This window comes from Schistocerca serialis, chromosome 10 (genome assembly GCF_023864345.2).
Source record: "Schistocerca serialis cubense isolate TAMUIC-IGC-003099 chromosome 10, iqSchSeri2.2, whole genome shotgun sequence".
NCBI classification, from domain to species: domain Eukaryota; kingdom Metazoa; phylum Arthropoda; class Insecta; order Orthoptera; family Acrididae; genus Schistocerca; species Schistocerca serialis.
This window is the reverse complement of record NC_064647.1, coordinates 57,342,154-57,414,242: the sequence shown is the minus strand read 5'-3', so window position 1 is coordinate 57,414,242 and position 72,089 is coordinate 57,342,154. Positions and strand designations below refer to the sequence as shown.

At 43.0% G+C, this 72,089-nt stretch overlaps 3 non-coding genes across 3 annotated transcripts; 1 reads left to right on the top strand and 2 right to left on the bottom strand.

Annotated features, from left to right (window-relative positions):
* Positions 1-31,544: 31,544 nt before the first annotated feature.
* Positions 31,545-31,616, bottom strand: Trnad-guc (transfer RNA aspartic acid (anticodon GUC)). Its single transcript has one exon. It is a non-coding gene; the product is annotated as a tRNA-Asp (tRNA).
* Positions 31,617-48,358: 16,742 nt separating this feature from the next.
* Positions 48,359-48,430, bottom strand: Trnat-cgu (transfer RNA threonine (anticodon CGU)). Its single transcript has one exon. It is a non-coding gene; the product is annotated as a tRNA-Thr (tRNA).
* An 18,247-nt stretch (positions 48,431-66,677) lies between these two features.
* Positions 66,678-66,749, top strand: Trnad-guc (transfer RNA aspartic acid (anticodon GUC)). Its single transcript has one exon. It is a non-coding gene; the product is annotated as a tRNA-Asp (tRNA).
* The last annotated feature ends 5,340 nt before the right edge of the window (positions 66,750-72,089 follow it).

Sequence of the window (72,089 nt, the reverse complement as noted above, 5' to 3'; positions counted from 1 at the left end):
ACCCTCTCAACCTGTAAAGTTTCATTTCGTTTCCTCCTCCTCTTCTGGGTGCTTAACTTTTTTATCAGGCGTGTATCTAAAATACCAATATAAAAAGCCCGTTGGTTGCACAGTCAGGCGAATAAAAATAAAAGTAACGACTTTTTTGGTTTTATTCGATTTGGACCTCCTGCGGACCATGTAAACAATTACTTCTAATTACGTTTCCATTTTTATAATAATTTTTCATTCGGTTAGAGTGCTGTTATTTACGAACTTCTGTGATTTCGGTAGTCGAAAACCACCTTTCGAAATGTATCTCTGGTCAGCATACCATGTTCTTCGATCTTTGTCATTTTCAGATCGTCTCTGACTTCTTGGATCCGCTTCCACCAGGGAGATTATTCGCTGTTGCTATGTTAGAAATTCTCTCGAATATCTTCTTTTCATTATTCCGAACCATTCGGACGTAAAATTTCGTTTCCTCATCGTTACATTTAGCTGTCCATTTTTGTTTTGCAAATCATCATTCCTGGCCCTGTATTCATTGGGCCCATCATTTTTCTTAGGATTTTGCTGATTTTCTTTTCAATGTTGTCTATTTTATCCTGTCTTCGCCAAAGCCAGGCATTCGGCTGAGTGTAAATTTCCTAGTTTTGTTGCTGTAACGTAATGCTATAACTTCGTTCATTATCTTCAAAGTCACGACCGTTCTTGTATATTACCTCATCAAGATATTTTTATTTGTAGATTTTTTTCGCCGGCCACTGTGGCCGAGCGGTTCTAGGCGCTACAGTCTGGAACCGCGCGACCGCTACGGTAACAGGTTCGAATCCTGCCTCGGGCATGGATGTGTGTGATGTCCTTAGGTTAGTTAGGTTCTAAGTCTAGGGACTGATGACCTCAGATGTTAAGTCCCATAGTGCTCAGAGCCATTTGAAACATTTTGTTGATTTTTTCAATTTTTCGGTAATCTGTTGTTCATAAAAGCTGGAGCACCTTTTAAACGCTATTTGTCACGTACTGCGTTTTTGCGTAAGATATTTAAATGTTTGCATTTTCTCCAATTCTTTTTAAAATTCTGATGTTTCTTTTTGCCATATGTATGTCTCTGGACATTATTGCAAGCTACACTATGAGTTATAAGATTATTGATTTTATAGTCCACCTGCACTTCCATTCTCGAATCACTTTTTCAAGGACGCTTTTAAACAAAAGTGGGCATAGACGGTCACCTTTTCTGACACCAGTTCGCATCTCGAAACTATCAGATATCTCACCTAAAAATTTAACTTTAGATTTTGTGTACATTGTATTAAAGTTTCTCCCCGTTCTATTCGAGCATAGAACGGGAGAGAAAAGACTGCTTTAATGCCTTGTCTTCCCTGGCCCGAAGGGAACAGTATGTAGGTGGCTGTAACATACTCTAGATTCCTCATTTAATATTTGTTCATGAAACGTTGTAAGGTTTCTCGTAGCAGTTAATGTACGCTTTTATATTTTTAAATCGGAAATCGTATGTTAAGTTATAGCTGAAGAGCCAAAGAAACTGGTGCACGTGTCTAATATTGTGTATGGCCCACGCGAGCACGCAGAAATGCCGCAACACGACGTGGCAGGGACTCGACTGATATCTGAGGTAGTGCTGAAGCGAATTGGCACCATGAATCCTCCAGGGCTGTCCACAAACCCGCAAGAAGACGAGAGGGTGGAGACCTCTTCTGAACAGCACGTTGCAAGGTATCCCAGATATGCTCAATAATGTTCATGTCTGGAGAGCTTGTGGGCCAGTGGAAGTGTTTAAACTCAGAGGAGCGTTCCTGGAGCCACTCTGTGGCAATTCTGGACATGTGCGGTGTCGCATTGCCCTGCTGGAATTGCCCAAGTCCGTCGGAATACACAATGGACATGACTGGATGCCGGCGATCAGACACGATGCTTCCGTGTTAGACTCGTATCTAGACGTATCAGGGATCCCATATTACTGAAACTGCACGCGCCCCACGCCATTACAGACCCTCCTCCATCTTGAACAGTCCCATGCTGACATGCAGGGTCCATGGATTCATGAGGTTGTCTCCGTACCCGTACACGTCCATCTGCTTCACATAATTTGAAACGCAACTCGTCTGACCAGGCAACATGTTTTCACTCATGAACAGCCCAATGTCAGTGTTGATGGGCCCAGGCGAGGCGTAAAGCTTTGTGTCCTACAGTGATCAAGCGTACACGAGTGGGCCTTCGGCTGCGAAAGCCCATATCGATGATGTTTCGTTGAATAATTCGCACGTTGACACAGTTCTTGATAGCCCAGCATTGAAGTCTTGGGCAGTAGTAGGAAGGGTTGCACTTGTTTCACTTTGAACGATTCTGTTCAGTCGTCACTGTTCCCGTTCTTGCAAGATCTATTTGATGTTTTACCAGATTCCTTGATATTGACGATGCTCTCGTGAAACGATCGTACGGGAAAACCCCTTCTTCATCCCTACTTCGGAGATGCGGTGTCCCACTTTCGAACTCACTTAAATCTTGACAACCTGCCATTATAGCAGTAGTAACCGATCTAACAGCTGCGCCAAACACTTGTTGTCTTATATAGACGTTGTCGACCGCAGCGCTGTATTCTGACTGTTTATATATCTCTGTATTTGAATACGCGTGCCTACACCAGTTTCTTTGGCGCTTCAGTGTAGAAGCACTCGATGTGGTGTTGTTAATTTTGAAGCCCGGTAATTTGCTAAAATAGTTTGTTATACTATGTTATCGATTATTCTATGCTGACCATTTTTCGATTGTACTCGTGCTTAATTGTATTGAACAGCACGCCAATGCCATATTTCGAGAATCAAAATTTTCTGAATACCATTATGCAATGCGAAGCTGATGACTAGTTGTCACTAGAGCCACACCCATCTGTACGAAAGGAGGCGAAGAGCAGTGTCAGGTGGTCATTTTTACCAGACGGAAGGTGCCTCCGACCCTTCCGTCTCGGGACGCCCCATCCCTTGGACAAAACCGGCTTCCTACCTCGGTGTAAAACTAAGAGCCATACCTGGCTGCCGCGTGAGAGATCTGGGGCAGTTCTCCGTGGCGTTTTCGCACACCCTACGCTCTGCTGAAACCCGAGTCGACGCTTCCCCCTCGCCACGGCATCACCCCTCTACCTTACACTGTGGTTCGGGGGTACGCCGCCAAGTCTCACATTACTACCCTACAGAGCGTGCAAAATCAGCCGTTCAAACTAGTGTTGCGCCCTGCCCAGCTGTACACCAGACACCAGCTCCACGAGGATGCGCGCTTCCCGTTGTTACGGGATAGGTTCCGCCAATCGGCCCGTGGATTTTATTGAGTGGCGCCTGCGGCAACCGGCTCGTCAGCAGCTTGGACCGGCACGTCGGCCGGACCTGCTGCAGGCGTGACACCCCCCGCAACAGCGAGAGGGCCTCCCTCCTCACGTAACCAGAGGCCGATCCAACACGATAGGTCACGAACCTCAGTCGTCACTAGAAATGCAAGCACTTCGGTGCTTACGCTGCCGTGGGCCGAGATCTGTTTGCTCGCCCATAACTGCGACTTTTAATAAGTCAGGGCTGCAAAATACTAACGCGAATTCTTTACAGACGAATGGAAAAACTGGTGGAAGCCGACCTCGGGGAAGATCAGTTTCGATTCCGTAGAAATATGGGAACACGTGAGGCAATACTGCCCCTACGACTTATCTTAGAAGAAAGATTAAGGAAAGGCAAACCTACGTTTCTAGCATTTGTAGACTTAGAGAAAGCTTTTGACAATGTTGACTGGAATACTCTCTTCCAAATTCTGAAGGTGGCAGGGGTAAAAGACAGGGAGCGAAAGGCTATTTACAATTTGTACAGAAACCAGATGGCAGTTATAAGAGTCGAGGGGCATGAAAGGGAAGCAGTGGTTGGGAAGGGAGTGAGACAGGGTTGTAGCCTCTCCCCGATATTGTTCAATCTGTATATTGAGCAAGCAGTAAAGGAAACAAAAGAAAAATTCGGAGTAGCAATTGAAATCCAGAGAGAAGAAATAAAAATTTTGACGTTCGCCGACGACATTGTAATTCTGTCAGAGACAGCAAAGGACTTGGAAGAGCAGTTGAACGGAATGGACAGTGTCTTGAAAGGAGGATATAAGATGAACATCAACAAAAGCAAAACAAGGATAATGGAATGTAGTCTAATTAAGTCGGGTGATGCTGAGGGAATTAGATTAGGAAATGAGACTTAAAGTAGTAAAGGAGTTTTGCTATTTGGGAAGCAAAATAACTGATGATGGTCGAAGTAGAGAGGATATAAAATGTAGACTGGCAATGGCAAGGAAAGCGTTTCTGAAGAAGAGAAATTTGTTAACATCGAGTATTGATTTAAGTGAAGGAAGTCGTTACTGAAAGTATTTGTATGGAGTGTAGCCATGTATGGAAGTGAAACATGCACGATAAATTGTTTGGACAAGAAGAGAACAGAAGCTTTCGAAATGTGGTGCTACAGAAGAATGCTGAAGATTAGATCGGTGGATCACATAACTAATGAGGAGGTATTGAATAGAATTGTGGAGAAGAGGAGTTTGTGACACAACTTGACTAGAAGAAGGGATCGGTTGGTAGGACATGTTCTGAGGCATCAGTGGATCACCAGTTTAGTACTGGAGGGCAGCGTGGAGGGTAAAAATCGTAGAGGGAGACCAAGAGATGAATACACTAAACAGATACAGAATGATGTAGGCTACAGTACGTACTGGGAGACGAAGAAGCTTGCACAGGATAGAGTATCATGGAGAGCTGCATCAAACCAGTCTCAGGACTGAAGACTGCAACAACACAACTGCGACTGCGACCGTGTAGCCAGTAGAGCAGCAGTAACAGCAACGTGGGTCGGTCGGGAGAGTAACTTCGAAAGTGGATGTCACCCGAATAACAAATCCATCAGGGACATTTCAATCCTTCTTTAGCTGCCACGTTTGCTGTTGGTGGTGTAGTTGTGAACAACTTCACCTAAACAAAGACCAGGCAGACCTCATCTACTGACTGCCAGACAGCGTCGAGCATTGCAGAGGGTAGGTGTAAAAAATATCTTGGAGTCATCGGAAGTGATCACTGTTGAGTTCCAAAGTGGTACCAGCAGTCCACTGTGCGCGGGAAGTTATAAAGAATGGAGTACGATGGTCAAGCAGCTGCTCGTAGCTCATACATTTCGGTACTCAACGTTAAGCAAAGTATGAGGTGATGTAAATGCGACACCGTCACACAGTGGATGGCTGGAAAAGAGTGATTTGGAGTGAAAAACGCCCTAAACCCGGTCACAATCCGATGGGAGGGTTTGGGTTTGGCAGATGACAGGAAAACGTTACCTTCTTTCATGTGTAATACCAACATTGAAGTTTGGAACAAGTGATGTTGGTTAAAGTGTGGGGTATCTTTCGTGGTTACGGTGTGGTACCCTTACTGCACTTAAGTAATCGCTGAAAGCGTTACGGCATTGTGTTCTGTTTAAAGTAGAGGAGCATTTCGGAGATGATAATTGATTGTATTAAGACAATGCATCCTGTAATAATGCAAAATCTATGAGGCAATGGTTTGTGGACAGCTACGGTTCTGAGATGCAGTGGCTCGCCCAGATGATGACGTTTGGTTTGTCGGCTCAACTGCGCGGTCATCAGCGCACGTACAAAGTCTCAATTTTTTCACTCCAGTTTTTTACACAATCCAATCTAGCTATTGTCCTGTCACGAATAATGATGATGATGATGTTGAAACGTTGAGGACAACACAAACACACAGTCTCCGGACAGAGAAAAATCCCCAACCGGGCCGGGAATCGAACCCAGTGAACCCTGTGATCCTAGAGCCCCGACCTGAACCCAACAGATCACCTGTGGATGACTTAAAACGTCGACATCGCCCCGTACTACAACGTACAACATGACCACCTTCTCTGGTTTCGGTTTTTGAGGAGAAATGGCCTATTATTCCTCCACAGACATTCAGGTACCTCATCTAAAATTTTACCCCTGCAGAGTTCGAGCCTCATAAAGCGACGTGTGCACATACCCGATATTAATGTCCTGTAATAGGTTTCGCGACGGTGGTCGAGCCGTTCTAGGCGCTTCAGTCCGGAACCGCGCTGCTGCTGCTACAGTCGAAGGTTCGAATCCTGCCTCGGGCATGGATGTGTGTGATGTCCTTAGGTTAGTTAGGTTAAAGTAGTTCTAAGTTTTAGGGGACTGATGACCTCAGATGTTAAGTCCCATAGTGCTCAGAGCCATTTGAACCATTTGTAACAGGTTTCGAGGTACTTTGGATGGTGAATATCAGACACTTGAAACGACAGCCGAAACTGTGTAGCAGTCGAGAACAGAAAATGAAAGAATATTTTGACGCAGTTAATAACAACCATTGAGGCAGACCCATGTCATTCAGAAAAAATGGTCTGGCTGTGGATTCCGTTGAAAATAAGAGACGAGAAAAATATATGGGTGTTAACGTCAAGAACACTGACATAGTTTTTTAGGTAGTGAATTAATTGCTAAGCAGGTGGATACAAACTAAGCTACTTTGTTGTAATGCATACACTGTCATATAGCTATTGCTTCATGTCTTATTGGAATTACTGTCAGCACGTGATATGCATATCCCATCATTATTTGGACTATCATTGCTGCAGTATTCTGTTCTTCCCAATTTCGGCTCTTGAACTCCTACACTAATCTTTCCATCCCGTTCCTCATCTTAAGGTTATCCCTGGAAACGAAACTGAAGAAGTTTCTAAGTAGCAAGCCAGCTTCGTGAAACAACTTCAAGAATCCCTCCATCTTTCATTCATTGTTGGTATTATTGCTTTCAGTACCTTTCTGTTAGCAGTGATTGCGTTTTTGGGAAATCTTAGACGATATTGGCGAAATTGGGACGGTTTACAGCCAGAATGGCTGGTATTTGAAATGCGACCGATTGTTAAAATTTAGAAATGGCTTTCTCGAGACCGCTACCACTCTCAATTTGTAACGAGCAGAAAATTATTGCAACATGTTTCCAGGCAAAAAATGACAGTACAAAAACACTAACATTAATATGAATCTACATCTGTACTCAGCAAACCACTGTACTCTACGTTTGGAGGATGGAAGAACGACTGTTTAAAGGCCTCTTTGCGCGCTGTAATTAATGTAGTCCAGTCTTAACGATCCCTGCGGGAGCAATACGCAGGGGCTGCAGCATGGTCCTAGCGTCATAGTTTATAACCGCTGAATGAAACTGTGCGAACAAGCTTTCTCGGGATTGTTAAAGTGTATCTCCACGAGTGTGCCAGTTCAGTTTTTTCACCACCAGTTCAAACAATACTGTAACCACTCGTGCTGCCCTTGTCTGTTTACGTTCAGTGTCCTCAGTTACTCCCATTTGGTACGGGTCCCACGCAAATGAGCAATATTATAATATGGAGACACGGGAAATTTATGTCCTTTATAAACTAATTTGCATTTCCCCAGTATTCGAAAAATAAACAGTAGTCTGCTAGCTGCTTTGCCGACGGCTGAGCCAGTGTGATCGTTCCATTTCACATTCCTACAAAGTGTTGCACCCTCGTATTTGCCTGAGTTGACTGATTCCAACTGTAACTCATTGATACGCAAGTTGGAACTTAAATAGTGGCGACACTGCTGTGGAGACACTATGCAATGGAATCTACTACTGTCACTGATAGCACACGTTGTTGACATACATACCTTACCTCCCAGCAAATGGACTCGCCCGTCCCACGTCACCGGCGTGCGCACAATCGAGGGAAACACAGGCACTTGTCAGCGAGAGGTCTAACGTAACGGTGTGAATATGTTTTCGAAACAGGAACAACGGAGTTGGATCAAGATTGAATGTGCCAGAGGTCGTACAGCACGACAGTGTCATCGAGGTCTTCAAGAGGCGTGCGGGGAATCGGCATTGCCGTACAGAACAGTGGCACGTTGGGTAAAAGCCTTCAACGAAGGTCGGCAAACTGTGGCAGACATGCATCTGGCAGGTCGTCCTAGCGTCTCTGAAGGAGACGTGCATGCTTTTGCCGCGTTAGTGGACAGTGATTGACGCCATACGATGCGTGAGGTCGCCCACGAAACTGGATTAGGGCATACGATGATGAAAGTTATGGTGATTCTCGTGTACGACTGTGATGGTGTTATCCTAACGCATTACGTTCCTCCACGGCAGACCGTCAATGCAGAGTACTACTGTTCGTTTTTGGAGCATCAACTATGACCAGCTTTGCGAAAGAAGCGGCGACACTTTCTGCGCAACCCACCCATCATTTTGCACGACAATACGCGGGCACATACAGCGCAAGCTGTGACTGTTCTGTACTGTACTGTACCATCCACCATACTCCCCGGAATTAAGTCGTTGTGACTTTGACTTGATTCCGAAGATGAAGGAACCACTTCGTGGCATTCGCCTCGGAACTGTTGCAGAGATTCGTCAGGCAGTAGACCGCTCCATTCGCACCATCAACACAACAGGCTCTGCTAACGGTGTACTGCGCCTTCCACATCGCTGGCAACGGGTTCTACACAACGCTGGTGACTACTTTGAAGGACACTAACAGGTGCAATCATGTAACTCTTTTGTATCGAGTGTGAATAAATAGTTGTCACTATTTAAGTTCCAACCCTCGTATTTTACTTTCAAGAGAAATATATTTCTTCGTTTTGTGAAGTGCCTAATTTTATATTTCTCGACGTTTGAAGCAAGTTGCCAATCTTAGCAGTATCTTGGCATTTTATCAGTATTCACCTGAGTAAACATAGTTGTGGAATTAGTAGCTTTTCTTCTTTGTGTGTGCTGTGGCCTGCCTGCTGTTCAGAAAACATTAGAAACTAGTCGTCAACTGCACGATTGAAATATTTAATTGCACTGAACTCATTTCGACAGTTTCGAAAAAAATGGTGCAAATGGCTCTGAGCACTATGGGACTCAACTGCTGAGGTCATTAGTCTCCTAGAACTAAGAACTACTTAAACCTAACTAACCTAAGGACATCACACACATCCATGCCCGAGGCAGGATTCGAACCTGCGACCGTAGCGGTCTCGCGGTTCCAGACTGCAGCGCCAGAACCGCGCGTTTCGACAGTTTAATCTGTTAAGTGCAATAAAATACATCAACTGTGCAGCTGACTACCGGTTTTATTTTGAATTTTGTTCATAATTATAATTATATATATATATATATATATATATATATATATACAGTCTTGTCCATAACCATAATTCATTAGATAATGAGGGATAACACCCGGATCGATACATCAGTTGTGACGTAGAAAAAAGCTTTGTTTTGATAGACATCTTATTTCTGCTGTGCAGTGGTGTTCGTTATAATAAACAACACGTTGTAACTGTTCAGAATTTCTAAGCAATGAACAACAAAAGTTAGCCACAAAAATGGACGAAAGCGAAGTCGCCACAAGAAGACACCCATTTCTGATGAACAGGTTGAGTAATTTGTTATGTTTCGTTGTGTCAGCAACAGTCCATCATACGAAGAAAATGCTCTCCCATATGGGGTGTACTTCTCTTCCTCCGTAGGCAGGCACAGCACGTGCCAAGACAGGAAACTACTGCTTTAAGATCCACATGTAATGGTATTATATGTTTCTGAAATGTCATCTGTTCTTGACGATGAGTTTACACCGCAACGCTCTCTGCAGTACTACCTGGTCAAGGGAGTTTAACAAAGAATTGTGGCTGGTAGTTGTATCGGAAGAACCTGTTAATAAAACTGGGATGGGGTGCACCGCATGTATTGGAAAAATTTAGGACATTTGTCTCTGTTTATCTTGAGTCATGGTGTTTAAGGCACTGGACGCGCATTCCGAAGGGACTGGGTTCAAGTCAACGCCTGATCGTCCTGGTTTAGAGACTGCATAGAGAATATTGAACGCTCAGATTCATTTAGGCAGTCATTCTACTCGCACCCAATACGTGAATGGAACGAGAGTACGTAGTACAAGGTGTACCAAAATGAATCAGCCAATTTAAACAAAATCACAACTATTATGTTATCTGAGATATGTTCGTGAACAACGTACTGTTGGAAAGATCAAACTCTCGATTTTTACACGGTTCTCGCTAGGCAGCAGCAGTGTGCGCCCACTTCAGTTCTAGTAAAAATTGTGTCGGGACGAAAGAAAGCGTTTTGTGTCCTATGTTTTGCGCATTCCGGATCAGTAGTAACTTGTTCAGCGTGACTTCCGTACTAGGTATGGTGTGGATCCTCCTACAGCACAGAGCACTAGACGATGGATGAACAATTTCGAGAAACAGGTTGTTTTTGTAAAGGCAAATCACCGGGCCGTCCCCGAGTGTCTGACTCAGACGTCGAACGCATACGGCATAGTTTCACAAGGAGTCCGCAGAAATCCAATCGCCATGCAGCTCGACAGCTCAACATGCCCCCCGATGTCCGTCTGGTATGTGTTGCGTCGATTTTTATACATGAAACCACACGAAATGCAGCTACTGCATTACTGAACGATGGATCGGTCGCCGCTTTGGACCGAATGGAAATGCCGTGTGGTTAGGGTCTCCTGTCGGGTAGACCGTTCGCCTGGTGCAGGTCTTTCGAGTTGACGCCACTTTGGCGACTTGCCTGTCGATGGGGATGAAATGATGATGATAAGAACAACACAACATCCAGTCCCTGGGTGGAGAATACCTCCGACCCAGCCGGGAATCGAACCCGGGCCGTTACGTATGACATTCCGTCGCGCTGACCACTCAGCTACCAGGGGCGGACATTGGACCGAATGATTCAGCTTTACATTACTTGCCTCCAAGGTCACCGGATCTGACTGTACGCGATTATTTTTTGTGGGGGTTTATAAAAGACCCTGTTTATTTACCTCTGTTACCAACAACAGTGAATGAACTGGGACATCGCATAACAGCAGCCGTGGAAGCTGTAACTCAAGACATCCTCGCTGCAGTGTGGGAAGAATTTGAATACCGCATTGACATATGCCGAGCATCTGACGGGGGGGGGGGGGGGGGCACATTGAATTCCTATGAAAAGGTATGAAAAAAAACCCTTTTTAGTTTCCCGTTCATCAAAAAACAAAATTCTTTGTAGGTGTTTGTTAGTTTCAGAAATTTAGACGTGCCAAATCGGATGATTCTTTTTTATAAATCGTGCATAATAGAAAGTATCTCCTGCCATGCACTTGCAAGTGATTTGCTGAGTTGGAGGTAGAAGATGACGAACCTAATGCATTTCTGTGCCGTCTGCACCTCAGCTCAGGGTTGGCGTATACCTGATTTTCCCACAAAAGGAAGGCGAACACTAATAAAGGTGAATGGTTGGTGGTGGCGCAATAGTGTGCCTTGATGTTAACTGGATTTGATTCAAAATGGTTCAAATGGCTCTGAGCACTATGGGACTTAACTTCTGAGGTCATCAGCGCCCTAGAACTTAGAACTACTTACACCTAACTAACCTAAAGACATCATACACATCCATGCCCGAGGCAGGATTCGAACCTGCGATCGTAGCGGTCGCGCGGTTCCAGACTGTAGCGCCTAGAACCGCTCGGCCACTCTTGCCGGCTAACTGGATTTGATGAAGCTGGGTTATTTCCTGTAGGGCAGTATGAAGTGGTATCATATTTACGAGACGCGGGTGAGACGTGAGGAAGATCTATTATTAAGCCTGTGTTTTGTAAGTCAGCCACAAATACTTTTTTTGTGGCAAAACAAAATATTCATCGTAAAGATCGGTCCCCCACAGTAACAAAATGGGAAAAGAAAGGAAGTTTTGTAGTGTATCAGACTCTGCCGCGATGTAGGAATCGCGAGGATGGAAGTCCATAGTTCTACCTCAAAACTTGCCGAATGGTGTAACACAATGACCCTAGCCAGGATCGCCATGCGCCCAAACGCGTACGTGTGCGTTTGAAAGAGGCCTTTAACGAAAAAACGTGTACTGAGTAATTAATTTTCCGTATGTATTATCGTAGATTACGAACCTGTTTTTAATGACTAAGTTGCTGGTGAATCTAATAACTGGCTATCCGTTTTATTGGGAGGCTCCTTAAACTTTAAATGCAAGAGCTAACCCTTTATTGAATTCTTCAGGGAGCGAGAAGAGTGTAATGGACAAATTCCTGTCTTACTGAGAAACGATATTGGAGAATCTGACTTCCCATGCCGTCGTTTTGAGACGATTTATGTATTTGCTCAAGATGGCGGCAACTGTTAGATTCGTATAAAAATCCAGACGGGCTCATTCTCCTTCCTCGGGGGCGCTGAGGAGGGTAGGGGGAGAGGGCCACTTACACAAAGGTGACGGCATTTTGACAGTCTTAGCGAAGGAAGGACGTGAAACCTCTGTGAACAGGAAACGTTGTCTGTTCGAGAAAACTTTGTCCATTCACCAAGTTCCGATGGGTAGTCGTGGAACACTGCCGCTCTCAGCAGTTGGTACTACGTTATTAGGCGTATTTCTTGAGGTTAGAAGCTCACTGGACAGTGGTCGTTGTTGTTGTGGTCTTCAGTCCTGAGACTGGTTTGCTGCAGCTCTCCATGCTACTCTATCCTGTGCAAGCTTCTTCATCTCCCAGTACCTACTGCAACACACATGCTTCTGAATTTGTTTAGTGTATTCACCTCTTGGTCTCCCTCTACGATTTTTACCCTCCACGCTGCCCTCCAATACTAAATTGGTGATCCCTTGATGCCTCAGAACATGTCCTACCAACCTAACCTTTCTTCTAGTCAAGTTGTGCCACAAGCTCCTCTTCTCCCCAATTCTATTCAATACCTCCTCATTAGTTATGTGATCTACCCATCTAATCTTCAGCATTCTTCTGTAACACCACATTTCGAAAGCTTTTATTCTCTTCCTGTCCATACTAGTTATCGTCCATGTTTCACTTCCATACATGGCTACACTCCATACAAATACTTTAAGATACGACTTCCTGACACTTAACTCTATACTCGATGTTAACAAATTTCTCTTCTTCAGAAACGCTTTCCTTGCCGTTGCCAGTCTAAATTTTATATCCTCTCTACTTCGACCTTCATCAGTTATTTTGCTCCCCAAATAGCAAAACTCCTTTACTACTTTAAGTGTCTCATTTCCTAATCTAATTCCCTCAGCATCACCCAACTTAATTCGACTACATACCATTATCCTTGTTTTGCTTTTGTTGATGTTCATCTTATACCCTCCTTTCATGACACTGTACATTCCATTCAATTGCTCTTCCAAGTCCTTTGGTGTCTCTTAGAGAATTACAATGTCATCGGCAAACCTCAAAGTTTTTATTTCTTCTCCATGGATTTTAATACATATTCCGAACTTTTCTTTTGTTTCTTTAACTGCTTGCTCAATATACAGATTGAATAACATCGGGCCGGCCGGTGTGGCCGTGCGGTTCTAAGCTCTTCAGTTTCTGTACCAAATTGTAAATAGCCTTTCGCTCGCTGTATTTTACCCCTGCCACCTTTAGAATTTGAAAGAGAGTATTCCAATCATCATTGTCAAAAGCTTTCTCTAAGTCTACAAACGCTAGAAACGTAGTTTGGCCTTTCCTTAATCTTTCTTCTAAGATAACTCGTAGGGTCAGTATTGCGTCACGTATTCCAACATTTCTACGGAATGAAACTGATCTTCCCCGAGGTCGGTTTCTATCAGTTTTTCCATTCGTCTGTAAAGAATTCGCGTTAGTATTTTGCAGCTGTGACTTATTAAACTTGTAGTTCGGTAATCTGTCAACACCTGCTTTCTTTGGGATTGAAATTATTTTATTCTCCTTGAAGTCTGAGGATATTTGACTCCGAGATTATAAAACTTGAGAGCACATCCGCCCCAGCCTCCCTTATTACCTGGCTGTCTTTGGAGTAACGTTTACAGCAGACGACTCCGTCGTGAATATGCTCCGCTCTTATCACTGACATTGATAAGCCACAACCTTATGATCACTTACCTGACAACTGCCTTTAGCGTGAATAACAGCTGTGACGCGTCGTGGCATGGAAGCAGTGAGGCCTTGTTAGGACGCTGGAGGGAGTTGGCACTACATCTGCACGCACAGTTCACCTAATTGCCATAAATTACGGGCAGGGGAGCGATCAGCTCTGACGCCACGTTGAATCAATCCCAGATGTGTTCAATCGGCTGCAGACCTGGCGAGTTGGCAGGTCAGCGCATCAATTGGAACCCACCACTGTGTTCCTCGAATCACTCCATCACATTCCTGGTCATGTGATACGGCTCGTTATCTTGTTGGAAAATGCCAGTGGCGTCAGGAAAAAAGTTCGTCCTGAAGAGGTGTACGTGGCCTGCAACCACTGTACGATACTCCTTAGCCCCACTCTACCCACGGATACTCGTCTGAATGTTGCCCAGACAGTAATGGAGCTGCCGGCAGCGTATCTCCGTCCCGCAGTACGTGTGCCAAGCAACTGTTGCCCTGGAAGACGACCGATTCGCTCCCTCCTCCCATCGGCAGGATGAAGAAGGTATCGGGATTCACCGGACCGTGCAACACATTGCCACTGCACCAACGTCCAGTGCGGATGGTCACGTGCGCATTCTGCCGCAGTTGCCGATGTCGCGATGTTAACATTGGCACATGCATCGATCGTGGGCTGCAGAAGCCCATCGTTAGGAGTTTTCGTTGCACTGTGTGTTCAGACACACTTGTACTCTGCCCAGCATTAAAGTCTGATGTTAGTTTCGCCACAGTTCGGCGTCTGTCCTGTTTTACCAGCCTACCCAGCTTACGACGTCCGAGGGGTGTCCGCACAACCCCACGACGTCTGGTTTCAGTCGTGCACTTTTCCGAAATGCTCGTTTCGCCATCACAATCTGCGCTCGGTCAAACTCGGACAGATCGCGCGCCTTCCCCATTCTGCACACGGAGACGGCGCTCACTAATGCTGCAATACGTGACCGTGCCTGTGTCTGACTAGCAGTCATTCCTCGCCAGGTGGTGGTGCTGTCGCCTGGGCTGATTTGTATTGATAATGGGACGGTGGTCATAATGTTTTTTTGCGTACTGACGTGAATCATACAATAGTTTGCCTGCTCATTATCTTGAGCGCAAGATGGTAATGTAGCTCGCGTGCAGCAACATCAGGCTGCCGCCGTGAAACATATACAGCCATGTGGTAGCACATAAATATCTCTCGCGCATGTTAGCAGCTCAGGTGGCGTTTAAGCTAATTTTAGCATGGACTCCTGTTTTCTTTGGTTTATTCTCCTCTGTCTCTCTATTCGTATAGTCGGTTCCGACTCTTCGTGACCCCATGAACCAAATCACGCCACTTTTTCCTATCTTCCACTTTCTCCCGTAGACATTCCACGTTGGAACACATTGCTTCTGTGATGCCATCGATCCATCTCATCCTCTGACGACCTCGTCTTGTAGTTCCTTCAATCTTCCCCAGCATTAATGTTTTTTCCAGCGAGGCATGCCTTCGCATTGTGTGTCCGAAGTAGGTCAGCTTTTGTTTTAACATTAGACCTTCCAGGGAGTAATCTGGTTTTATTTGCTCCAATATTGATCTGTTGGTTCTCTTTGCAGTCCACGGAACTCTAAGAAGTTTCCTCCAACACCACAATTCGAAGGAATCAATTCTTCGCCGTTCAGCCTTTCTAATGGTCCCGGTTTATTCAGGGTGGGGCAAATAAGTGACTCTGACAGAACCATTTGTGGCAGCATTAACGGAGAAGCAGATGAGCTACGGTTACTTCCGACAGCATGGAGCAACTGCCCACACAGCCGGCCTAACCTTGGAGCGCATTTACACAATCTTCACAGAGTTGTTAGCAGAGGTCCACCTGATCGCGGCCCTAGCTGTCCACTCAGGCCAGCTGATCTGTCGGTGTGTGATTACTTTGTGCGAGGAGCCCCCATGCCTAACGTGAATCGCAACAACTCTCTGAAACTACGATCTCTGGGCCACTCTTATTTGCCACACCCTGTATCTGTGTCAGTGTCTCCCTTGTATGTTGCCTTCTTCTTTCTCTGTGTCGCCTGGGCTTCCTTTCTTCTTCTGTCCTCTTTGTATCTATGTACGAGGAACATCCCATCTCACTGATCATGTTTTTTAAGCACTGATCGTGTTCTCGGTCGTCCCCTCGTTTTCTTCCCTACGATATCGCCTTCGAAGAGGTCTTGTAGAAGAATATCGTCTCTCATTAAGTGTCCAAGGAGTTTTGCTTTGACTTAGCCTATAACTGTCAGTAGTTCTTTCTTCTGTCCTGTTTCCTGCAGAACCATCTCATTCGGTTTTCTATCAGCTCGGGTAGTTCTTGTAATTCTCCTCCAGAACTACATTTCCACAGCTCTGAGGCGAGCTTTCTCCTGCTTTGCTAACATCCAGGTTTCACATCCGCACGTCAGGACACTCCACACAAAGGTCTTTACAAATCTTTTCTTTTTGTGGAAGCTGATGTGCTTATTCAGTAGAAGGTTCTTCTTATTTTGGAAGGAACTCTTCGCCATTGTGATTCTTCTTTTGATTTCCTTGTGACAGCTATTGCTTTACTCCACATTGCTACCGGTATAGTTAAAATCGGTTACTTCCTCGCATTGTTGACTGTCTATTTTTATGTCAGTCTTACCTCCTCCACCTCTCGTGTTGTTAACCGTGACTTTTGTCTTCTTTGTATTTATTTTTATTTTCATTATCTCTTCATTCATTCTTTCTCTGAGTCTGCCACTATTATAATGTCGTCGGCAAATCTCATGCACTGAATACGAATACCATTAATTCTGATTCCAGTCGTCTTTTCTTTCATTACTATTAGTCCCTCCTCATTTAACACAGTAAATAGCTAAGGTAATAAAGGGTACCCCTGTCCTAATCGCCTTCTGAGTTTTACTTCTCTCTTGCTACCATTAATATGCAGTTCAGTATTTTGACTTTTGTGCGAGTATACACTCAAAGTTAATCGGCTTTGTATCCTATGAAATCGTACTGCGCACAATGCCTTAAATAGTAACTGCCAGTCAACCATATCAAATGCATTTTCTAGATGAATAAATGCTATATATGTTTTTCTGTTTACTCCTAATCTTCTTCCTTAATTATTGACAGTAATATTTTTTATGCATGGGACAGAAGAGCAAGTGGTCTATAATTTGTGCAGGCCTTTGAATTTGTGCTGTTGGGTACTGTAATAGTTCTACTTTTCGTGATGTCAGGTGTATGATACCCCCTTTATAATATTTGTACACCACAGTAAATAATTTACTTTTGACTTTGTCACTAATGTTTTTTAGGAGTTCTCCAGGGAAGTCACCTGTGTCCGTTGTTTTATTTGATTTTAACGTATTTAGTGCAAGCAATAACTCTTCTTTTGTAATCGATGCCCCTTATTGCTTTCACTAATTAGTATTTCATCTTCATTATACTCATCTGAACTTTCAGTTTTAGCCTCACTTGCATCTTCTGTATCAAATACCAGTATCCCATTTTTGTCTCTCACTGTGTTACTGTTGGTTGTCTGTCTGTGTTGTAACCGTTTAACCTTAGAGTAAGCTTCATCACATTTTTCTTTCTTAGAATCATCTTCTATTCCGTTACTAATTTTTTATACCCAGTTTCCTTTCTCTAAAGGGCACTTTGTTTCTATATTGTTTTTTATTGCTTTATACTAGCTTCAAACAACACCTTAATTTAATTCAAAAGTTGAGGACTCGAAACAACATCCTCCATAAGCTCTGCGGACCTACCGGGGGATCTTCAGCAGCCACCCTGAGATCTTCAGCTCAGGGTTTCGTGTACTCTGTTGCTGAGTATTGTGCACTTGTTTGGATGAACAGTCATCATACAAGGCTTATTGATACCCAGCTGAATACGACAGTGGGCATAGTTACTCCAGTTTATTGGCTTCGACTGTTAACCAATGTAATGCCTCCTGGTCTACGCAGATGTACTGCCCTTATGAGAGAATTCCACAAGATCTCCAGGAATTCTAACCTACCCATGCATAGCGACCTGCCACTTTTAAATCGTAAGAGACTGAAATCACGCCATCCAATGCTGTGCGATGCTGCTGATATGGTTGCTAAGGATTTCAAACCCCTTGAAGAATGGAAAGGTCGGCGGGAAGCAGTGACAGATGTGCACCTGCATAACATTTTCTCAGGTGCTAAACTTCCAAGTGGATTCGACCTACGACGCAAGACCTGGACTACCCTCAACAGAAGCCGTACCGGCCACGGCCGATGCAGGGATGCTCTCTTAAGTGGAAGAAGCTGCCTGACCCAGCCTGTGACTGCGGGGCTCCATACCAGTCCGTTCACCACAATGTGAGTGAGTGCAGGATTCGAGATGCAGTGCGCTGGATTGTGGATTGAAGGACTGGATATTCACATCAGTTGTAAAGGCGAACTTAAGTTTCTTATTAGCCATACGCTAAATAAAACAATAAAAAATAAAATAGCTTTATGCTTATCAGGGCTTTTTACTTTTAGTGTGTTGCTTTTGTAAAAAGGTTCCAATGTTTCGGGTGTAACTTCCTTTTGCCTAATACGTAGGAGGGTCATGCTACGTTGGGATAGGGGAAGGAAGTGTTTGCAGCATACTGAAAGTGTTGGCGTTAACAAAGGTTTGTGCCAGGTAGGTTCCCAGGATGCTGACAGTGGCTCACAAAGAAACAAGAAAAACGGTATGCAGCGACCTTTTGGAACAGTACGATTATGGCGGAGATGAATTTCTTGGAAGAATTGTGACAGGTGATGAGACATGGCTCCATCATTTTTCACCAGAGACGAAGAGGCAATCAATGGAGTGGCATCATGCAAATTCATCCAAGGAAAAAAAATTAAAAACCACACCTTCTGCTGGAAAAGTTATGGAGTTTTTCGATTCCGAACGACTCTTGCTTGTGGACATCATGCCAAGTGGAACCACCATAAATTCTGTTGCATATGTGATGACACTGAAGAAACTTCGAGCTCGACTGAGTCGTGTTCGACCACATCGGCACAAGCAGGATGTTTTGCTGCTGCACGACAATGCTCAGCCACATGTCAGTCAAAAAGCTACGGAAGCGATCACAAAACTCGGATGGACAGCACTGACCTTACAGTCCTGACCTGGCTCAATGTGACTATCATCTCTTTGGGAAACTGAAAGACGCTCTTCGTGGAACCAGGTTTGAAGATCATGACTCCCTTGTGAATGCTGCCAAACAGTGGCTCCAACAGGTTGGTCCAGAATTTCACCGTGCGGGTATACAGGCGCTGCTTCCAAGATGGCGTAAGACAGTTGAGAGGGATGCAAATTGTGTGGAGAAATGAAAATATTGTTCCTATAGTATGTATCTACACACTGTAAAACTTTCAAACGTGTAGAATGTAAAAAAAAAAAATAGTGTGCATTTCTTTTGGAGTGACCCACGTATGGGACTGAATTTGTTATATGTGGCTTGGTAACATTCCAACTGCTTTCTTCAAAATCAAATGGTTCAAATGGTTCCGAGAACTATGGGACTTAACATGTGAGGTCATCAGTCCCGTAGAACTTAGAACTACTTAAACCTAACTAAACTAAGGACATCACACACATTCATGCCCGAGGCAGGACTGGAACCTACGACAACTGCTTTCTTCTCTGTCTTGTATGTAATTAGTGTTAAAATACCACTGAAGACTGCACACGGCTGCACAGTTGTGAATTCCGAAGAAGTGCCTTTCTTTGTTAATCTCAAACCTGTTTTATCAGTGTTGAATCCCCTATGCATCTTCCTCAGCCTCTTCATTAATTGTGAAATTTGGAACCCATTTAAGTAGGAACGATGTCATCATCCACAGTGGAGACTGCGAAAGATAATTAAATTCCTCGCAAGTTATAAACTTCCTCTTCAAAACACATAGGCAGTCATGGCGGTATGGAAATTGTGGGGCGAGCTATTTATGACCTGTTCCCCGGCGGTTAAACACCGGGAGGGGGGGGGGCAGGAGGAGGGGGGGGGGTTACTCAAAAAGGGTGGAGTTAATGTGCGTGTTGCGCTCTTTACTCCGAAGGCTGGTTCGCGGCAGCTCTTCGCGCTAGTCTGTTCTGTACAGTCCACCTCATATCTGTGTATGTTGCAGCAGATTATACAGGGTGGTCCATTGATAGTGACTGTGCCAAATATCTCACGAAATAAGCGTCAAAAGAAAAAACCACAAAGAACAAAACTCTTCTAGCTTGAAGGGGGAAACCAGATGGCACTATGGTTGGCCCGCTAGATGGCGCTACCATAGGTCAAACGAATATCAACTGCGTTTTTTTTTAAGAGGAACCCCCATTTTTATTAGATATTCGTGTAGTACGTTAAGAAATATGAATGTTTTAGTTGGACCACTTTTTTGCTTTGTGATAGATGGCGCTGTAATAGTCACAAACATATGGCTCACAATTTTAGACCAAGAGTTGGTAACAGGTAGGTTTTTTAAATTAAAATACGGAACGTAGGTACGTTTGAACATTTTATTTCGGTTGTTCCAATGTGATACATGTACCGTACCTTTGTGAACTTGTCATTTCTGAGAAGGCATGCTGTTACAGCGTGATTACCTGTAAATGCCACATTAATGCAATAAATGCTCAAAATGATGTCCGTCAACCTCAATGCGTTTGGCAATACGTGTAACGACATTCCTCTCAACAGCGAGTAGTTCGCCTTCCGTAATGTTAGCACATGCGTTGACAATGCGCTGACGCATGTTGTCAGGCGTTGTCGGTGGATCACGATAGCAAATATCCTTCAACTTTCCCCAAAGAAAGAAATCCGGGGACGTCAGATCCGGTGAACGTGCGGCCATGGTATGGTGCTTCGACGACCAATCTGCCTGTCATGAAATATGCTATTCAACACCGCATCAACCGCACGCGAGCTATGTGCCGGACATCCATCATGTTGGAAGTACATCGCCATTTTGTCATGCAGTGAAACATCTTGTAGTAACATCGGTAGAACATTACGTAGGAAATCAGCATAGATTGCACCATTAAGATTTCCATCGATAAAATGGGGGCCAATTATCTTTCCTCCCGTAATGCCGCACCATACACTAACCCGCGAAGGTCGCTGATGTTCCACTTGTCGCAGCCATCGTGGATTTTCCGTTGCCCAATAGTGCATATTATGCCGGTTTACGTTACCGCTCTTGGTGAATGACGCTTCGTCGCTAAATAGAATGCGTACAAAAAATGTGTCATCGTCCCGTAATTTCTCTTCTGCCCAGTGGCAGAACTGTACACCACGTTCAAAGTCTTCGCCATCCAATTCCTCGTTCATAGAAATATGGTACGGGTGCAATCGATGTTGTTGAGATTCCCGATTCTCGCGCAATTTGTCTGCTACTGATGTGCGGATTAGCCGCGACAGCAGCTAAAACACCTACTTGGGCATCATCATTTCTTGCAGGTCGTGGTTGACGTTTCACATGTGGCTGAACACTTCCTGTTTCCTTAAATAACGTAACTATCCGGCGAACGGTCCGGACACTTGGATTATGTTGTCCAGGATACCGAGCAGCATACGTAGCATACGCCCGTTGGGCATTTTGATCAACACGATGTCGACCTTTTCCGCAATTGGTAAACGGTCTATTTTAACACGGTAAGGTATCACGAAGCAAATACCGTCCGCACTCGCGGAATGTTACGTGATACCACGTACTTATACGTTTGTGACTATTACAGCGCCATCCATCAAAAAGCGAAAAAAGAGGTCCAACTAAAACATTCATATTTCTTGACGTAGTAGACGAATCTGTAATAAAAAATGGGCGTTCCTATTTAAAAAACAAAAAAAAACAAAAACGCAGTTGATACTCGTTTGAGCTATGGCAGCGCCATCTAGCGGGCCAACCATAGCGCCATCTGGTTTCCCCCTTCAAGCTAGACAAGTCTCGTTCTTCGTAGTTTTTTCTTTTGATGCTTATTTCGTGAGATATTTGACCCGGTCACGATCAATGGACCACCCTGTAGAAATGGATTACGAAGTTCAGAACTGTAATAAACACTGCCTTTTTATGCATCATTCGTGGAGGTTCTGAACTATCCGTCATCATCATTGGTACAGAAATGAAAATGAAAGGTCTCTTGTGAACGGCTTTGTCCCTTTTTCCTCCGCGCTCGAGTGATTCCGGTGAGGAGGAGGTGCAGGTAAGTAACGGTGGGGAAGGAGCGGCCGCTCGGTGCCGGATCACTGGAGGCAGCGCTCACAAAAGGCCGCGTGCCTGGGTCTGGAGCGCGCCACTGTCCTTTGTTGCTTGGCTGCGGACCGCTGAGGTGCGTTCTCAGCTGCTGCAGCGGCAGCGGCTTCTTAGCCGAGGACGCGGCGGGAAAAGAATCCCGGAGGGTCTGGCGCAGCACACACGGTGCCCCGCTCCAGGGATCGAGCTTTTCCTTTTTCTTTCTGTTGTCGCCGTCCGTTCCGAGGACGCAACGGCTCCCGAGACGCCGGCCCGCTCCCTTTGTGGGAGGAACAGCTGTTGGGGGCCAGCTGCCGGCAAGGCATTGTACACCGCCCCCGCCTCCTCCGCCCGCGCCTTTGCGGCGACCTTGAAGTAGTCGCCGGCAGCCGTGCAGCGGCTCTCCCGCCAAAAGTTTCCCGCGCTCCGGCGAGAAGGGAAAAGCCGGTTCTCGGGGCGCAGCGCCTTCTTGCCGGCGTCCGAAACTGGTTGGCGCACGTATTTGGCTCGACACTGGCGACCGCGCCATTCACAAGGCTTCCCGCCTTGGAAATACAGCGTGGCGCGCACGAGGCTTCACTTTGCTGACGAAGCAAGAGTCATGATCGAGCCCAGTAAAGATACACCTTCGAAAGTAACGATACATGAATTATTTTACAAATAGTTTCTTCTTCTTCTTTCTCTTGATGTTCAATTCATGGAGGAGACTTAAGCGTGATGCGTCTTCACTGAAGCCTGTGTTCCTCTGTTGTCGTTCATATCTCTTTTCCCTTGGTTTGTAACTCATTGAGGGGCGGCGGCAACGGGGGGGAGGGGGGGTAGCCTATGGGGCCTATAGCCCCCCCCCCCAAATGGAGTATCATATTACACTCAACTTAAAATGGGCGTCTTATTATTTATTAATATACATTGGATATATATTAATATACGAGTACCACTTACAATAATTAAGAAAGCTAAATATGCCGTGTATGCTTACTAACACTTACCGTAAATTGCTGATGCCAGACAATAACTTCGAAAACGTCGGTCAGATCGTATTATTTTCCCGGGCACACACATTTTGTAGATATAGAAGCAGTGGTGCAAACGCTCAAGATTTTCGCACCATATTACCACTTGAAAGTCTTATTCCTGCATACTGTTTAAAATACAGTGAGGATGAAGTGATCCACGCATCCGAGGAATAGCCGGTCGAAGTGGCCTAGCGGTTCTAGGGGCTACAGTCTGGAACCGACCTGCGGCTACGGTCGCAGGTTCGAATCCTCAGTTGTTGACGGACCAACTTCAAATTCATAGATTTGCCCTTCCCCAGCATCACTCGCAGTTTGTATCACCACAGGCACGTACGCTGATGGTCGTACTAAGAAAAGACGAACAAATTTCTTTTAGCTATTTTCGAATGCCAGTGCCTACGTTTGACTGACCGACTTGTGTAGTGCAGCACGCTAGTCTGCGGGCAGGAATGTGAGGCCACATCGAGTCCGCCACGGCGGATTAACAACCATGTCTGGTGTTCCGGCCTGCCAGAGTGTAGTTTCCGGACGGTTTCCCATCCTTGATGAAGAAAATGCTGGGCTGGTCTCCAGTTCGCCCAATGCAGTCAGATACAGAACAAAGTTTACACTATTCACTGGGTGGGTGGGGGGGGGGGGGGGGCACAGGACTTCCATCCTTTGGGTAACCTATTATTGAGACGAGAGAAAGGGCATACGGCCGCTAAGCTGAATAAAAAACTTTTGTTGAAACCTGAGTGCAGCGTATCCCGTTCTAGACGGGGAAACGCCAACGAAAAGGAGAAAGAAAGGAACGAAATATGACGACCCTTCCACAACGACATTATTAGAGGCGGAGCATAAGCTCGGATTGTTGTGATAAAGCCGGGAAACGATGTCGGCCATGCCCTCTCAAAGAATGTACCCCGACATTTGCCTAGAGCGACTTTAGGGAATCACGGAAAACCTAAATCTGGACTGACTTAGACGATCTTAAACTTTCGTCGTCTTGAAGGCGAGTCCAGTGAGTTAACCTCTGCACCACCTCGGTCGCTGAAAAAGGAAAAAAGAATGCCAACCTTTGAGTAGAACGGAACGAAATTTGAAAAGAAAAAACACTTATGGAAGACAAACTGTGTCTCAGGAAACCGGTTAGCAGTCATCATCATTATCATCTGCCATTGGACAATCACTTCTGAAGAAAGGATTTTTCCAAGCATCGGTTTTTAAATTCTACGTTCCCGATGAGTGGCTGGGTAAGTCAGCTTGAAGCGTCGAGAAAGACAACGGCACAGCAGCTCCATTAGGACCGTGCGTAGCGAAATACTGCGGTGTTTGTACCATGACTACGTTACCTTTTCATGCCGCTGCATGTTCTCTACTGTCACCCGCTTTCCTTATATTTCGCCATGACTCTAGGAAGCCAGCTGAGAAATTCCTTGGTCCATCCAGCATTCATTCACCTGGCAACATCTTCTGCCCAACCCATTCCGATTACAGCCACAGTTACGTCCTTCACTCCATTCTGTTCTCCTAGTGTTCTCCCACTGATCACACAACCACCCTCTAGTACTGGACCGTTTTCGAATGCAAAGACCGCGCCTAACTGTCATCGAACCAGTGAAAACTGATAATACGTGCTGACAGTAAATGGGTTTCCCTATTATCTGCTGCTCATTCTTGGTGCAGACCAGTTTGATACTGGCATGTGTCTTAAATAAAATTTATAACCTTATGAGGTTTTTAATATCTTTAGTCCTTGTGCTGGCATAAGCTGTCGCCAGCACAGCGGTCGGCAAAGATGAAGCGCGAAGATAGATTAGTAGCGCTCCCCACAAGCAAAACTCCGCAAACGCCCTCTCGACAGCATGTACGAGGGTTGGATCTTAAATAGTGCCAACTATTTATTCACGACCGATGCAAAAGAGTTACATGTGTGCACCTGTTACTGTCCTTCAAAGTAGTCACCAGCGTTGTGTAGAACCCGTTGCCAGTGATGTGAAAGGGGTAGTATACCGTTAGCAGAACAGTTCTAAGTGGTTCCGTCATCTTCGGAATCAAATCAAAGTCACAAGGACTTAAGTCCGGGGAGTATGGTGGATGGTCGACCGAACAGAGCAGCCACAGCTTGCGCTGTAGGCGCCCGCGCATTGTCGTGCAAAATGATGGGTGGGTTGCGCAGAAAGTGTGCATCTTTCGCAAAGCTGGTCGCAGGTGATGCCCCAAAAACGAACAGTAATACTCTGCATTGACGGTCTGCCGTGGAGGAACGTAATGCGTTAGGATAACACCATCACAGTCGTACACGAGAATCACCATAACTTTCATCATCGTATGCCCTAATCCAGTTTCGTGGGCGACCTCACGCATCGTATGGCGTCAATCACTGTCCACTAACGCGGCAACAGCATGCACGTCTCCTTCAGAGACGCTAGGACGACCTGTCCGATGCATGTCTGCCACAGTTTGCCGACCTTCGTTGAAGGCTTTTACCCAACGTGCCTCTGTTCTGTACGGCAATGCCGATTCCCCGCACGCCTCTTGAAGACTTCGATGACACTGTCGTGCTGTACGACCTCTGGCACATTCAATCTTGATCCCACTCCGTTGTTCCTGTTTCGAAAACATAGTGGCACCATTAACCATGGACCTCGCCATTGGTGGGGAGGCTTGGTTGCCTCGGCGATACAGGTAGCCGTACCGTAGGTGCAACCACAACGGAGGGGTATCTGTTGAGAGGCCAGACAAACGTGTGGTTCCTGAAGAGGGGCAGCAGCCTTTTCAGTAGGCAACAGTCTGGATGATTGACTAATCTGGCCTTGTAACACTACCCAAAACGGCCTTGCTGTGCTGGTACTACGAACGGCTGAAAGCAAGGGGAAACTACAGCTGTAATTTTTCCCGAGGGCATGCAGCTTTACTGTATGATTAAATGATGATGGCGTCCTCTTGGGTAAAATATTCCGGAGGTAAAATAGTTTCCCATTCAGATCTCTTGACGGGGACTACTCAGGAGGACGTTGTTATCAGGAGCAAGAAAACTGGCTTTGTACGGATCGGAGCGTGGAATGTCAGATCCCTTAATCGGGCAGATAGGTTATGAAATTTAAAAAGGGAAATGGATGGGTTAAAGTTGGATATAGTGGGAATTAGTAAAGTTCGGTGGCAGGAGGAACAGAACTTCTGGTCAGGTGAATACAGGGTTATAAATACAAAATCAAATAGGGGTAATGCAGGAGTAGGTTTAATAATGAATAGGAAGATAGGAATGCGAGGAAGCTGCTACAAACAGCATAGTGAACGCATTATTGTGGCCAAGATAGATACGAAGCCCACGCCTGCCACAGTAGTACAAGTTTATATGCCGACTAGCTCTGCAGATGACGAAGATATTGATGAAGTGTATGATGAGATAAAAGAAATTATTCAGATACTGAAAGGAGGCGAAACTTTAATAGTCATGGCTGATTGGAATTCGATAGTAGGAGAAGGGAGAGAGGGAAACGTAGTAGGTAACTATGGACTGGGGGGAAGAAATGAAACAGGAAGCCGCGTGGTAGAATTTTGACAGAGCATAACTTAATCATAGCTAACACGTGGTTCAAGAATCATGAAAGAAGGTTGTATACATGGAAGAAGCCTGGAGATACTAGAAGGTATCTGGTAAGACAGAGATTCAGAAACCGGGTTTTAAATTGTAAGACATTTCCAGGGGCAGATGTGTACTCTGACCACAATCTATTGGTTATGAACTGTAGATTAAAACTGAAGAAACTGCAAAAAGGTGGGAATTTGAGGAGATGGGACCTGGATAAACTGAAGGAACCAGAGGTTGTATAGAACTTCAGGGAGAGCATTAGGGAACGATTGACAAGAATGGCGGAAACAATACACCAGAAGAAGAATGGGTAGCTTTGAGAGACGAAATAGTGAAGGTAGCAGAGGGTCAAGTATGTCAAAAGACGAGGGGTAGTAGAAATCCTTGGGTAACAGAAGAGATATTGAATTTAATTGATGAAAGGAGAAAATATAAAAATTGCAGTAAATGAAGCAGGCAAAAAGGAATACAAACGTCTCAAAAATGAGATCGACAGGAAGTGCAAAATGGCTATGCAGGGATGGCAAGAGGACAAATGTAAGGATGTAGAGGCACATGTCACTAGTGGTAAGATAGATATTGCCTTCAGGAAAATTAAAGGGACCTTTGGAGAAAAGAGAACCACTTGTATGAATATCAAGATGGAAACCCAGTTCTAAGCAAAGAAGGGAAAGCAAAAAGGTGGAAGGAGTAGATAGAGGGTCTATACAAGGGCGATGTTCTTGAGGACAATATTATAGAAGTGAAAGAGAATGTACATGAAGATGAAATAGGAGATATGATACTGCGTGAAGAGTTTGACAGAGCACTGAAAGACCTAACTCGAAACAAGGACCCGGGAGTAGACAACATTCCATTAGAACTACTGACAGCCTTGGGAGAGCCAGGCCTAACAAAACTCTACCATCTTGTGAGCAAGATGTATGAGATAGACGAAATACCCTCAGACTTCAAGAAGAATATAATAATTACAATCCCAAAGAAAGCAGGTGTTGACAGATGTGAAAATTACCGAACTATCAGTTTAATAAGCCACGGCTGCAAAATACTAACACGAATTCTTTACAGACGAATGGAAAAAGTGTTAGAAGCCGACCTCGGGGAAGATCAGTTTGGTATTCCGCAGAAATTTTGGAACACGTGAGGCAATACTGACCCTACGACTTATCTTAGAAAATAGATTAAGTATCTTAGAAAATAGATTAAGTATAGGCAAACCTACGTTTCTAGCATTTGTAGACTTAGAGAAAGCTTTTGACTATGTTGACTGGAATACTCTCTTTCAAATACTGAAGGTGGCAGGGGTAAAATACAGGGAGCGAAAGGCTATTTACAATTTGTACAGAAACCAGGTGGCAGTTATAAGAGTCGAGGGGCATGAAAGGGAAGCAGTGGTTGGGAAGGGAGTGAGATAAGGTTGTAGCCTATCCGCGATGTTATTCAATCTATATATTGAGCAAGCAGTAAAGGAAAGAAAGGAAAAATTTGGAGTAGGTATTAAAATCAAGCAGTAAAGGAAAGAAAGGAAGAATTTGGAGTAGGTATTAAAATCCATGGAGAAGAAATAAAAACTTTGAGGTTCGCCGATGACATTGTAATTCTGTGAGAGACAGCAAAGGACCTGGAAGAGCAGTTTAACGGAATGGACAGTGTCTTGAAAGGAGGATATAAGATGAACATCAACAAAAGCAAAACGAGGATAATGGAGTGTAGTCGAATTAAATCGGGTGATGCTGAGGGTATTAGATTAGGAAATGAGACGCTTAAAGTAGTAAATGAGTTTTGCTATTTGGGGAGTAAAATAACTGATGATGGTCGAAATAGAGAGGATATAGTATGGAGACTGGCAAAGGCAAGGAAAGCGTATGTGAAGAAGAGAAATTTGTTAACATCGAGTATAGATTTAAGTGTCAGGAAGTCGTTTCTGAAAGTATTTGTATGGAGTGTAGCTATGTATGGAAGTGAAACATGGACGATAAATAGTTTGGACAAGAAGAGAATAGAAGCTTTCGAAATGTGGTGCTACAGAATAATGCTGAAGATTAGATGGGTAGATCACATAACTAATGAGGAGGTTTTGAATAGAATTGGAGAGGCACAACTTGACTAGAAGAAGGGATCGGTTGGTGGGGCATATTCTGAGGCATCAAGGGATCACCAATTTAGTATTGGAGGGGAGCGTGGAGGCTAAAAATCGTAGAGGGAGACCAAGAGATGAATACACTAAACAGATTCAGAAGGATGTAGGTTGCAGTTGGTACTGGGAGATGAAAAACCTTGCACAGGATCGAGTAGCATGGAGAGCTGCATCAAACCAGTCTCTGGAATGAAGACCACAATAACAGTGACACCATTGCGTTAGATCGCTGGCTCACAAGTGATTATGTTTCCGTCGATTGTGTGCTTGCCGGTGACGTGGGACGGGCGAGTCCATTTGCTCGGAAGTGAGGTATGTATGTCAACAACGTGTGCTATCAGCGACAATAGTAGATTGCATTGCGTAGTATCTCCACAGCAGTGTTGCCACTATTTGAGTTCCAGCCTACATATTTAAACCGTCGCCGCTAACCGGAGGGTCTCACTCACTCAGTCATGCAGTCTGGCAACTGTCAGTTTACTCGCAGAGTAGGTGTTGTTCGTCCCAGGCTACTGCAGTACATAGCGACCAGACTAGTGACTATAGCGGGGCTGGCTTGCCTCAGCGAGAATTGTGCTCTACACCGGTCTGCAAGAGGACTATTACTGATGAGCTTGTACCACAACACGTGGACTCTGTTCAAATTAAGTGTCTCGCGGTCTCAGGCGCCTTGTCACGATCCACGCGGCTCCCCCGTCGGGGGTTCGAGCCTCCCTCGGCCATGGGTGTGTGTGTTGTCCATAGTGTAAGTTAGTTTAAGTTAGGTTGAGTAGTGGGTAAGCTTAGGGACCTCAGCAGTTTGGTCCCGTAAGACCTTACCACAAATTTCCAAATTTTCAAATTAAGTAGAGTTTCCAGTTCATGTAAATAAAGAACCGTATTTATCCACATGTGATTTTGTGTTACAGAAAGAGGATACCAGCCACCCATAAGAACGTCATCTCCCTTCCTTCCTGGCGGTACAAGACTCCACAGTCTTGTACCTGCATTCAATTTGCACATGGAAGCACATGTAGGCCCCACCAGCTTAATTAAATTCTCGCTTCCCGATTTTTGCTTCTCGTGGTTTGTATCTTCATAGTAACAGTGCCGGTTAATGGATTACGTTTCTCAAACACCCTATTAATGGTATATTTTATGTTTTTTCTATTACACTTTAGTCATATTTATTACGTTAACTACGGTTATTTTTGCCATAATGCCTCATTCCCAGCACTATTCGCCCGAATGCTCTGCCGGTTATTGTTTATTGACGGCTTCTCCCTCTTCATGGGGTTGGTTTCTGTGACTACGAACACTGAGGACGTCTACGTCTGCTTATCTGTGTGACACTACTGTAATTTTATTTAGCTTTACTTAATTGTCTGCCCTTAATTAATTTTTAGAATGTATAGGTTACAACGATGCTTCCCTTTCTATGCAGAACTACCTGAGGATGCTGCTTTAACTCAGTGACACTGGTCGTGCATAAACATCAGTTAACAGCTGTTTGTGATTTTATCCGTGTTCATTTTTCCATTTATTTAGTTTACCACAAACACTTCACCACATTTTTATTCTTTCTTTTTGGTCCCCCCGATGTCCATCAAGCCGCTGTCTTCCACTGCAACCATTGAACACTAATCGTTTTCACAGAAAGCACAGATTTTCCAGTACGAAATGTACAGTATGCAGAGTATATGTGTAGATTTACACGTAAAAATAGAAAATCAAATAATTTTTGGTCCACGCGTGTTGTATGTTTTCTGTTTCTACACTAATCTATCAGACGCAGCGGAACATACTGTTTTGCAAAATAACAGCATCGTGGCGCCTGCCCCCTGCTACTAGCTTACTTGTACCTCAAAATTACTTTTGCATTCGAAACGGATGCAAGTGCATGCAGAGACTGAACCAAGTTCCGTACGTTTAAGTAAAAATAAGTAAGTTGCAGGAATAGCGTCAGGATGTTATTAACCGCTTAATATTTTCTTATTGCACTGCGCAGATCATACGAGAAACATTAATTTTCAATATGTGCATGATAAACTTCCGACCAAAAGCGAAGTACTTTTTTTCCGAAATGGCTGAAATGAATTATCTGTTAGACATATTGGCGAAACAGGCACTGAGAGAGTATAGTTTTCACAAAAGCCACACCACGTCGCAACGTACTGAGTCCTTAAATTTCTTGCCCTTGTCAACAAAAAGCATTTAAGCCGTACTACAAGCGTTTACTGTACAATCGATCTCAGCAGTTAAGTTTTTTTCATCCACGTACGCCTGGCATTTACACTGCCGTCTTATGCATACTTAGCTTTCGTTATCAGTTATTTTGTATGTGATTCAATGTTTTGGGATTTGGTATCTGTTCTTATAATAAACGTCTACGTTGTTTGAGAGCAAACAGTTAGAAAGAACCCGGGCCAAGTTATTGCGTAATTGGTAGTTGATGACTAGAAAACTACTTTGAAAAGTGAGCAGAAAAAAAAATGTTTAATAGCTTAGGTGAGTTGCTCCGAGGTTTTCGTGGTGAATTATACATTTTACGCTTGAAGATACGTATATTGAAGGAGCACGGAAGCATCAGATGCACAGATGGAATAAAGATACATACAGGCAGAGGTTTGTTTACACGTAACAAAAAATTTCTCCCCGGCCGGGAATCGAACCCGGGTCTCCCGCGTGACACGCGGGGATACTAACCACTATACTACCGAGGACTTCAAACAATTTTTGTGATGCTCACAGTGTTAGGAGTAAAGAATACAGAGCATGAGGCACTGTGGGTCGTTATTGCATTATTTGGGGCCATTGTGAAAATATGGTGGCGTTGCTCTAAAGTAATATATGTAATATCGCATTATATACAAAATTTTCACATTGTGTTTTCATCACTAGAGCTCATATACTGATGCTGATGCTGGGCGCGAGAGACATGAGGGAAGGGTGGGGGGACTTTTTTTGCGACAGAAGCAAGAGTACAGAGAATCACAGAAATAAATTACAGAATATACAATGTAAGTTATCAGGTAAAAATGACTGACTGTAAGGGCATGGAAGATTGCATCATGGAAGATTACAGAGTGGACGACCTCAAGAGTATTTGGAGTTGCTAGAAATACGAGCGGCTTTCAATAAGTAATGCAACACTTTTTTTCTGCAAGCAGGTTGGTTTTATTCAAGATTACAATACACCATATTACTCCCCACTCTTTTGGATACAAAATACTTGTGTGAGGCCTTGCGATGTCATTGGGAAGGAGAAGTTCGTTTGCAATTTTGTGGCGACGAACACGCTGAAGTCGCTTCTTCAGTTTCCTGAGGGCAGCGCAGTACACTTCAGAGTTGATGTTTGCACCATGAAGGAACGCATCTAGCAGAATAAACCCAGTGGCACCCACGTTCGAGTACCGCAACTGCTCGACGAGTGTGTCAGCTCTGGCAACAGAGACGTCCAGCTGTGGAGCGAGGTGTCTGACCGTGGTCAGTCGGCCACCTCCAGTGAGAGTGTCCGCACGTTCCAACACTGCAGGAGTCACACCTGTGTGCGGCCGGACACCACGCGGGTGATCGGACAGGTCTGCGCGACATTCTTGCGATGCTGACGGACGCCGCGCCCAACGACTAGCAATGCTTTTGATCACTGCCGGGTCTCCATAGACATTGTGCAAGCGCCTGTGAATATCTGAGAGCTCTGGTCTTCAGCCAAAATAAACTCAGTGGCAGCTCTCTTGCTGAAACGCACCTGCGTTGCAGACTCCATTTTGAGGGCTACGTATAGCGCTGCCACCTATCGGAGCTTCATGAAACTGTAGGGAATGAAGCGCGAATATTCCACGATGTCGCACAACTAGTTCTGCATCTTTTAAACCGAAACTGGGCGAGGAAAAAAATGCTGCAGTACGTACTGAACGCCCACGGTTTATCTTTGTCAGTTCAGGACGCGGCACAGAGCTGGTAGCAGAGCAAGTGATCAGTAGTTTGCGTTGGCCCGCCGTCGTAGTTTGTAGTAAATTCTCACTCGTGGAGATTAATCCGTATCTACCGACTCCAAAGCGTGGGCGATTGGTAGAACATGTTGGCAGTCCACTTCTGTTGGTGGTCAGGAGAGAGATTTTCGTATGGTACAGACCAGTGAGGATCGTGTACTCCATGTGCCTAGCTATGGATGGACTCTTTTTGCAGGATGCTGTTGGTTTTGTAACGTCCCCTTAGAAAAATTAATGAATTACAGTGCTGGTAAAACCCTAAGTTGTTTGATTTTCAAACAGCTGATCAAAACTGAACGTACTCAGACAGTCACTAAAGTGACACACAATATTTTTAGCGCAACGCAATCTGACTTTCAGTAATCCCTACAAAAGAATGGCCCTGACTAACATTAACCTATACCTTTCATGAATCACTTACCTCACAAAAACCTTCGTTACTCGAACTACTGCAATACAGCGAGCGTCACTATTGCCAGTTGCATAAAAGATTCTAACCACTGAAGGCACTAACTACTGATAGACATAGTTAGCAAATAAAATATTTTGATAGAGAACAAACACTGTATTTACCTTAATAGTGTTCAAAAGTCATAATATATATATATCAGTTCATGACATCCAGTCTTACAAAGTTACTGTCTCTGTCCAGATCATCCGCTCTCAAAACTCCGCCATCTGACTCCCCACATCCGCCACTGCTAGCGACTCACCTCCAACTGCGCAAAGCTAGGTGCTGTTAACATCCAACTGCCCAACACTACAATAGCAAACAACAATGTAAACCAGCCACAGACTGCACACAGCACAGCCAGTGATTTTCATACAGAGCGCTACGTGGCGTTACCAGTAAAAAAACCTAAACAGCCTACTTATAGTTTTCATGAAGCTTTTTCGGGGCGTCAGTCTCTGGACGGTTAGTACACAATAACGTGATGGCTGGCTCGGCTTGATGACGAAGTTTTTTCTTTCCACGCTGCTAGCAGCCTCATGACATATGTATGGGGGAGGGACACTTGCTAAGTGACGTCCAGTAATAAATGAATGTGTTTCATTTGGAGCCTTGAAGTATTTGGTGTGACCATATCTGTACTAGAGAAGCCACGTGTGTATTTCCACAGAGTAGCAGACTGATAAGACCGTTGTTGTTAAAGTACGTGACTGAGAGTCCCGTGCACTGCTTGTCATCTTCCTAAGGATGTCATTTCTGGCTTCCAATTCCACGCTTGTTATTTCTGGCTTCCACTTTCAGGCCTGTGTTACGGCAGTGCTGCTCGTAAGCCTACAAGCGATCAAATGTGACGCCTAACCGTTATTCACATGCACTATTCTGACATCTCAATAATTTCACTAGCAAACAACGTGTAGATTTCCGACATGATTTTTACCTTCTTGTGTCATCATTTTATTTTTAAACAAACACCATGTATCGGAATTTTTTGATCGTTTTTGGTTATTTTTCGGACAGCACTGTAAATTATCCCATCTCCCTAGTTGGAACCTCCATTATTGCGTACATCGAAAGTTCTTTGCAGTGAGTGTCAGTACTTGCGACTGCAGAGACGTTCAAAGTCTTATGGCAAATGTTCTGTCGATTTATTTATCTAAAATAAATTAGAAAGCACTGTTATTACACAATACAAGAAGATCCACGTCACTACCGACGGGATACTTTGCCTCCCAAAACAAACGAAGGAAACGATGTTGGGTGCTTTTTAAAAATTTACACGGCAGTGAGTACACTCTGTGCTGATGCGTAATAATTATCCTCACGAGAAAGCGTACAAGGAATACCGAGTGCTGCTTTTTTATCTACGAGTATTACAGTAGAGACAGAAAGCGTGCGTCGTTGTCAGCCATGACAAAGGTATCATCCCACAGCCTCATACAAAACTAAAGCGCATTGAGAATTTGGCGAAGATAATAGGTAAAGAGGAGGAGGAGGAGATTAGTGTTTAACGTCCCGTCGACAACGAGGACATTAGAGACGGAGCGCAAGCTCGGGTGAGGGAAGGATGGGGAAGGAAATCGGCCGTGCCCTTTCAAAGGAACCATCCCGGCATTTGCCTGAAGCGATTTAGGGAAATCACGGAAAACCTAAATCAGGATGGCCGGAGACGGGATTGAACCGTCGTCCTCCCGAATGCGAGTCCAGTGTGCTAACCACTGCGCCACCTCGCTAGGTAATAGGTAAAGACTTAGATATTTTACAGTGTTCAAAAAGTTGCCGAAGCTGATTTAGCGAAGTTGAAACATGATGTAAGAACAAAGCAATTACAGACATTGGCTGCGAGTGGGCATTGGTTGAAATCATTGTGCTGGACTGGGATTCGAACCCAGGTTTCCAGCTTACTAGGCAGTTGGTCTGACCACTGAGCCATCTGGACACAATGGTCATTGCAACTGCACGAACTACCCTAGCACGCCTCCTGTCAGACCCAAATTCTCAACTTATCTACACACTTGTAATGTAGTGTCCCTTGTCCATTACCCTTATTACTCGTGGCATCTCTTATGAGATATGAAGAGAACAAATGAATTTTCAGATATTTCCATTGTTGTCCCCAACAATCACCACTCAGTACACGCTGTCAATCGAAACAGTCTAATCAACCGTAATTAAATATTATGTGCAACAGTTCAAGAAGGCATAAATGTCAAATACGTTACTCAAAATCCTTATGGTGTAGACTAATAAGTATAAGTGTTTGAACAGGGACCTGCAGAGATTTCCGTTGTTGCAGCCTGTGAAGTTGTGGTGCCTTAAGTGGAGTGCAGCAGTCTCAGAACACAGAAAGAGCCTTGAACCGCTTGGAGGGCGCTGCCAAAACAGTCTCTGTAAGGTAAGTGGATCAATTTACTTTAATCAGCGGGTATTTGGACGTCTCAGGGTAGCTACAGTAGTGGAAGTCAGTATAAAGACATGGGTATATGTAGGAAAATAAACATTACCGCTTGAAATAGTGCACAATGTAGATGCGGTAGTAGAGACCCAGTATACCGGAAAATGCTGTCCAGTGGTACCACATTTGAAGTCAGCAGTACAGTATCTACATCTACATATACACTCCGCTAGCCACCAAGCGGTGGGTGGCGGAGGGCACAATTCGCGAGAAAGTCATATTTCCCCTCCTCTGTTGCACTAGCCGATCGCGCGAGGGAAAAACGACTGCCTGAACGCCCCAGTACGAGCTCTAATTTCCCTTATCTTTGAATGGTGATCATTGCGCGATTTTAAAGTTGGTGGTAATAATATATACTCTACAGCCTCGGCGAAGATCCGATTTCGAAATTTAGTGAGCAGCCCCTTCCGTCTAGCGCTCCGTCTATCTGCAAGTGCGTCCCACTTCAAACTTTCTATGAGATTTGTAACGCTCTAGCGATGGCTAAATGTACCAGTCACAAATGTTGCCGTTCTTCTTTGGACCTTCTCAATCTCTTGAATTAGACCCAACTGGTAAGGGTCCCATACAGACGAAGAATACTCTAAGACTGGACGAACTAGCCGGCCGAAGTGGCCGTGCGGTTAAAGGCGCTGCAGTCTGGAACCGCAAGACCGCTACGGTCGCAGGTTCGAATCCTGCCTCGGGCATGGATGTTTGTGGTGTCCTTAGGTTAGTTAGGTTTAACTAGTTCTAAGTTCTAGGGGACTAATGACCTCAGCAGTTGAGTCCCATAGTGCTCAGAGCCATTTGAACCATTTGAACTGGACGAACTGACGTGTTGTAAACAATTTCCTTTGTTGAAGGACTGCATCGCTTCAGGATTCTACCAATAAACCGCAATCTAGAGTTCGCCTTCCCGTTACTTGTGTAATCTGATCATTCCATTTGAGATCACTTCGAATAGTCATACCCAAATACTTGACGGATGTTACCGCTTCCAGAGACTGGGCATTTATTTAGTACTCGTACATTAATGAGGATTTTCGCCTTGTTATACGCAGTACGTTACACTTACTAATATTGAGAGGTAACTGCCAGTCATTACACCACGCATTTATTTTCTGCAAATCCTCTTTGATTTGTTCACAACTTTCGTGTGATACTACTTTCCTGTAGACGACAGCATCATCGGTAAGCTGTCTAATGCCACTGTCAATACCATCAACCATATCGTTTATGTCAATCGTAAAAAGCAGCGGATCTATTACGCTGACATGGGGCACACCTGAAGTTACGCTTGTTTCTGTTGAAGTATCCCCATTCAGGACGACACACTGCTCTCTGTCTGTTAGAAAACTTTCTATCCAATCGTATATGTCATCGGATTGCACTTTTTCGAGCAAGCGACAGTGCAGAACTGAGTCGAACGCCTTTCGAAAGTCGAACCGGTATCTAGAGCCTGTTGTATATCATGCACAAAGAGGGCCAGCTGTGTCTCACATGACCGCTGTTTCCTAAAACCGTGCTGGTTTCTGCAGATGAGCTTCTCAGAGTCTAGAAAGGTCATTATGTCTGAACACAAAATACGTCCCATGATTCTACAACAAATCGATGTCAGTGAAATTGGCCGGTAATTATGTGCATCCGATTTTCTACCCTTTTTATAGGGCCTTCTTCCAGTCCCGTGGAATATAACAAGACATCAACAGTTCAGGCGGGAGAAGGTGGCACATGTTATAAAGACAGTCAGCTCTGTCCAGTGTTAGTGTGTGCGTACATGCAATAGTACAGATCCGGTAAACCTGCAAATTCTGTCGAATGGTACTGCATTTGAAATCAGTAGTACAGTATATAACAAGACATCAACAATTCAGGCGGGAGAAGGGGTACTTGGTATAAAGACAGTGGGTTCTGCGCGGTGTTAACTGTGTACGAACGTGCTGTTACTGCAGATGGCAAACGGAACCCATTAGTGATAAAGTAAACCACGATTGTGACAGCGCCACGAGGCAAACAGTTATCACGTGATGAAAAAGCAAAAATCGGTGCGTACAAGGAAATGGGACTCACTAACTGTCAAGAAGTTGAACCGTTCAAGTTCAGTGATGGATAATTTCACTGGACTGGGCGCACGATATGGACAGAACAATGCGCAATGTAGAAGATTATCTGAGGCATCGAAACGGTTATTTTTGCGCAGAGCAAGGGCCGCAAATTGTTATTCTTCTCAACTTGTTGCTGATTTACAGGTGCCAGTAACTTCCAGACGTGTACGACAAATTTTGTTAAATGTTAAAACATCTTGCTTTTGAGAGACGACTGCAGAACCTTGTTCTAACACCCAAATATAAACAGGCTAGACTGGAGTTTGTTGAGAAACGTATGTCATTCACTTTAAAATGGGATAAAGCAATCTTCAGTGATACGAAGAAGTTTAATTTAAATGGTCCGGATGGATTTCAATATTGTTAATCTGAGAACATAACAGCAGGTAAGAATGAGTAGAAATTTTTGTGGTGGAAGTGTTATGATTTGGGCAGCCTTCTGCACTTAGGTGGCAGTAAATCATGCATTGCTTGGCTGAACACTAAAGGGAAGTGTAGCATGTACATTGGGGTGCTAGAGACTGTATGAGGACCTAGTTTCCAAAGTACAGGTTGTTTCGAAATTAATATACAGGTTTTAAGGCTTTGTAGCATTTATTACATTCAGCTTGCAATTATAAATAACACACCAAAAGCAACTAAAACAGTTTTGTGTGTACACCTGCGCGCCAAGGGAAAAGCGCGGAACGACAAAGATTGACTGAAGAACGTGTTGAGATAGTGAGAGTCTTTCACGTTTAGCCCCAAGAAATCAGTTCGGAAGGCTAATAATCAATTAGTAGTTCCAGTGACGTCTGTGCAGAGACTTTTAAGGAAACAAAATTACGTCCTTATCGTTTGCAGCTGTTAAGAGCTCTAAAGCCTAGAGACTATGATCTACGTGCCAACATTGCAAACGAAATGTTGCTGCATGACGATGAAAATTTTCAGCATGTCGTCCTCAGTGATGAATCGACATTTCACCTAAGTGAAAATGCGAACACAAATAATGTGCGCATCTACAGATCAGCAAATACCCACGAGATGGTATAGTTGCAACGAGCCTCCCCTAAATTGAATGTTTTTTGGTGCCATATCCAGGCAGAGAGTTTGTGGGCCTTTCTTTTTCGGTGAAGCAACTCTTAACTGGTGTTTCTTATCTTTACACGGCAGAACCATGGCTCTCTCCTCAGTTGGAAGAAGCTTCAGTAGAACTTTACTCGGCAGCTAAATGGTGCGCCGTCTCACTGGCATAACTCAGTACGCGATTGGTTAAACGACGTTGTACCCGACCGCTTGATTGGCCCCAAGTGGCCGGATGACAGAACTTGTTTTGCATGACCACCATTTTCACATACGATCTTACGCCATGCGACTTTTCCCTTTGGGACTTAATGAAGAACCATGTGTATAAGTGTATATGTGTCCGCTACTAGCTGATCCACGCGACCTTAGAAACAGCATTGTTGTAACAATTTCTGCAGGCACACTGATCAAGGTATGGAGAGAACTCGCCTGTCGACTCGATGAGCGACAGATGGTGGTCACGTTGAACACTTGCTAGGAAAACTGTCTGAGGTGCTCTTTCATTTTGTGTATTTTTTATAATTTTAAGTTGAATGTAGCAAATGCTATAGAGTTTTAAAACCCGTATATTCATTTTGAAACACCATGTAAAATGTTTCAAGATAATGCATGCGATGCAAATGAAACTTGACATTTGAGAGGGTGAATACGTCGTTCTGCGGCGGCAACGTTTCGACAAGTTTCCTACTTGTCATCTTAAGGCGAAGTGTTGGGGTTGTTTATGTGATGTCATTCGATATTAAGCTCAGTTGGTAGAGCACTAGACTGCAAAATGCAAAGGGCCCGAATTCGAGTCTCGGTCCGGCACACAGTTTTAATCTGCCAGGAAGTTTCATATCAGCGCACACTCCGCTGCAGAGTGAAAATCTCATTCTGGCCTCATTCGATATTATTGCAGTGAGATTAGAAAATTTTGTCACATTTATGAAGAACTCGGCAGTATGAGCCCACTTATAACTATAACGTCGCACCCCTCCGGTCTGGATGCATGCGCTACTTCGTTTGGGAAGGTTACCATAAAGCCATTTCATTCTCTCCCGACGCAAGCTAGCGCACGGTTGTTTTAACATGTCCTCTGTATTCTGGACACTGCAACTGGGACGGAGTTTTCGTCTAAGCTGGGCCCACGCGTATTCCGTCGTGGAGAGATGTGAGGAGTACCTGAACATCGCGCAGACACATAACAGACACACGTCCCGTGTGTAGTGAAGCATTGTTCTGTTGAAAAATAGCACAAGACGCTATCGTATGAGAAATAACATTCGAGGACGCGGGATGTCCGTGGCGTTCCGTTGCGCCGTGAGAGTCCCTTCAGACACTACTGGCGATGAGCTGGAGTCACGCCCGATATCTCACCACGTCCTAAACAGTAGGCGTAAGGCTACTGCGCCTCTCCAAAACATTAAAAGAATGAGACCTCTCCCCAAGTCACCACTGTACTCTTCGGTCATACAGGCTGGTCGAGAACCGCGACTCATCACTGAACGCAATGCGATACCCTTCATCAGCAGTCCATGGCTCAAAAGTGGCATCACCACTCGAAAAGTAGCCGATTGTTCTGTGGTGTTAACGGCAGCCTACGCACCGGCCGGTAATTCCGTAGTCCGGCTGCTGTTAATCTGCGGCCAGTGAATGTTGCAGGGAGTCCATTACTCGCTCTGGGTTGGCAGCTGCGGATCTGAAGGGGCTACGATGTGCTCGGTGCACAGTACTGCGATCCTCCCTTGTGGTCCTCTGACGTGGTCGACCGGATCCTTCACGACGTGTATGTCCGCTCTCACGTTTCCACGCAGTCCAGTGTCGGATCGCTGTCACGTCCAAAAGCCTCACAAATCTGTTTATTGCACGATTCGACCAGCCGGCCAAATGTATACCCACAATGAGGCCCCTTTCAAATCCTTTCAGGTGCTGATAATGCGGTTTGACACGAGTACGCGTACGCCGCATCTTCGTGTCCCTCATAGTTATCACTCAACATCTGACTTTGTTCACGCCTCGTACACTATGTGATTATAAGCATCCGGACACCTGGCTGAATTGCTGGAATTCAATATGGCGTTGGCCCACCCTTTGCCTTGATGACCGCTTCCACTCTTGCAGGCAAACGCTCAATCAGGTGCTAGAAGGTTTCTTGGGGAATGGCAGCCCATTCTCCACGGAGTGCTGCACTGAGGAGAGGTATTGATGTCGGTCGGTGATGCCTGGCACGAAATCGGCTTTCCAAAACATCCCAAAAGTGTTCTATACGATTCGTGTCACGACTTTGTGCAGGCTAGGCCATTACAGGCATCTTATTGTCGTGTAACCACTCCGCCACAGGCAGTGAATTATGAACAGGTGCTCGATCGTGATGAAAGGTGCAATCTTCATCCCCCGAATTGCTCTTCAACAGTGGGAAGCAAGAAGCTGCTTAAAACATCAATGTAGGCCTGTGCTGTGATAGTGCCACGCAAAACAACAAGGGGTGCAAGTCGTCTCCATGCAAAACCCGACCACACCATAACACCACCGCCTCCGAAATTTACTGTTGGCAGTACACACGCTGGCATTCGCCATACCCACACCCTGCCGTCGGATCACCACAGTGGTTCGTCACTCCACACAACGTTTTTTCAGTGTTCAATTGCTCAGCGTTTACGCTCCTTACACCAACCGAGGCGTCGTCTTACATTTACCGGCGGGATGTGTGGCTTATGAGCAGCCGTTCGACCATGAAATCCAAGTTTTCTGACCTCCCGCCTAACTGTCATAGCACTTGCAGTGGATCCTGATCCAGTTTGGAATTCCTGTGTGATGGGCCGGAATAGATGTCTGCCTATTACACATTACGACCCTCTTCAACTGTCGGCGGTCTCCGTCAGTCAACAGACGAGGTCGGCCTGTACGCTTATGTTCAGTACGTGCCCTCTCACGTTTTCACTTTACTATCACATCGGAAATAGTGGACCTAGGGATGTGTAGGAGTGTGGAAATGGCGCGTACAGTCGTATGACACAAGTGACACCCAATCACCCCATTCTGCTCCCTCACGATGTCTAATGACTACTGAGGTCGCTGATATGGAGTACTTGGCAGCGAGCGACAGTACCATGCACCTATTATGAGAAAATATGTATTTGGGGGTGTCCGGATACTATTGATCACAAAGTGTATATAGCCTACCGCACCTGGCAACAACACTAAACACGAATAACACTAAGGCACTCTGTTGACTGCCCTACTAGTCACAGGAAATCGCAGCTCTAATGATTGATATTCCCGCCGATTGTGTGCACGTGTAAAAGTTCTGTTGACATCAGACCATGTCTTCTGGGTGCTTCAGTTGTTTTTTCAGTTACTATATTGTATTTGTTCTTACTACAGTGAAGTTTATGTGACGTTTGCCACTGTCCAGGGATGTTACAAAACTCACACCTTTCGCACTCAGTCGCTTTTCTTTAGTTTCCAATATTAACTTGACATGTACCTTACGGCAATCTTCAGTTGCCCATATGTTGTTAGTGCGTTAGTTTCTGTTCTAAACACTTCTCACAAATACGATTATTCTGCTGGTTCTAGTGACCTATTATTTTAGCCGTTACGAATTGGTACTTTTAAGTCACGTCTTTAATGTATATAGAGTTAAGGCTCGGGGTTTGACCTGTTTGTATTCATTAGTCTTCGGAGATGAGAAAGAGTGAATAAATTGTTCCTTCCCTGAAATACGGGGTTTATTACGTGGACTAAATAGAGGGAAATTTGAGATGAAACGGCTTTTGTCCAACTAAGTGGTTACACTGACATATTTCTTTCTAAACTTCATATCAAACTCTAATGATGTTTCTTCAATTCAGCTGTGGTTTTGATGTATTCTGTATAGACACAAACAGCGGATCTGTTAAGCACTATTCATTGGCACTGAAGTCTTAAACAAGTTCCTGGAGATTTTATACTTATCGTCTGTCTGTAGCCTGAGTTCCAGTCTGCAATCGCGAATTCAGTGTCAGCTTATTTTTCTTCCAGTCTTCCATTGATGCCAACGTTGGGACAAAGAGACTTCCCTTCAGTTTATCAAACTGTCAGTTGAATGATGGCTTTGGAATCATTTCTTTTATAAGGCGATTCGTGTGCAACTCTAACGGTGTCACGCACTATTCATGAGTGCTGGTGCCTCTACTATCTGGGATTAGTTTAATTTTTGTGGTTAGAGTACCCTCAGTTAATGACGACAGTATCGACTGTCATATAATGAGACCATATGTATGCAAACTGACATCGAAAAACTTCCCAACTCGGTCGACACCCAAATTTGACTTTACTCACTCTGGGGGGAACACTCCTTTCTGGAGTCGGATGCTTGCGTGAGGCGCTCACATCACTTCCTCTTGTCTATAGATTCCGGTTCCATTCCGCTTATCGAGTCAATAAAGCTAGCGTGACTTCCTTACTGCTTGGAAAGTAAAGGAACGTTTCCATTCTTCTGTCTTTTTATTGTCATTACATAGTAGTGCTAATTAGGTACACACCTTTGTAAACACTGATTGTGAAGCGACGCTTTTGTCCTAATTGTGCGACATATAGATTACGTACTCCTGCAATGCAGACAATATTTCTCCATTCAGTCTTATGTTAGATAAAATGCAGCAATGTCCATCATTGTCGCTCACAAGAGAATGATACGTTAAACTGTTGTCTGGTCAAGTGCGTCTGTTTGTTCGTCTGTAACACGCGACTAACAATGCTCCGAGGTATCGCTCCCAAAGTATGTCATGGTGCTATGAGAAAAAAGTTCACACACATAGCCGGCCGAAGTGGCCGTGCGGTTAAAGGCGCTGCAGTCTGGAACCGCAAGACCGCTACGGTCGCAGGTTCGAATCCTGCCTCGGGCATGGATGTTTGTGATGTCCTTAGGTTAGTTAGGTTTAACTAGTTCTAAGTTCTAGGGGACTAATGACCTCAGCAGTTGAGTCCCATAGTGCTCAGAGCCATTTGAACCATTTTTTTTCACACACATATCGTTTTACGTCAGAGTGCACGCGCTCGGTACTCCAGCAGTAGCTACGATTAGTGTGTATGTATGTGTGTGTGTGTGTGTGTGTGTGTGTGTGTGTGTCTAATGCACGACTAGAAGTTGGTCATTGTGGGGACGAGCCATCATTGTTTAGGGACAGTCGGAGCAACGTATGTAGGCAGATGAATTAAGCTCGTAATAACATCAAGAGCTTGATCTGAATCTTCTACAAGTAACCATTATGTTCTCATTACGAATGGAGCTAATGGAACTTTGTCGCAGGCGCTCCCGCCGTCACCTCATGAGCATCGACAGAGGAATACTCCACCATCCTGTATCAGCTGTAGGAAGACTGACCTTCGTGAGTGAAAAATGGGATCCAGATCCAGCAGATACTGTGCACCTACTTGAGAAGCAACTTAGGAATTGGAAGCAGTATTTTCGTAACAGCAGTTCGCCGCTACATAAGGCAATAGGAGCTGCAGACATAACTCGTACACCATTTGACACTAGGACCGCCGAGTGGTCGATTTGACCACTTTTTATGTTTTAACATGTTATTATTGGGTCAATTTCTAATCTATGCTGTTGTGAGTTAATGACTTTTCCTAAATGTTTATGTAGATCATATAAATATTCCAATATTTATTTTATATTCATTAGTTTTCTTTGAATGGCCACTTATACTTAAAACCGCCGAGTGGTCACTTTGACCACATTACATGTATATTTGAAAACTGATTATTTAAAGATTGTTGTGCGTCACTCCCCGGATTTATTCTTAGCACTCGTCAACAATGTACTAAATATGTTGGTTACTGAAGTTTATCCGCATTGTTTGAATTTAAAAGCTCAACAATGCAATATTTCATTTATTGTTTGCTATTGGGTTTCGCATAAACAAGACTGATTATTTGAGTACTGGTCTCAGAGCAGCAGACATGGCTCATATGTCACAGCGATACAAACCATGGGCACAGCCACTTTCGGATGAAGAAAGTCACCCTTTTGTATGAATCGGATGCTGAAAATGATCCCTGAAGTTGAGGACCTTGTGGAAGATTCTACAGATGAAGATTACCAACCTGTCGCTAATGTGGAGAGTGACAGCTCCGAGACTGAAGATGAAGGTAATTTACATTCACTTATATTATTATTATTATTATTATTACTATATGAATAATGATCACTGTTGTAGTAGAGCTGACACTTCTACTACTACTTCTGTTACTGCTATTTCATTGTGTGGGATGTTATCTTTGTAATGAGTTGTAGCTTTCTAATTGTCTCTTTCCTCACGCAGTTGCTGAACCAGGACCAAGCAGTAATATAAACAATGCTAGAGAAGGACCTACCCTGGGTTAAAAAGGAACTGCATCTCCTGTAAGTGGACCAATACAGAATGGACATAGAAGAGGAGAACGAAGTGAGGGTTCACTTCCAGAACCTGGCTAAAACTCCTGGGGAAGGACGGGATCACGGAGTGGACCATAGCAGACTTCGGTGTTACTATTCCAGGTAGGATAGGTCAACTGAATATATTGAAAGAAACACGGAGACCTACTCCACACGCAAAGCGGCACGTCTCAAATGATAATATTTCGAGTGCCTGGCGCCTTTTAGTTGATCAGTCAATGATCAGACACATAAAGAAATCCACAGAAGCAGAGGCACAACGGCTTCTTGGAAATGATTCCTGGAGTTTGGATTTAGATGAATTAGATGCATTTGTTGCTTTATTATATGTTCGTGGTGCACTAGATGCCAGATGTATTGAAGTAGATGAGTTGTGGTCGAAAAAGTGGGGAGCCCCATTTTTCGCTGACACTATGAGCAGAAACAGGTTTCGACAAATTTTGAAATATCTGCGTTTTGATGAAAAAATACATGATCGGAAGTTTGAAAAGTGACAAATTTGCACTTATATCAACTACTTGGAACCATTTTATAGAAAACTGTCAGTTTAATTACATACCTGGATCAAATGTCACTGTGGATGAACAACTTTTCCCCAGCAGAACCAGGTGTCCATATTTGCAATATATGCCGAATGAGCCTGATAAATTCGGAATCAAATTCTGGCTTCTAGCGGATGTAGAAACAAAATATCTTTTTAATGGGTTCCCTTATGTAGGAAAAAACGAACAGAGGGCACCTAATGGGGAACTTCCAGAACATGTCGTAATGAAGTTGGTTGCTCCAAATCGCAATAAGGGGCGAAATGTGACTCCTGATAATTTTTTCACTACGGTCACACTTGGGGAGAGACTGGAAAAAGAGAAAAGTAGTCTTGTCGGCACTATCAACCGTGCAAGAGAAGAAATTCCGAACACTACAAAAAAATGAAAACTCCTCTTTATACGTCTGTTCTCTTGACTGTTCTCTGACTGTTTACCAAGGGAAAAAGAACAAAAATGTTCTTCTGTGTAGCACCATGCACACAGATATTGAAATACAAAATAATTCGAAACACCTTCCCGAAACAGTGAGCTTATACAATAGCACAAAATTTGGTGTAGATGTCTTGGACTAGATGACGAGGAAATATTCTGTCCGCTCTGGTACTCGTCGATGGCCTGTACACGTATTTCACAATATCCTTGATTCAGCAGCCATCAACGCATGGATCATTTTCAAGCTAGTGACAGGGATCAAAATAAGTAGGAGGAATTTCATCCTAAATCCAGCAGAAGAATTACATAGAGCCTATATGGAAACGAGAAATCAAGAAAGGATGCCAAGGGATGGAAAAGAAAAGGACGATGGTGATGAAGAAAGAGAAGAAGCGGAAATTCCTGCGAAAGTAAGAAAACTATGCCAAACGAGGAAATGCGGAAACAAGACAAATGAAGTGTGCACTAAATGTAAGAGATATGCTTGTGGGCCGTGTACATATAAAGTAATGAAGACAGTAGTTTGTAATGCTTGTAAGTAGGATTAGGTACTATACGTGGTCATATTTTATGATTGGTCTTTCTCTTAACATATTCATGGATACTTAGTTTCTCTAGTAAGATTAATTTCTGTTAATTTTAAAACTACTGCAATACAATTAGTATGGTTGCAGATAAATATTGTGAACTATGTTCTTTAATATTAGTAATTTTATGTTCCCATTGTTGTTGTAAAATACAATGATACTGTTATTAAACGTAATTAAAGTGATACATTGTTGTCAAGGTCATTAATATTTACATTAAACAGCACAGCATGTACTTACAAAGAAAGTGGTCACTTTGACCACATCGGCAGTTCTAAGTATAGTACTAGTTCCGGCAGTTCTAGTGTTAAACTGACAGAAAATCTGGAACATTTCCTAGGCAGAGACAAATGGCACAAAAATGATGGGTTTGCTAAGGAAAGAACTACATATTAAATATGCCAATAGCCACAGCCGGGATTGTGTCAGTTTGCAAGCACCGAACTAATGGTTGACACACGAAGATATGTGCGCAGAAACAGGGTTTTATGACAGCGATACAAAATCAGGCAATTGGGGGAATTACTGCAAGTGTATCGTCAAGGAGCTAGCAATGTGTGATACTTGCATTAAATTTAGCGATCAGTAAGAGACACTGATACAAAGTACATCTGGATATATAGTAATGTGAATGCTCTTTGAAGCTGAACCTCTCTTCAAATTGGTGAAGATAGATTGCTTTTTTTTGAGGGGGTGGGATGGGTGATAATTCAGAAGGCAGTGAAAAACTTAGAAACGCTTCCACTTGTTCAACGACTGGAAATAGACATTCTCTCACTGTTCCAGTATATTTTGAATTTGAAGTTTTCTGTACCCACGCCTTAATGGCTGATAAAATACGGTGTAGCCAAAGCTGAACAAGACACTTTCCTCATAGCCGTCGCTAAACGCAATACATACAACTTCCAGAGATGGCTGGATGCAGGAACATTTCAAATAAAGTAAATGCATTGTGATACAGAAGTTAGTGTACATCGTTCAAGTGGTAAATGGACACCAACATTATTAGAAGCAAAATATGAAAAAAAAATCTACATGTTTGAAAATACCGTTCCACGTTTTGTTGGCAATTGCAAAAGTCATTTGTCCTGAACTCCGACCGATTAGTTTATCATATTTTCAGTGAACGTACTTAACAAAATAACTTATAGCTTAATATGTAATAATTGGTAATGTAATTTAGAAATTGTTTAGACAGTAGTGACGCCCTAAACATTCATCGTAGTGCTGAAATGAAGAGTGCACCAATATTTCATAGTAGCACTGTAATCACCGTACAAACCTGCCCCGTATCATTTCAGCATTGCTGTCTTCATTCAACTATACCATCTTGACGTCCGTTTAGTTTAAACGTCAAGAACGTCTCACAAACACAACGGACACCAAGAGACGTATTCGTTTCGTAGAGTAAAACGAGTAGTGGGCAAATTACCAAATAAAAAAAAATATGCCTCCTGTGAGGTTTGAACTCACGACCCCTGGTTTACGAGACCAGTGCTCTACCACTGAGCTAAGGAGGCGACCGAATGAAGTAGGAGTAAGTCAAGTTTAATAAGAAAAGCATTTGTTCCGTTATTCTTTAGGAAGTTTTTTAACTGTCCTCGTTTCGGATATAATTTTGACAACAGACGTGCGACACACACAATATTGGTGAAGCTTCGGCTTAGTTTTAGTTCCCGCCGGCGGCACAGATGTCGCCACAGTGCGGGGGCGCGGTTGTGCCGGTCATAACGGAACAAACCGAATACGTATCTGTTTTCACATCGTTCGTAAATGTTGTAGTGTATTCAAACGTGTATGATTTACCATATAAGGGTTTAATTAAAAAACTATTAATCTGAATAAGTGTTTCTTATTCGAACTTCATACGGTGACTAAGTGCTCTGAACATAACTCACAATTTGAAACTTACACATAATAAAATTTCTTCAGAAGTGTTCATATTGGGCATTTCTAGTCATGCTTACCTTGCCCTAAACATTAAGCTCATAGATTAACGCAGTGCTATACTGGTAAATGCATTATCAGATTGATGTGTCGAGCAGTAGAAAGATAGAAGCACAAGAGCAAATATCCATTTTCATTCAGCGAATTAGACGCCTCAAGTCACCGATTGATGGGCGGAAAATTAGCAAAAACTAATATACAAATTCCTAGGCAGTTTTACATTGGATGACTGAGAACTTAAGTTAAACATGTTTCACTCAGGCACCTTTATGTCTCATTCAGCTGACGAGCAGGTAAACGTTGTTGCCTTTTCATAGAACCAAATTTTACTTCCTTATGGAACCGTATTCTCGACAAATGGATAGAGAACTGATAAAAACTTTTAATAGGAGTGATAAAAGTTATGAGAGAAGCTTATGGAATTAGGTAGAGCACGACCTGTAGGAGTTTTTTCAAGCACGAGGAATGTGTTCCTGTATGGCTGTACACGCAATTCTGCTGGTAGTGTTTTAGTGGTAAACAAGATTTTTTGTCCAAATGACTTGCCCAAGTCACGCGGCACAAGAAATGAACAAAGTTGATCGGTGAGATTTGGCTGTGGAGGCAGTGTCTTGCGTCCCTTGCACAATATGAATATTAAACAGCGGTTCAAAATGGCACTGTTGTTGCTATAGATATAGTCTTCGGTTCCAGAATGTGACCGGAAAGTATGAGTCGAAATACAAGCATAAACATTTATATACTTCTGACTTTATTGCCGAATTGCCATCGGCTTCTTAGTGCGTCGGGAAAACATTAAAGTTCTCATAAATGTTCCGAGTTCCCACAAAAGTATTATGGGTAGTCATTAACTCCAGCACATATACTTCTAGCAAACGGCATCTCTTTTTCCGACTATTATACGACAAACTTTTCAGTAACTTACAGCTTACCTGAAACCAAACTGTTCATTGCCCAGTATATCTTCAATTTTTCTTTCTGTTCATTTATGTATCATTCTGGTCAGTAGTTAGAAAGCGTGCTTTGTGAGATTATTAGTCCAGTAGATTTCACATTTATCGACACCTATCTTCACAGATAGTGTGATGATATTGATCTTCTGGAAATCTGTTAGTAATTCACCCTTTTCATAATACATTTCTGATACCATCGGAAACAACCTTCTAGTTCCTAAACATTCAACATATTTCATTAACTCTGATGATATAACATTGAATTGTTTGATTTCAGATCACTCAACGCTATCTCAGAGTCTGAACGCAAATGGATTGTCACTAATTTTTGAGAAAACACAATATATACAGTTCTGTGTTGCAAATGACATTGATAAATATAGACTTTGAACAGAAGTCTGTTGCTAAGGCAGAATATTCTAAATTTTTGGGTGTGTGCATTGATGAGAAATTGAATTGGAAGAAACAACACTGATCATGTGCTGAAACGTTTGAGTTCAGCTATTTGTGCTGTAAGGGTTACAGCAAATTATGGTGATAAACAAATCAGTAAATTAGCCTACTATGTCTACTTTCATTCACTGCTTTCATATGGCATCATACTTTGGGGTAATTCATCATTAACAGAAATAGTTTTCATTGTATGAAAACATGTAATTGGAATAATAGCTGGAGCCCACCCAAGATCACCATATATTTAGGGAACTAGGGATATTCACAATACCTTCACAACACATACATTCGCTTATGAAATTTGTTATATATAACCCATCCCAATTCAAAAATAATAGCAAAGTGTGTAGCTACAACGCTAGAAGAATGGATGATCTTCACTATTCTGGTTTAAATATGAGTTTGGCTCTGAAAGGGGTGAATTATGCTGTTAAAGAAGTCTTTGGTAATTTACCAAATAGCATTAAAAATCTGACAGGTAGCCAACCAACATTTAATAACTAACTAAAAGAATTTGTGAATGATAACTCATTCCACTCTGTAGATGAGTTTTTAGCTATAAAGTATTAATTGTAAAAATAGTTAAACTGACACATTTACACATCATATAAAACGTATTCATGATCTATGGAAGAAGTATTGATGTAATCATCGGAACATCCATTTCTTCCACATTAGCCTTCTCAGTAGGATCACACTGTTTCTTTCCCCCATACAGGCTTTTGATATACTGCCATCTGTGTGCCATATCTTCTGCATTTGATAGAGGTTTTTCCATCTTGTAGATCAGCACCGTTACATTTTACTTCTTCACATTCTTCATGCACATAATCCCAATTTTTCCTACAACCATGTCTTTCTCCATATCCTTACATGTTTCTTTCATTTATTCTGAGTCAGCCTGTTTCGACATTTCCTATCAGTTTCATTCATAAACAACCTATACCGTACTTTCCTACTGTACCCTTACGATTTTGTAATTTCTTCTACCAACTCTAAGATTCAGCATTTCCTGAATCATCCACAGTTTCTTAGCCTCTGCTTTTGCTGTACCTACAGTCTCCCGTCCTACACTAATGAGTGGCTTCTTTATTATACAGGGTGAGTCACTAACTATTGCCACCTAGAATAACTCTGAAAGTATGATAGTAGCTGAAAAGTTTGTGGGACAAATGTTGCATGGGACAACGGGGGCCGTAATATGACGTTGGTTTTTTGTTGATAGGTGGGGTCGCGTCTGAGATATGTAGGTCGACTTTTTTTTATGGGATGCTGTAGTTCGGTACTCAATTTCTGATAGCGGCTATCGAGACGAATCCAGTGATTTGTAACAGTAATGTCTTTGAAGGTCAACGAAGGTAAAAAAGGTGGCATGAACCTCCGTTTACAGAAGGTGTTCGAAGTGATGACCACTGGTATCAATGCAGTGCTGCAATCTTCTTATCGTGGATTGCGTGGTATTCCTTATCACTTCGGCACTTATCGAAGCACATGCTCTGACAATTCTCTCTCGTATATCGTGCAAATAGTAAATATTCGCCGAATACGGCGTATCCATCTAACGTTCCATTGATATGTAAACACTGTTCGACGGTTTCGGAATATAACACTAATAGGAACGGTAAGAATAGTATCGTCGAATCAAGCTAATGTGAATGATGTATTCCTTCTCATTTACGGAGAATGCCAACGAAATTCAGTGAGAGCTAGAGACTTGTACGCTGAAAGGTATCCTCAACATACTCACCCTACAGGTCGCACATTTAATTACGTACATGATAAATTGAGAATAACTGGATGTTTAACTCATCAGAAACATATCCTGTAACGGAAAGTTACTAACGAGGAAACGGAAATTGGTACTCTTGCCACTGTCGCTCGAGATCCTAGTGTTAGTTCGCTTCAAATCGCAAGGGAATCTGGCATGAGCCATTATAGTGTTGTTCGTGTTCTGCATCCTCATAAATATCACCCTTACCATATCAGTCTCAAACCAAGAATTAACTGGTAAGGATTGTATGCATCGCATTGAATTCTGCCGATGGGCTCAACTTCAAATTCAGAGGGATGACACATTTATTAATTTGATTTTATTTACTAACGAGGCTGCATTCATGAACCACGGAAATATTAATTTGCATAACATGCATTATTGGGCAACTGAAAATACGTATTGGCTGCAGCAAGTTGCACACCAAAACCTGTGGTTGGTGAATGTATGGAGTGGGATTATGGAGGACAGAATTACAGGCCCCTATTTCATCGAAGGAAATCTTAATGGTAGGAAGTACACCACATTCCTGCAAGAAATAGTAGGTCTGTTATTGGAAGAAATACCTTTAGGAACAAGGAGCAGAGTGTGGTATCAACACGATGGGTGTCCGGCACATTTATCGCTGATAGCTAGAAATGAGTTGCAGAGACCGTTCCCAAATCGTTTTATTGGCCGGCTCGTTCGCCGGACTTGACGCCTCTGGTTTTTTCCTTGTGGGGATTCGTAAAACACATTGTCTATAAAGATGTTCCAACTACACCTGAAGATATACGAGAGAGAATTGTCAGAGCATGTGCTTCGATGAGTGCTGATATGACAAAGAAATACCATTCAATCCACGATAAAAATATTGCAGCACTGCATTGATACCAGTGGTCGTCAATTCGAACACCAACTGTAAATTGACATTCATGCCACCTTTGTGACCTCCGTTGACCTTCAAAGACCTTACCATAACACATCATTGGACTCGTCTCGATAGCTGCTATCAGAAAATGAGTACCAATTTATAGCATCCCATTTTAAAAAAAAATTGACCCTCATATCTCTGAAGCGACCCCACCTAGCAACAAAAAACCAACGTCGTGAACTTCTGGTAACTGTTAAGCTGGCAGAAGAGCCAACAGCGTGTTACGAATGGAGGCCGAAATGCATGCGTTTTAGCTCACGCAGGCTGGTGTGAGGAGGGAAGAACTATACCGACGTGAGGTCTGGAACATGACAAGGAATTAGAATTCAGAAAGCGGACGTAATTAGTTTGATACTTAATCCATTAATGATGAACGTCGCTCTTGACGATACATGAGTCACAATATTATCTGTTCAGAAGATGACATAGCTGACGGCTATGCTAAACTGTCGTCTCTGCAAATGAGAGCATATGTAGGCAGTGAACCATCGCTAACAAAGTCGGATGTCCAACTGAGACGAGTGCTAGTGAGTCTCTCTAGACTAGACCTGCCGTGTGGCGGCGCTCGGTCTGCAATCACTGATAGTGGCGACACTCGGGTCCGACGTATACTAACGGACCGCGGCAGATTTAAAGGCTACCACCTAGCAAGTGTGGTGTCTGGCGGTGACACCACAGTGACACCTTAACTTAGCTCATTGCTTACTGCACCAAAGTATTTCTACTCCGTTTCATTCCATTGTAACTTTTCTAATCCTTTTCATGATACCTGCTTTTTTTATTGTCGTCTAGAATTTCAACCACTTGCTGTTCATCGACTCCCTTGTGTCTCCTGTTACTATTCAGGTACATCTTCTTCTCTTGTGATTTTAGAAGAGAAAGATCACTGCAACGAGCTGAAGGCAAAGAACTCCTAAAGTCTAAGTCTACATCAATATCTACATACTCAGCAAACCACTGTGAAGTGCATTGCACAAGATAGTGCCTGTAGTACCAGTTATTTGAGCTTCTTCCCGTTACATTCGCATGTGGAGCACAGGTGCGCACTTTACCTAGTCTCATCTTGTCCTCCCAATCCCTGCAGGAACTATACGTAGGCGATGCTATATGTTCCTAGATACCTGACTTGAAACGCTACCTTGCTTTATGTACGTTCAGTATCCCTCGTTAGTCTGGTTTTGGTAGGAGTCCCACACACTTGAGTCGTATTCTAGCAAAGGTCACACGAGTATTTCGTAAGCAGTCTCCTTTGTAGAGACGTTACATTTTCCCAGTAACCTACAGTGGTTAACTCCAGTCGTGGAAGCCCCTGGACGCGTACTTGGGTTGTGCTCTCCCCTCCAGCACGCCTGATATTTCTCTCATCTCGTTCGTTCACCACGCGACGTTGCTCAGTCTTAAGATGCTGGACTAATATTCAGGAGGACTGCGGTCCAAATCCTAGTCTGGTTATCCAGAGTTAGATTTTCCGTAACTGCCCTAAATCAGGCAATGTGAATCCGGCGATGGTTGCCTTAAAATGATACGCCCCATTTCCCTCCCAGTTTTCACTCAATCCGACATTGTGTTCCATGCCTACTGCCTTCATCATCAACGGGACGTTAAACACCAAGCATCTCCTCTGTTATATAGAAAAAGCGTCGATTTTCATGATGAAAATTTGGATTTAATTTCTATTACTGCCTTCTTACTTTCCAAATAAAAAATTCAAAACAGTATTACAATTCGACCAGTATTACGTCCAATGCTGTACTGCAAGCCTAAACAGAAACCAAAAGTTAACTTGAAAGAAGTACTTGAAAATGAAAACCCTCATTAAAATAAAAACTGCTTTGAAATGTATTTGCTTGCTGGCCAAATTTGTGTGTTACTTAAATGTTTTTCTTCATTTCTTTCCTGCTGTACGGCCTTTTATTTTAGAAAAATCAATTTTCTGTGCACTTTAATTTTCTGTTAATAGTGTTTCTACACATGACAGTAGTTCATGTCTCATTTAGAATGTAAGTATTTTTTTTAAATAATTTTCGCTTGAAAAATCAAAATCAGCTTGGCGACGCTCTCAAGTGGTATTAGATTCATCTGAACTACAGAAGTTAGGTGATCACATTAAGTGAACAAGCTTACAACAAATCATCAAAGACTATTAACTCTTGAACGCTCCATGTGATCTTGATGAACAAGATACTGGATGGTAGCTTAGAACAATAGCTATCATCACGGAAAACCAGATAGTCCTATATTTTTAATTTTTAGAGTTATTACATATTTCATATCTGTCTAATTATGTAATTCTGTTAGATCATTGTATTCTCCACAGCTTCATGGCAAATGAATGCAGCATGCATGACATTCCTTATACCTCTCCCTACTTAACCATGTGACATGTGTCTGTATCATTACTTAATTCATAGTTTATTTAATTAAATGTTATTTCAGCCTACATTAACGACACTTCTCATTCAAGAGTGGTAATAAGCATTTGAGATTTGATACCACCATTGAATAAAGCGTAAAAAGAGGCATCCATTGAGCAGGCCAACTTTTTGTTTTGCGTATTTTAAAAAACCTTTTCTTTGTATTCATCATAAGTGTGCATCCACAAAATTCATATTTTACTTGATAATGCTTAAACTTTTAGATATAGATTGATGTGTATAGCCTGAAGTTGACTGGGAGTGAAAGATCTTTCATTTAACATATATAATGTGTTTTGAATTGTGGTCCATTTTCCATATTTTAAGTAACTTGCGAGTTTTGGAGGGGAAATTGAGGGCTTAAAAGCGTGAGCGAGCGGCCGCTTCTGAACTTTCTGCATCTGACAGTCAGTCTCTATGAATCCATATTGAGGTTGCGTGTTGGTGAGCTCATAGTATTGTTTCACGCTTGTAAAATTGGTAGATTTTGGGCGGTAGCGAATGACTGCAGTAACACTTTTAATTTTCATTTGTATTTAGAAAAACTCCAACTCAACTGAGACTAGAAACTCTGAGAACTGGCTGGATATTTAACAAGTCATGAGTACTAGATGATGGGCAGTGTTTAACATAAACTCGTTTAGTTTGTAGTTTGGAAGATGTACTGGATTGAGTTCAGGAATGTGATTTCACCAATTTTAATATTTTGATCCGGTAGTCGGCCTTATGTATATATTTGCTGGCGAAAATTTTGTGTTTAGTTTAACAGAATGGAACTTTTTGTTTAGTATCATTAATGCTGAAATAGTATGTGGAGTATTAGCTACCATTCTAATTACATATTAAAGAACTGTACTGCATTTGATTAGTGTTACTATTTTATTTTCATTCGTAAGTGAAATATTGCAGGACCGCTTTAACGATTTCATAAATTCCCATAAAGTAGAAGTCATTCAGTTTGAACTATTTACTGTCGTGTGCATCAGTTATTCAGTAGCGTATTATCCTTATTATTATTATTATTACTATTCTATTTTATTACAACATGTTTTTTATTTAAAAATTCGCATTATGTGGCAATGCTTGGATAATTAGATTGAAGGATCAAGGTGACAACTACTTTTTGCAGCTTGTTTAATAGCAGGGCATGAATGTAGACATGTACCGTTCGACCCTCGATTACGCTGAGCCACAGTTATAAACAGAGCTGTGCACCGCACACTGTCTCTACTGCTTAACCTCGGATTAGGGATTTTATTTACTAAACAGCATCAGGGTACGTCTGTAGCTGTTTCTGACGGCACAGTTTTTAAGAGGATATATGCGATTCCAACATCCATATTTTCAGGTTGTAACAGCTAAGGTACTGTATTTATTTCTAAAGTAATTTGGTTTCAATCATCCAAAGGGTAACAAACCTGAAAATTTCGATTTTCGTTTCTAGGATCTAATCCTGCTTTAACTTTATTACCTTCTGTACTCGTTACAATTGTTTGCCTGCATTTTAACAACGTCAAAAAATGGTATCTGAAGTACACAGGTGGCATCATCCCTATCATCCTGTCGCTCCAGATTTGCTTTTGCGTTACCCGGGGGTCTCACAGAACAAATTTTTACGTTCTGCCACCATGGCCAACGTAAAAACTTCATTTTTTATTACAACTCTTCTCCATTCGATCCATAGTACTTTGATAAGGAAACATCACCAATCTGACCCCATATTTTAAGGAGGAAAAAGCACACTTATAAGATATCATCCACAGATATCGTACCCGCATGAGAGTTTGGGCCATAATTCTGGTAAGCCATCAAAAAATGTTCAAATGTTCAAATGTGTGTGAAGTCTTATGGGACTTAACTGCTAAGGTCATCAGTCCCTAAGCTCACACACTACTTAACCTAAATTATCCTAAGGACAAAAACACACACACCCATGCCCGAGGGAGGACTCGAACCTCCGCCGGGACCAGCCGCACAGTCCACGACTGCAGAGCCTTAGACTGCTCGGCTAATCCTGCGCGGCGGTAAACCATCATTAGATGGAAAGCATATTTAACAAAGGTGTTTCAGTGGCAAGTTTCGGCATTTATTTATTTAACGTGATTTGATTAGAGCCATCTGGCCCTCTCTTACATCAGGCCAGGATTTCACACGTGCAGCACCTGATCACGTTAAAATTACCTAGAATTTTTGGTATGACAAATAATATTACAATGATTTGCGTGTCTATAATGGCAATTTGAGTTATTAATACTGACTATCAAATAATAAAGTTAATAATGGCGGTACTTGTACTACTACTATTAGTAATTATGCTAATAATAATAATAATAATAATAACGATAGTGGCTGATATAAAAAGTATTTGTTGTTGTTGTTGTGGTCTTCAGTCCTGAGACTGGTTTTCTCAATCTGCTTAGTATACATTCATCTCTTGGTCTCCCTCTACGATTTTTACCCTCCACGCTGCCCTCCAGTACTAAATTTGTGATCCCTTGATGCCTCAGAACATGTCCTACCAACCGGTCCCTTATTCTCGTCGAGTTGTGCCACAAACTCCTCTTCTCCCGAATTCTATTCAATACCTCCTCACTAGTTATGTGGTCTACCCATCTGATCTTCAACATTCTTCTGTAGCACCACATTTCGAAAGCTTCTATTCTCTTCCTGTCCAAACTATTTATCGTCCATGTTTCACTTCCATACATGGTTAAACTCCATACAAATACTTTTAGAAACGACTTCCTGACACTTAAATCTATACTCGATGTTAACAAATTTCTCTTCTTCAAAAACGCTTTCCTTCCCATTGCCAGTCTACATTTTATATCCTCTCATCAATTATTTTGCTCCCCAAATAGCAAAACTCCTTTACTGCTTTAAGTGTCTCATTTCCTAATCTAATTCCCTCAGCATCACCCGACTTAATTCGACTACATTCCATTATCCTCGTTTTGCTTTTGTTGATGATCATCTTATATCCTCCTTTCACGACGCTATCCATTCCATTCAACTGCTCTTCTAAGTCCTTTGCTGTCTCTGACAGAATTACAATGTCATCGGCAAACCTCAAAGTTTTTATTTCTTCTCCATGAATTTTAATACCTACCCCGAATTTTTCTTTTGTTTCCTTTTACTGCTTGCTCAATATACAGATTGAATAACATTGGAGAGAGGCTACAACACTGTCTCCCTCCCTTCCCAACCACTGCTTCCCTTTCATGCCCCTCGACTCTTATAACTGCCATCTGGTTTCTGTAAAAATTGTAAATAGCCTTTCGCTCCCTGTATTTTACCCCTGCCACATTCAGAATTTGAAAGAGAGTATTCCAGTCAATATTGTCAAAAGCTTTCTCTAAATCTACAAATGCTAGAAACGTAGGTTTGCCTTTCCTTAATCTTTCTTCTAAGATAAGTCGTAAGGTCAGTATTGTCTCACGTGTTCCAACATTTCTACGGAATCCAAACTGATCTTCCCCGAGGTCGGCTTCTATCAGTTTTTCCATTCGTCTGTAAAGAATTCGCGTTAGTTTTTTGCAGCTGTGACTTATTAAACTGATAGTTCGGTAATTTTCACATCTGTCAGCACCTGCTTTCTTTGGGATTGGAATTATTATATTCTTCTTGAAGGCTGAGGGTACTTCGCCTGTTTCATACATCTTGCTCACCAGATGGTAGAGTTTTGTCAGCACTGGCTCTCCCAAGGCCGTCAGTAGTTCTAATGGAATGTTGTCTACTCCCGGGGCCTTGTTTCGGCTCAGGTCTTTCAGTGCTCTGTCAAACTCTTCACGCAGTATCGTATCTCCCATTTCATCTTCATCTACATCCTCTTCCATTTCCATAATATTGTCCTCAAGTACATCACCCTTGTATAAACCGTCTATATACTCCTTCCACCTTTCTGCCTTCCCTTCATTGCTTAGAACTGGGTTTCCATCTGAGCTCTTGATATTCATACAAGTGGTTCTCTTCTCTCCAAAGGTCTCTTTAATTTTCCTGTAGGCAGTATCTACGAGGGCAGTTCTATAAGTAATGCAACACATTTTTTTTCTCGGCCAATTTTGGTTGAAAAAACCGGAAATTACTTGTGGAATATTTTCAAACATTCCCGCTTCGTCTCGTATAGTTTCATTGACTTCCGACAGGTGGCAGCGCTGTACGGAGCTGTTAAAATGGCGTCTGTAACGGATGTGCGTTGCAAACAATGGGCAGCGGTCGAGTTTCTTTTGGCGGAAAACCAGGGCATCTCAGATATTCATAGGCGCTTGCAGAATGTCTACGGTGATCTGGCAGTGGACAAAAGCACTGTGAGTCGTTGGGCAAAGCGTGTGTCATCATCGCCACAAGGTCAAGCAAGACGTGCACAGCTGTGACTCCTGCAATTGCGGAGCGTGCGAACACACTCGTTCGAGATGATCGACGGATCACCATCAAACAACTCAGTGCTCAACTTGACATCTCTGTTGGTAGTGCTGTCACAATTGTTCACCAGTTGGGATATTCAAAGGTTTGTTCCCGCTGGGTCCCTCGTTGTCTAACCGAACACCATAAAGAGCAAAGGAGAACCATCTGTGCGGAATTGCTTGCTCGTCATGTGGCTGAGGTTGACAATTTCTTGTCAAAGATTGTTACAGGCGATGAAACATGGGTTCATCACTTCGAACCTGAAACAAAACGGCAATCAATGGAGTGGCGCCACACCCACTCCCCTACCAAGAAAAAGTTTAAAGGCATACCCTCAGCCGGTAAAGTCATGGTTATAGTCTTCTGGGACGCTGAAGGGGTTATTCTGTTCGATGTCCTTCCCCATGGTCAAACGATCAACTCTGAAGTGTATTGTGCTACTCTTCAGAAATTGAAGAAACGACTTCAGCGTGTTCGTAGGCACAAAAATCTGAACGAACTTCTCCTTCTTCATGACAACGCAAGACCTCACACAAGTCTTCGCACCCGAGAGGAGCGCACAAAACTTCAGCGGACTGTTCTTCCTCATGCACCCTACAGCCCCGATCTCGCACCGTCGGATTTCCATATGTTTGGCCCAATGAAGGACGCAATCCGTGGGAGGCACTACGCGGATGATGAAGAAGTTATTGATGCAGTACGACGTTGGCTCCGACATCGACCAGTGGAATGGTACCGTGCAGGCATACAGGCCCTCATTTCAAGGTGCCGTAAGGCCGTAGCAATGAATGGAGATTACGTTGAAAAATAGTGTTGTGTAGCTAAAAGATTGGGGAATAACCTGGTGTATTTCAATGCTGAATAAAAAACCCCTGTTTCAGAAAAAAAATGTGTTGCATTACTTATTGAACTGCCCTCGTATCTTACCCCTAGTGAGACAAGCCTCTACATCCTTACATTTGTCCTCTAGCCATGCCTGCTTAGCCATTTTGCACTTCCTGTCGATATCATTTTTGAGTCGTTTGTATTCCTTTTTGCCTGCTTCATTTACTGCATTTTTATATTTTCTCCTTTCATCAATTAAATTCAATATTTCTTCTGTTACCCAAGGATTTCTACTAGCCCTCGTCTTTTTACCTACTTGATCGTCTGCTGCTTTCACTACTTCATCCCTCAGAGCTACCCATTCTTCTTCTACTGTATTTCTTTCCCCCATTCCTGTCAATTATTCCCTTATGCTCTCCCTGAAACTCTCTACAACCTTTCGTTCTTTCAGTTTATCCAGGTCCCATCTCCTTAAATTCCCACCTTTCTGCAGTTTCTTCAGTTTCAATCTGCAGTTCATAACCAAGAGATTGTGGTCAGAATCCATATCTGCCCCTGTAAATGTCTTACAATTTAAAACCTGGTTCCTAAATCTCTGTCTTACCATTATATACTCGATCTGATACTTTCTAGTATCTCCAGGATTCTTCCATGTATACGACCTTCTTTTATGATTCTTGAACCAAGTGTTAGCTATGATTAAGTTATGCTCTGTGCAAAATTCTACAAGGCGGCTTCCTCTTTCATTTCTGTCCCCCAATCCATATTCACCTACTATGTTTCCTTCTCTCCCTTTTCCTACTGACGAATTCCAGTCACCCATGACTATTAAATTTTCGTCTCCCTTCACTACCTGAATAATTTCTTTTATCTCGTCATACATTTCATCAATTTCTTCATCATCTGCAGAGCTAGTTGGCATATAAACTTGTACTACTGTAGTAGGTGTGGGCTTCGTGTCTATCTTGGTCACAATAATGCGTTCACTATGCTGTTTGTAGTAGCTTACCCGCACTCCAATTTTTTATTCATTATTAATCCTACTCCTGCATTACCCCTATTTGATTTTGTATTTATAACCCTGTATTCACCTGACCAAAAGTCTTGTTCCTCCTGCCACCGAACTTCACTAATTCCCACAATATCTAACTTTAACGTATCCATTTCCCTTTTGAAATTTTCTAACCTACCTGCTCGATTAAGGGATCTGACATTCCACGCTTCGATCCGTAGAACGCCAGTTTTCTTTCTCCTGATAACGACATCCTCCTGAGTAGTCCCCGCCCGGAGATCCGAATGGGGGACTATTTTACCTCTGTAATATTTTACCTAAGAGGACGCCATCATCATGTAACCATACAGTAAAGCTGCATGCCCTCGGGAAAAATTACGGCTGTAGTTTCTCCTTGCTTTCAGCCGTTCGCAGTACCAGCACAGCAAGGCCGTTTTGGTTGTTGTTACAAGGCCCGATCAGTCAATCATCCAGACTGTTGCCCCTGCAACTACTGAAAAGGCTGCCCCTCTTTAGGAACTACACGTTTGTGTGGCCTCTCAACAGATACCCCTCCGTTGTGGTTGCACCTACGGTACGGCCATCTGTATCGCTGAGGCACGCAAGGCTCCTCACCAGCGGCAAGGTCCATGGTTCATGGGTGACAAAATAGAGATTTTTTTGATATAGTGAGTCCTGGGAAAAGGAAATTTTTGTAGTGTACACCAGCTTAAGTGCTGGGAAATGAAGAAGGCCTGGTCGGAAAGAAGAATGTGCAAGTGTAACGAACACATACAGGCAAAATAGTAATCATTATTGTTGCTTTAATAGATACGTCATTGACTGTCTTCTGAAGCTGTAGATGTTTAGTTCTGTAATAGAATGGGGGAGGCTATTCCAGAGGGACAACTGAGAAGGATTTCGAGAAAGTGGCTGAACGACGGAGTGTGACAGAAGGATTTTTCTCTGATGGCAACGAGTGTTTCTGCCTAGTTGTTCAGACGAGAGCGTTAAGATCAAGGAGAGAGATGAGGGATAGTGTAGGTTCATAAGACAGTAGATAAGACGGAGGGTATGGAAATCTCTGCACGCAGCCAGGATTGATGGTGAAATATGATCATAGAGTCGAACATCATAGACAGAACGAACACAGACATTCGTAAGCAGTTCCAGGCACCGCGAGCTTTCTTAGGACATGCCTTGCAGGATAATATCGCTGCAATCAGTCATTTGAAGTATAAATGTTGGTATAAGTTTCATTTTCGGGTCAAGAGGGAAGACCTTTCTATATTTCTGTAGGCCATGGAGAGATGCTGATGCCTCCTTGTGTATTACAGTAACGTGCTCAGTCTAATTCAGATTTTCATCTATTATTATTCGTTGATTCTTTGCTGAAGGAAAGAAGTATGTCCCATTTGTGGTTAAAGATGGTAGGGATATTTCGTGCTAATGAGCCCAGAATGACCAAATAGACGCTTGGGGTTTGGATGGGGTGACCTTTAACCAGACATCCTGCGCCCATTGTTTTAGTGCACAGGTGTCAGTATTGAGACTCTCGATAGCTGTCTTCAGGTTCATTGGTTTTGCACATAGGTAGGTACAACTGGGGTCCATCAGCGTGGTATTTGCAGTAGGACAAGACTGACGACACATCATTGAAGGACAATGAAAATGGCATAGTACCTAATGCCGAACGAAATACAGGAAAAGAGAGTAGGACTTAATACAGGACGCTGGGGGACGCTTGATACTATCTGCCTCCATTGTGCCTTTATGGTGCCAGGCGTGGCGCATTGCTGGCGAGACATCAGGTATGCACTCCACTTGGCGACAAATTTGAGCTGCTACGTTTCGGAAGTAAAATGTCGAACTCAACAGCGTCAAAGGCTTTGCCGATGTCTAAGAAGTGCATGACAGCCACCTCTTGTGCATCCGTGGCGGGCTTCAGATCGTCTGCTACCTTCATTAAGGCGGGTTTTGTGCTGTGATGTTTATGGTCTCCTGATTGGCATATGCCTCTAGTAGATTGTTCCAAGTTAGGTAGTTTGTTAGTTGGTCGTGGACTATATGTTCTAAAGCTTTGGATAGTGCAGCAAAAATGCAAATAGGTCTGTACTCAGAAGGTACTGTGGCAACGTCTTTCTTAAGTAGTGGCTTAACTAGTCGCAGTTTCCAGACCTCAGTGAAAACACTTGCGGCTAAAGAATGGTTGGGAATATATCTTATAGTTAGCAGTAGTTGGTCGGTAATAAGCTTCATCATGAGGTCTGTGATGCTATCGTGTCCAGTACATGTTGATCTGATACAAATGATGGCTTTTTTTGCAAACAACATGCTTTAGATATAATTTTTGGTGGCTACAGTCCTTTACCCCCATGAAGTAATCTGGTAGTTTCTGTTTCGTTTGTGGTTCCACTGTGATTGTTGGTAGTGTTGAAGTGCCGGTTCAGTACTTTGGCGGGGACAACGTTACCTATACAGAGACCACGCAACTGTATCCGTAGGACAAGTGGTCTGTTTCTGTTGTCGGTTAATGTATGGGCATGCCTGAGTTTTGCACGTCTCACAACTTGACTGACTGCTCCGCTTCTGCTTGTAAACAGTATGATTTTCAGATGTGGGGTCCACTTTGTATGCCCAATGTGCAGCGTCTCTGAGATTCATGAGCCGTTTTAGTTCGTCAGTTCGTCACGATGCAGGATCCCTTCTTCCTTTTCCTGTTTTTTGGAAGCATAACTGTATAGTTTAGTATGTTTTTTAGGAAATCCATGAAGTTTTTCATTTATGCCCGAGAAGGGAATGGAAGACCTTCTCCAAACCATGTCTTGCTCCTCAATTGCAAGTTCAGATAATTATGATGGGTAGAAGCAAGGTAAAGGAGCTACACGTTTGAAGAAGAAAGTATCCACTTAAATTTCGGACTAGAAGGACTGTTGTATAGAGAATTGGTGTTAGCGTCGCTCGTATGTCGTTTGGAGACTTGAAAGAGCAGTTTGGAAGCAGGCAAACCTACCTACTTTTGGAGGTTTATAGAGGACACATATCAGGCACTTTCTGTTAAGCGGCTTGAGGTCTTTGAACATATATTCAATTTGTTTATGACTATAATGTTATAACGTAGGCATTAAAGGTGGATCACTGTGCTTACCAGGTGTGTACTTACTTTCTGATTCGTTTCTTATCTCTCAGCATCTTACAGTCGTGTTACTTTGTAAGCAATAAAAATGAAACCAATTTCAGCGCACTTACGAAGAATCTCATCATTCTCCTATTTATATATTTTTTTCAGACAATTTTAAACCGCCGTTATGTATTTGAAAAAAAAAATTCATGACACAAAGCTGTATTAACATTTCTTTATTGTTGCAGCCGGTTTCAGGAAATTACCATCATCACAGTATCTGTTTCAGTGAAAAGAAAACGCCAACCACAGAAAAAGTTGGCTTTTTCTTTCCTTTGGTAGAGGTACTGTATTTTACCGAAACTGATTGTGATGATGAAAGATTAATACAGCTTCATGTCATGCATTTTCTTAAAAGGAAGCTGTATTTGGTTCTTATTATGTTTTCACCGAAAAATTTGTAACATATAGAAATTCAGAAACATTGTTATCAGGTCCTACTACTGTTAAATACGCAATTAAAAACGCTCATTGCCCCTGTGGCGCAACAACTCAGAAGACGAACATTCACGTTTCAATCCATCTTTTGTTTGCCTTGAATGTGTTATGTAAGTTCTTTCACCTAAAATCTTTGACGGACAGTGTAACGTTTCTTTCGACAGAACCACAACATTATGTGATGGATGCACAGTGAGAATCATACGCGATTTTCCACGTCAGACAGCAACACATACTGTTCTTCTTGCACTCTAAGTACCTTTTATACCTTTAAAACATTTGAACGTCACATCGATCGATATCTTGGACAATTAAATCATTTCCAGTGGAGGTGGTAACCTAACCCATTGCCTGCCTGAAACGCTGCTGGAAAAAAATCGCCGATTCTTGTTATAAAAAAGTAAAGGTGTCTTTCACCTCATAATTACGGTATAACCGTCGAAACGCTAATTTTGTGAGTGGTGCAGAAATATATAGTTTTTCGTTTTAGTTAAGAGCCTAACAGCCGCAGAAGTCACAACGTAGTCCATGATGGATGAAATTATATGCTGTCAATCAGTTATTAGCAAAGAGGGGTGCAAGAATTCGGACATCCACAAAAAATTACACTAAGGTTACATCTACATCTACATTCTGCGAACCATTATAAAATTTACTCTGAGACTACGTCCCGCTATAGCAGTTATTACGGCTTTTTGGCGTTCCATTCACGTATGGAGCGCGGGAAAATTGATTGTTTAAATGCCTCTGTGCGTGCTCAAATCGTGAGGATAAGATTAGATTTAATCTTGTGACACTCTCTTACAGCCTAAATAAACGTATGACCATTCGTGCTGCCCTTCACAGTGTATGTTTACTTTCCCCTGCTGTTGATCTGTAAGCAATCTCCTTTGTAGACTGATTGCATTTCCCTGTTATTCTCCCAATAATCCGAAGTCTGCTACCTGCTTTACCCACGACTGGGCCTATGTGATCGTTCCATTTCATACCCCTACGAAGTGCGACACCCAGCTATTTGTATGAGTTTACCGATTTCACTTACTGATATTGTTGTCGCCGGATATAGTGTATGTTTCTTTCGTTTTGTAACATTCTCAATTTTACGTTTATGAACATTTAAAGGAAGTTGCCAGGCCTTGCACCACACTGGAGTCTTGTCAAGGTCTGACTGAATATTCGTACCTCTTCGTTCAGACTGCACCTTTTTTTTTGCCGACAGCTGCTTCATATGCGAAAAATCTGAGCTTACTGCTGCTCCATCTGCGGAAAGACTGAAGTGTTGTGTACCGGGTTGACACCATCGAAAAACACTGAGAGGATAATAAGTGAAGAGGTTTACAGAAGAGGAGACCAGTATTAAAGACGAAAGCGCTGTGGGACAATACATTCAAGCGCTAGCGATAAGAAAACAGAACTCAAGTCTATCCGTTACCAATAGCAGTTACGATTACGTAAGTCTCACATGTAATTTTAAAAGTCCTCGGTAGTATAGTGGTTAGTATCCCCGCCTGTCACGCGGGAGACCCGGGTTCGATTCCCGGCCGGGGAGAATATTTTACTATATTATAAGGAGTTCAGGCTACTTTCCTTCTTGGGGAACGCAGTCTGTTTCATTTAAAGACAGTTATTTGCCGTTGTTGCGAACTTCAATCCGAAACCTGGAATCATGCAGCTCTCCAGGTTCGTCTATCTACCGCTACCTACATCAATTTCAACGTAGTTACTGTAGTCAAACATTAGTCTCCCTCTACAGTTTTTACCTAGCCCCACTTGTTTCCATTACCAAATCGGCTATTCTTTGATGCCTCAGGATGTGTTCTGTCAATGAATCGTCTCTTCTAATCAAGGCAATCATTGTACCCACTGACGACTGAGATCTCCACTGATAAGAAAAATGCTATTCATATCACTTTGCCAGTGCTTTATCCGTCTCTGCGTCTTCAAAGCTTTGTGAGGCATTTCAGCCCCTTCAGTACGCCCCAGCTCCGTCGACAGACGTGCGCGCGGCCTGAATTTTCGTCTATGCAAGCTTTTATCCGCAAAGTAACTATTACTGACCTTTGAAGAAAACAGAACCACTTGCATGAATAGCAAGAGCTCAGGTGGAAACCCAGTTCTAAGCAAATAAGGGAAAGCAGAAAGGTGGAAGGGGTATATAGAGGGTCTATACAGGGGCGATGTTCTTGAGGACAATATTATGGAAATGGAAGAGGGTGTAGACGAAGATGAAATGGAAGATACGATACTGCATGAGTAGTTTGACAGAGCACTGAAAGACCTGAGTCGAAACAAGGCCCTGGGAGTAGACAACATTCCATTAGAACTACTGATGCCCTTGGGAGAACCATTCCTGACAAAACTCTACCATCTGGTGAGCAAGATGTATGAGAAAGGCGAAATACCCTCAGACTTCAAGAAGAATGTAAGAATTCCAATCCCAAAGAAAGCAGGCGTTGACAGATGTGAAAATTACCGAACTATCAGTTTAATAAGTCACAGCTGCAAAATACTAACGCGAATTCTTTACAGACGAACGCAAAACAGGTAGAAGCCGACCTCGGGGAAGATCAGTTTGGATTCCGTAGAAATATTGGAACACGTGAGGCAATACTGACCTTACCACTTATCTTACAAGAAAGGTTAAGGAAACGCAAACCTACGTTTCCAGCATTTGTAGACTTAGAGAAAGCTTTTGACAATGTTGACTGGAATACTCTCTTTCAAATTCTGAATGTGGCAGTGGTAAAATACAGGGAGCGAAAGGCTATTTACAATTTGTACAGAAAGCAGATGGCAGTTATAAGAGTCGAGGGACATGAAAGGGAAGCAGTGGTTGGGAAGGCAGTGAGACAGGGTTGTAGTTTCTCCCCGATGCTATTCAATCTGTATATTGAGGAAGCAGTAAAGGAAACAAAAGAAAAGTTCAGAGTAGGTATTAAAATCCATGGAAAAGAAATAAAAACTTTGAGGTTCGCCGATGACATTGTAATTCTGTCAGAGACAGCAAAGGACTTGGAAGAGCAGTTGAATGGAATGGACAGTGTCTTGAAAGGAGGGTATAAGATGAACATCAACAAAAGCAAAACGAGGATAATGGAATGTAGTCGAATTAAATCGGGTGATGCTGCCGGAATTAGATTAGGAAATGGGACACTTAAAGTAGTAAAGGAGTTTTGCTATTTGGGGAGAAAAATAACTGATGATGGTCGAAGTAGAGAGGATATAAAATGTAGACTGGCAATGGCTAGGAAAGCGTTTGAGAAGAAGAGAAATTTGTTAACATCGAGTATAGATTTAAGTGTCAGGAAGTCGTTTCTGAAAGTATTTGTATGGAGTGTAGCCATGTATGGAAGTGAAACATGGACGATAAATAGTTTAGATAAGAAGAGAATAGAAGCTTTCGATATGTGGCGCTACAGAAGAATTCTGAAGATTAGATGGGTAGATCACATAACTAATGAGGAGGTATTGAATAAAATTGGGGAGACGAGGAGTTTGTGACATAACTTGGCCAGAAGGAGGGATCGGTTGGTAAGACATGTTCTGAGGCATCAAGGGATCACCAGTTTTGTACTGGAGGGCATCGTGGAGGGTAAAAATCGTAGAGGGAGACCAAGAGATGAAAACATTAAGCAGATTCAGGTTGTAGGTTGCAGTAAGTACTGGGAGATGAAGAAGCTTGCACAGGATAGAGTGGCATGGAGAGCTGCCTCAAACCAGTCTCAGGACTGAAGACCACAACAACAACAACAACAACAACTATTACTGCGGATATGTGCATCCATGCAGACCTGAACTGTGACGTATCATGTTGTTGTCACTGATGTGATTTGTGGTATGATGCAGGTCTCCACGCAAGTCTATTCTGTAGAAGTCACTTGATCTCTGCAAAACTATTGTAACCTACGTCCTTTTGTTTCTGCTTACCTTCCTCATCCCGTGGTCAGTCACCACAGTTTTTACTTTCTCAAAATGCTTCCCTCCAATACGAAACTGAGGCTTCATTGATGCATCGGAATATTTCCTATTAACCGATCCCGCCTTTCTGTTAAGCTGTGCCACAAATTTGGTTCTCCCATCTCGCTCCCAGTTCGATTCGGTAGCGCCGCATTATTAGTTAGTCAATCTATCCATCTAGCCTTCAGTATTCTTGTGTAACACCGCGGTTCAAAAGCTTCCTTTCGCTACTTGTCTCAGCTGTGTATTGCCTCGTTTCACATCCTTAGAAGGCTATAATTGACAAAAATGCCTTCAGAAATGACTTCCCAACATTTTAATTTGTATCTGATTTTAAAAAATTCCTCTCTTTCACAAGTGTTTGTCATTCTGCTGCCAATCTGGTTGCTGAATCCTCTCTACTTCGACCAATGTAAGTTATTTTGCTGCCCACGTATAAAACTTCATCAGATACTATTAGTGACTCCTTCCTAATCTAACATCCTCAGAACCACCCGATTCATCTGAGTGCGCATCGATTTCTTGTTTTACTTTTATTAATATTCTGCTACCTTGTCTCACTCCCTTCTAAACCACTGCTTCCCTTTCATGTACTTCCTCTCTTATAACATCAGGCTGGTTTCTCTACAGGTTTAAACAACATTTCGCCCTCTGTATTTTATCCGTGCAACCCTCAGTATTTCACAGTGTGTAGTCCAGTCAACACTGTTTGAAACTATCAATAAATCTATCAACGCTATAATCGTAGGTTCGTGGTTGTTTTAAATTGGAGGGTCAGTATTGCCTTGCGTGTTTGTCCACTTTTCCGGAACAGAAACCGATCTTCCCTGAGATTGGTCCATATCAATTTATTCCATTCTTCTGTAAATAACTCGAGCCATTAACTTTGCAGCCATCACCTATTAAACTGTTACCTCGATAATATTCGCACCTGTCACCACCTGCATGCTTTGTAATTGGAATTATTAACTTTTTCCTGAAGTCTGAGGGTATTTCCCCCTCTCATACATCTAGTACACCACGTGGAATATTTCTGTCATGGCCGGCTGTCCTAAGGTTATCAGTAGTTGTGACGGAATGCCGTGTACTCCAGGGACCTTGTTTCCACTTAGGTCTTTCAGAGGTCCATCATATTCTTCTCGCTGTATCACATCTTCTGTCCTATCTTCTTCTTCTTCCCTTTCCATAGTTCAGTATAAGTTCATTTTACTCGTATAGCCGTTCTGTGTATTACTTACAGCTTTTCATTCTTTGGTTACTATTTACCTACTTTGCTTATTGGTTCAAATGGTTCAAATGGCTCTGAGCACTATGCGACTTAACTTCTGAGGTCATCAGTCGCCTAGAACTTAGAACTACTTAAACCTAACTAACCTAAGGACATCACACACATCCATGCCCGAGGCAGGATTCGAACCTGCGACCGTAGCGTTCGCTCGGTTCCAGACTGTAGCGCCTAGAACCGCACGGCCACTCCGGCCGGCACTTTGCTTATTACTGGCTTTCCATCTAAGCTCTTGATACTCCTAAAGATGCTCGAGTTTTCTCCAAAAGTCTGTCTTCAGTTTTCTTGTAGGCAGCATCTATCTTTCACCTAGTTATGAATGCCTTACATTTGTCCTCCAGCTATTCTTGTTACCATATTACACTTTCTGTCAGTCTCATTTTTTAAACTTCTGGATTATCCCGAGCCTGCTTCATCTACTGCATTTTTATATTTTCTCCCTTCGTCAGTTAAAATCAAGATTGCGTTTAGTATCCACTGATTTCTACATCTCTTTATCGTTTTACGTATTTGATCTTCTGATAGCTTCACTATTTTAACTCTCAAGCTGCTCATTCTTCTGTCATATTTCTTCGCGCTGTTTATGTCAACCCTTGCCTATGCTGCCTTTGAAACTCTCAACAACCTCTCGTTCTTTGAATTTAATCGGAGCCCATCTCCTTCCTTTTCTACCTTCTCGCTATTTCGTCAGTTTTAAAAACCAGGACAGTAAATTATTACTCGCAAATTGCCATTATGGAGAACACGCTCGCTTATTTGACAGAACGACTACCAACGGACTTTTAACAAAATCAATAGAAATCGGAAAACCTGTTATATGGAGATGGTCACTGTTTTAGGCATAGGTTGTGTTATCCATTGAACTTTGCAGAGAGCTGTTTATACGTATCAGTCTATGAGCAGCAGTGATAACTATCAGTTGCGGAATATATTTCAGTGTTGCAACTTCGCTATCACTTTTCCCTCGTATTCTGCGTCCGATATTGAAACAAACCATAAGTGTCACTTGGTTACAGGCACAATGCTCATCCGATAGCAGTCGCCCGTGTGACATCGAGTAGATTATGATTAATTAGACATAACTGAATACAGCAGCGTTACGTACAGTACATTTTCGACGCCTTCAGCACAACAAAAGCTCTGTGTGGAGGCAGCGGAATTGACTCCTGATATTCGGCTGCTGATCCCGGCAGATAGATTTATGACGTGGAGAATCCAAAATCTCGAGACTTCCATTATTCAGAAATTAACTGAGCCACAAAATATTCTTTTCACCAATTAGTGTTTGCATCTCATAAGAACAGTGTGTTGGTGAGTAGTAACGACTAAGGAAAGCTTCATTATTACCTTGTTCAGTGGAGTAACCGGCTTAGACAACGGCGCGTAAGCACTGCTCACATACGATTGAAATATTCACTGACGGGTTGAGAATAGCTGTTCAGTCTTATGTGAGCAGAGCCTTGTTTGGTCCTGCCCTGCTTGTTGGTCACGCTTCCTTCAGTCAGTGTTTACTGCAGAGGAAGTGATCCTCAAGTAAACTATGTAGTTCGTCTCACCGTTTGGATTGAGCAAGACCGTTTAGCTCTCAACATCTGAGCACTTTGACTCAGCTGAAGCTGTCGGTGAACCTTCTCTGGATGACGTCGC